The sequence below is a fragment of the Psittacula echo genome (assembly GCF_963264785.1).
Source record: "Psittacula echo genome assembly, chromosome: 1".
Lineage (NCBI taxonomy): Eukaryota > Metazoa > Chordata > Aves > Psittaciformes > Psittacidae > Psittacula > Psittacula echo.
This window is the reverse complement of record NC_137735.1, coordinates 39,879,522-39,951,610: the sequence shown is the minus strand read 5'-3', so window position 1 is coordinate 39,951,610 and position 72,089 is coordinate 39,879,522. Positions and strand designations below refer to the sequence as shown.

At 37.4% G+C, this 72,089-nt stretch overlaps 2 protein-coding genes across 6 annotated transcripts; one reads left to right on the top strand and one right to left on the bottom strand.

The window, feature by feature from the left end:
* Positions 1 to 17,499: 17,499 nt before the first annotated feature.
* Positions 17,500 to 37,105, bottom strand: FBXO8 (F-box protein 8). Of its 3 annotated transcripts, none has more exons than XM_080618426.1 (6): positions 36,934 to 37,105; positions 31,150 to 31,486; positions 28,807 to 28,933; positions 20,675 to 20,793; positions 18,931 to 19,127; positions 17,500 to 18,139 (listed from the first exon to the last, which is right to left on the bottom strand). In XM_080618426.1, exons 2-6 carry the CDS (start codon positions 31,473 to 31,475, stop codon positions 17,952 to 17,954), a joined length of 957 nt encoding a protein of 318 aa, XP_080474552.1. In that variant the 5' UTR covers positions 31,476 to 31,486; positions 36,934 to 37,105; the 3' UTR covers positions 17,500 to 17,951. The 3 variants fall into 3 exon arrangements, with proteins under 3 accessions (XP_080474552.1, XP_080474551.1, XP_080474550.1); XM_080618425.1 differs by having other exon boundaries at positions 31,150 to 31,483; positions 36,934 to 37,069; XM_080618424.1 differs by lacking the exon at positions 36,934 to 37,105 and adding an exon at positions 36,506 to 36,918 and having other exon boundaries at positions 31,150 to 31,483.
* An 88-nt stretch (positions 37,106 to 37,193) lies between these two features.
* On the top strand, positions 37,194 to 52,593 carry CEP44 (centrosomal protein 44). Of its 3 annotated transcripts, none has more exons than XM_080618397.1 (11): positions 37,194 to 37,326; positions 40,546 to 40,686; positions 41,307 to 41,454; positions 42,437 to 42,583; positions 43,423 to 43,530; positions 44,996 to 45,127; positions 45,501 to 45,710; positions 49,142 to 49,211; positions 51,205 to 51,332; positions 51,610 to 51,647; positions 52,432 to 52,593. In XM_080618397.1, the coding sequence occupies exons 2-11, from the start codon at positions 40,598 to 40,600 to the stop codon at positions 52,487 to 52,489; spliced, it is 1,128 nt and encodes a 375-aa protein (XP_080474523.1). In that variant the 5' UTR covers positions 37,194 to 37,326; positions 40,546 to 40,597; the 3' UTR covers positions 52,490 to 52,593. The 3 variants fall into 3 exon arrangements, with proteins under 3 accessions (XP_080474523.1, XP_080474524.1, XP_080474525.1); XM_080618398.1 differs by lacking the exon at positions 37,194 to 37,326 and adding an exon at positions 37,634 to 37,649; XM_080618399.1 differs by lacking the exon at positions 37,194 to 37,326 and having other exon boundaries at positions 40,243 to 40,686; positions 44,999 to 45,127.
* Positions 52,594 to 72,089: the final 19,496 nt, after the last annotated feature.

Below are 72,089 nucleotides of genomic sequence, written 5' to 3'. Positions count from 1 at the left end.
GAAAAAATAATAAAAAAAAAAAGTCCACAACAGACACATAAAAAGAAACCTGGTTCTTTAAAGTTTAACTCTATTTCACCTGTGCCCTGTTTTGACCAAATGCCATCTCACCATAAAGGATATATTCCTACATTTGTATACACTGAGCTGATCCTCGGGGATGAAAATAAATAAGGTTCAGCATACAATTGTACAGTTTTGTATGTGTGTTTCTCCTTTTCTTTCTGTTCTTAACAGGCACATAGACTTTCTAAAAGCAGCTTAGCCACAATTTGCAAGTTAGCCAAACTAATAAGCTTTGCCTAAATACTACTTCCACCATAGGGCTCATGAGCTGTTTGTCAGGGTTGTTGGGTCATGCAAATGGAGACACGCTGCTTCTAGATATCTGTGCTGATTGCACAAACCAGTTAACATCACTCTGCACAATCCTCCCAGCTCTTCTTTGTCTAGAACCAGGACAGTTCTTCATGAGCCCTGGCTCCTTATACGCTCCTTTGTATAACACTCATCTTCTACCCATGCCAACACCCACAGAACATATTTCTGAAGTCTGTGAAAGCAAGAATGTAGGAATCTGATATAGGAATGTCCAGGGATGAAAATGGCTTTCATGCTTACTCGAAAATTTCCGTACTTCTTTCTCTGTATATTCCAGTGGACACTATGCAAAAGGAGAAATCACAGTTGTCCCATCCTAGAAAGCGAGGAAGCAGATCAGATCACTGCAGCAGGTTTCTCTGAGAAATGCCTCAGTAGAGGGTCACAGGCAGTAAACACCACTCCTGTTCTTGCATGAGCCTTTGGGAAACCTCCCAGAATGTCCTGTTCACCATTGCACTGCACAACGCAGTAAGCAACACCTGAGAACACTTGAGGGGGACTCAAGGTCTGTCTGACTGGACTCTCAGAAAAACAGGAAGAGAACCAAAGTATTTTGAATAGCCATACCAATACTATAATTGCCTATCAGTAGTAATTTCTCTCTTGACTTGTTCCTGACGCATGACATTTCTCCTGTGAGCAAACTACTGACCCTGCAACTTTCAGTTGCCTAAGAGAGAATTCTCCCCCACACCAGCTGGAGCTCCGGCCACACTCTCACCTGGTGCTAGTACTATCGTGGAAAATTTCCATTCTCACAACAGAGCCAGAAAAAGCTCTTTTTGCCTTCTTTTTTATCCTTTCACATGATAGACTAATGTAGGATTTCTCTCCAAGACATAAGGATTTATAGCTGTTTACCTTACCCGCTCACTGCTTTAAACTTCGGGACTCAGACTCCTGATTAATGCTGCTAACTACTGAGCAACTGCTGCTGCACTCCATTAGGAGCACTGGAAGTCACCAATGGGATCTCTTGGAGCAAAATGTCCTTTTAAAAAGTCTGTAGTTGCCTGTGCAGCAAGTAATCCAAGAACATTTCCATAACTCAAGAACATTTCCATAACTAAACCTTAGAAGTGAACTTGTAAATGAAATGTACACTTTCTTTTGAAAACTGAGAATTTGAGTAAGAAGATTTTGTTTTAATTTTTTAAGCAATCAAACGTTTTCACTTCCACACCTCATGAATGGTTACACCTTTTTAAGAAATAAATTAGCCTTACTTCTTTTTCTGATCAGCTTTGTATTTCTGCATAAAACTGCTTTTTCAAAACACTGTTTCTGTTAGTTGGAAAATTGAGATAGTAGGAAATGAAAACAGTAAATGAAGACGACAGCTATTTTTCGTAAGGCTTTCTGCAGTCACATTTGTGGTGCTCTGAATTAAGAGAGGCCATTGCTCTTCTGTAGTTGCACCATCTGTTTAGGAATGGATGCACAACACTAGATAGTGTTGATGATACTAAACAGGTCCCTTTCAACCTTTCTGTTCCTGGTAAACCCAGATATGCACCTGCATATCAAGAATATTATACACATATGTAATAACATTATATATGTTATTATATATGTATGTCATATATAATAACATACTAGTTGCAAAGACACTGCTGACTGCATCCACAATATACAGGAGAGGTATCAGAAAAATTACTCGCATTGGTAGAAATATGCATATGTGCACATTAATTCAGTTTTAGGACAAGTCTGTTAAGAGACTGATTTTGTTTTCTTAACTGAAACAGCTGAATGGAACTGGTTATATGGCCTTTGGAGTCACCAGCCTGCTGGTTATAATGGAAGTGATTCTGGAATCAGTGTCCAGGGCGAGGCTGACTTGTGAAGGGGCTAAATTGTTGCAAACCGGTTTGGGACTGGTGGAGTAAGGCTCCCCTGGATACCCTGGAGAGAGGTGCCTGCAAGGTCACATTTGAGAAAGCAAACGTGTGAGAGTTGCTCTGCGTATGGTAGTAACACTAAGATGTGCCAAGTGCAGATCATCAGTATATTTTCCTTTGGAGACCACCATGAGACATTAAACTGAAGCTGTTAATTGCAGTTGTTACTAATTACTGTGGGGATTACAGGAACGAATAAGATTGATTTGCAGTCTGAAAGCGCGTGTTCAGAGTGTCCTTTGGTAGTATGTATGCTTTTAAGCTGAAAAAGAAGAGACTGATTCTTCAAGCAAACATGGTGTGTATAACTTCACAGTGAAAGGGTTTGGTTGTGTGCGTCATCCCCTACATTTGGGGATTTATTTGGCATGATGATAAATGCAGAGAAAAAAACTTGTCAGTGTATGAGAGACACCAAAAAGTCTCCTCTAGAGATTCATTTTCAGTCCTGTATCATATTAGCGCAGAATAAGAAAGCTTTGGATTTTGCCCCAAATAATCAAGATATAACTGATTTTGGGAACTGTGTTTGATCCTTTGGCTTCTGTGCAGAGAAACATGAGTATGAGTACATTTGCCAAAGCACTTAGTTTAAAAAGAAAACAAAACAAAACAAAAAAATCAAAAGCCTTTTTTACACAGATAAAAGGCCGTGTTGTTTCAGTGGTCCCACTGCACTCCTCGAGCAGCACAGGCTACTGGCAGATGGATAAAAAATAAACGAAAAAAAAAATTAAGAAAGTGGTATTTCCTTTCATTTGCTTTTGTTTGCACCTTTTCAGCCTCACTTCAAGTTTCAGGCGTAGCCCGCTCTCATGTCCCGCACTGCCACTGCAGCCCTTTCCAGCCTCACAAGTAGATACCCCAGTTCCCCAGTGCCAGGTAAGCTTTCCGAGCATGCCCCCCATCCCCTCTTCCATGTTATTGGACTACTCTTCCTCCTCCTCCTCGTATTATTGTTGTTATTATTATCCTAGTAAATTATTATTATCATTATTGGTATTATTATTATTATTACTACTACTACTATTACTATTTCCTTGTTTCCTCCCTCGGGTGGGGGGAGCGGCGGGGCTGGATCTGAAGGCAGCGGCAGACCCCCGGCCGTCACCGGCTCTCTCCCCGCGCCCCTGCTCTGGCTTTCCTCTCCCTGAAGCGCTGTGTACACAAAGGGCTGGCTTCTGCCTTTCAATTAGGTAACGGAGATTTATTTACTTTTGCTCTTTCTCCCGTCCCTACACGTATTTAGCGTCTGTAGCTCCTGTCAGCTTGGCGGGTTAATTTTCCCCCCCCCCCTCCTCCCCAATAAGTTATTTATTTGTGTTTCTCCGGCGGCAGTTTTAAACCAAACGTCCGGACCAGGGAGGACTCCGGACAGCCTGACTCCTAGGATCGGCGTGCGAGTGGCGGAGCGGGGTTTAACGGGCCGTCGGGGCGGGAGAGGGCTCCAGCCGAGGGGCTGACCCCCGCCCCGGTGCCCGGGGAGACCACGATGGGTGGGCGGCTTTTTCCCAGCACGTTGGAGAGTCTTAGCCTGAGAACATTCCCTCAGAAATAAAACCAAACCCACCGAAACCTCCAGGGTATTATTGTTGGAGAAGGAGGATTTCCTCGTGTAAGGCGGGGTGGGGTGGCCCGAAGCGGCGGGGACGATGCTCGGAACCAGCCGGTCCTCCAGGGCTTTCCCGGAGAGCCTTATATGGAGGGAGGGGTGGTGGTGTCCCCCCCCACGGGCACGGCTGTGAGGCGCCGTGCCCAGGCCGTGGTGGAGCTGCGGCGTGTTACCCGCGCTGGTGTGTCATTCTAGGCGGCAGACGGAGCGGTTACCGGAGGGGACGGCGGACCTCTAAGGGGAGCCCGTCCCGACGGAAGGGAGAGTTATGGCATCCCTCCGGCAGCGAAAGGTAAACCTGATTTGGCCGCTGTAGGCTGGGGGTTTTTGTCGGTGGTGGTTTGAGGTTTGTTGGTTTGGTTTGGTTATTTCTTCCCCTCTTTCTCCTTTCCGCTCCTCTCGGCATTTCCTCACGTTGGCTGCCCTGTCTCCGGCAGCTGTCTGCCCTGCGCCGGGTGGCGGACACAGCCGGCTCCGAGCCGGCGGGCGTGTCGGGGAGCAGCGCGGAGCCGTAAAGCGCCTCGTCCAGCAGCCCCCTCTCCCCGCTTTACTCTCTCTCTCCGTGCAGCTTCGCGCCAGCCCCGCGGCCGCTGCGCGCCGGCGGAGATGCTGGCGGGAGAGAAGGAGCGCTGTACAGCCAAGCGGACCCTTTGCTGTCCGATGCCACGGGGGAGGGCACTGCGCCTCGGCGCTCCCTGCGCTTCTTCCGCGAAGAAAAGGAAGCGCTGGGGAGGTGGGAGTAAAGCCGAGGGTTTGTCTATTTTGCATTAAAGCGGAGAAAAATAAAAATTGCTCGGAGCGGCACCTGCTCCGCTCCTTGCCTCTCCCCTCCCCTCCTGCGGGAGCTTTTAGTGTCCGTAAACTGTAAACCAGGTAACAAGGTCAGGAAAGGAGGCATTAGAGAAAACCGCGCTCAGGCACCGCCCGCGGAAAAGCAGGCTCTCCAAAGACACTCTCGGAGCACTTTTCGCAGCAGTAAAGATTTTATTGGTGATGGAGGAGCGGGTCGCACCCGAGGGTTTGGCATTAATGACCCCTTCGGCGGGTAGAAATTACATTGCCTAGCTTGTGGAGGGGACCCACGGGCAAGGGGCACTGCGCCGTAATGACAAGTTTTACTAAATGACAAGACTTACTAAAGGAGTTACTGCCACATGAATGCCGGGATTTAGGCTTCGATTTGCCGAATAAACTTTTTAGTAACTATGAAAGCAGGGCAATAAGTTTTATAGAGGAAAGAAAAATATTTAGAGTCAGTAACTTCTCTAGTAGCTGAAAATGAACTTCTGACAAAAAACGGGATTTGCCCTCCTCGCTGAATCAAAGGAACTTTTATACTTAATTTTCACCCTAAAAGATCTACTATTTTAAATAACAGCAATTTTTCAGCTTTAGAAGAAGCTTTTGAAGCTGACCAAGCCGACGGGTGCCCGTGGGCAGCCGGCACGCCCGGAGCCGCTGGGAGCCGAGCACCTACATCATTGCTGCCTTGGTATTCGCATGTGCAGGGAGCACAGAAATGTTTTCTCTCCCCTGCAGATCCTGACGTTCTTCCTACGGGATTCTGTCTTTGATCTGCTTGTTGTCAAACGGAGTGATTAGATTACGGAATTATCCGCTCTGGCGTTGTGCCTTCAGGTGGCAGAGGCATTACGGCTGTACATTTCGCGTTTTCTTAATGTCTCTGGCTCATCTTCCTCCTCCACTAGTACCACTGGAGCTTTCGGGGGGGGGTAGGGGGGGTAACATTTGAGTTTAGGTCGGTGTCACTCAGTTGTGAAGCGGAGAGGGGAGGGTTATGCCGCAGACTGTGCCCATTCAGAACTCAGAGACGGGTCTCGGTGACTTCGGGTCTGCGGGCAGCAGCGGAGCGAAGCTGGAGCTGGAGGCGGTGCCGGCGCGGTCGGTTCCACCGCCCCCAGCCCGCCCCAACGGCGGGGCGGGGACCCGAAAAGGGGGGCACCACCGGCCTGTGGTGGGGGGAATAATGGGTGCAGCTCCTGTAGTCCCTGGGGAGGCTCCATCCCTGCCATTGTAAATCCACCGCGCGAATTTCCCCGAGTGAGTCCCTGTAGGTTCGTGCTCTCTTTAATGTTAACGTGACTTAAAAATAAAAAGGAAAGAAAAAGAAAGCGAAGGTCCTTGTGGCGTGGCTAATTAACCTTTAGAAATGTTACCTTTCCGTGAACATGGTTCTAAGCTCTTTCGTTGGCTCCGTGCAAACGAAACCAGCAAAGACTGAAATACGTGTTCATAAAGATACTTGCATGAACACTTGGCTGTAGCGGGAGTGGGAGCGTATGGGTACAAGGGAGATTGCCGCTTGTTCGTTCAGAGCACTTTCCTTGGGAAAGGAAAAGAGACTGAAGAAAGGTTATCCCCATCATCAGATTAAAATCCGTCTGTTATTTTAAAACGTTTAAATCCTTTCGTCAGGATTATGGCTTTGTTCCAATGCTGAAATACAGGGATTTTGCTTGTCGTAGGAAAAAAATGAAGCAAAACACAGCCCTCCCCCCTGCCAACCAAACAGCCCCCAAACCTTTTTCTCCACCTTCCCACTCCAGAACAACACAAAAACCGCTCTAGAGCACCTGAGAATTTTGGGGTTTTGTTTTGCTTCATTATTCAACGCTGACACTTAACAAACGACTACAGGTTGGAAAACAGTAGGGTCACGTTACGACAAAGGCCTGGCCAGCATTAATACAGTGTTTGGAAAACAGCTGACAGTTGCAAGGGTCCCCCCCACCCCCCCGCTTTCCTTCCGTTCCTTTAAAAATAAACCCCTTCTAAAAGGAATCACAAACCCTACCTCGGTTACTCCAAGTAAAAGACCGTCTCCCTTTCCGCTTGCAACCGTCATAAAAAGGTAAGTGGAAAGATCATTTAATTGTTTTCTTTCTAATCGCTTTAATCCCCTTTATACTAGTAGCAAATGATGATAATGGGATCCACGTGGAAAAGACCCCCGGGAGCAGGGAGGGTTAAGGCAGGGGGATCTTCCCGGCCCTGAGCCCTGGCAGGTGGAGCAAAGCCCAGCCTGGTGCTCTGAATTGGAGTAAGGCTCTTAATCCGTGGGCGGATTTTGTTTTGTTTTGTTTTGTTTTGTTTTATTTTATTTTATTTTAATTATCTCCCAGTGTTGTGTCTGTAAAATGGCCCGGTTGTCACCCTGTGATGACAGGGGACGCCCCTGAAACAGAGAGGAAAACCCAGGACCCCGCTGTCCCCGGAGCCGGGGCATAGACACGCTGATTAGTTTTCCTGGCTCGGCCCCGCAATCTCCGAGAGCCGCTTAGCTGTGCGGCCCCACAAATACACCCCAGACTGCGTGGGCTGCCCTGAAGCTCAGGGAGAGGTAGGGGGCGAAGGAAGAAGGGCAGCTCATTGGCGGTGTTAGTTATAAGCACCGCCGGAATAATGCTCCTGCCTGAGGCTGCAGGAATGGAGCCAACAGGGAGCTCACCGGGCCTCCGGCTTTCTTCGGTCGTTTGCAGAGCTGCACAAATACGGGATCTGCCGGTTGTTATAAACATCTTTTGGGACGCAGTCAATCAATTATACTGGCAAGCAAGCAAACCAGGAGCCTAGGATATATACAAGGCATAAATATATACATATAAATCCTGTCAACTTTGTAGTATTGATGCCTCTTCCCTCTTTCCCTCTCCCTCCCCAAACCTTTCTAGGAGAAGCTGTATCTAGACAGGTCCTGACGAAGCCATGAAATCACAGTGAAGAAGTAGGCGGTCTTGTTAGGAAGCTAGGTTATGTTGTATGTTTTAATACCTGCAAGGGAGATGTTAGAAAAGAGAAAGAAAAAAAAAAGTGTCTAAGCAAGTTGAAGATTTTAAAAAAATTAAAAAAACCCTATTATACTAACAGTCAGGGACACAATTTCAAGAATATGTGGCTGAAAAACATGAAACCTGGTAATTTTAAAGTACAATGCAATAGATATATCTGGAAAAGACATAAGTTTACCAGATTTTCTACTCGGCAAAGTATTCTTTCTGTTGCAGTCATTTCTAGTCTTGCTTTAATTTGAAACATATTTGTATCCAGGGATAGGTCCTTGTAAATGCACTGTATTTATTTATTTATTTATATATATATTTATTTATTCATTTATTTATTTTAATGCTCTTTTGATAATAAGAGCTCTACCCAGTGTGGAGTTCGTGCCTTCTCTTTCTGACACTGAGTCTTTTGCTTGCTAGAGGACATGTGTGAACAAGGAATCCATACCACAAGGAGCACAGCAGATCTGAAACATCAGTAATGCAGAGAAAATAGTTACATAGCAAGGTAGGAGAAAACCAGGCTTTAGGACTAAAAAGAGGTGGGCATATTCTGAGCTGGTGTAAATTACGAGTTTCATTGAAACAGGGAAGCGGCTGGTGCTGCAGAAATGGTGGGTTGTTGTTTTTACGTTGCCGTAATCTGAAACTGTGGCCCCTTCTTCTGGATAGTGAGTATGAAGTAAAGGCCTGGTGGGGGAATGATGCCAGAGAGCAGCAGCTGTGCTTTGGGAGGGAGTACCAAAGTGAACTTTTCCCAACTGGTGAAACCTGGCAAACAAGCTTGTAAAACTGGGGACCGGAGTGTTGGTTTTGCTTAGGAAAGATCTTGTTGCTGCATTGCCTCTATGGAGCCACTGTCAAGCATGTTTTTCTTTTTCTGTAATTAACTGCATTTGTTCTGCAAGTTTTCCTATCAAGAATAAATTCGGTATTAAACTCAGTTTCCCTTCATGGTTGTCATCTGTTAGAACAAGTCATATAAGGAGCCTGAGACAAATACTACTCATGTCAGGAGAGCAGCTTTTAGTGCTGCCCTTCCAAGATGGCTGGGTCTTACAGACATAAATAGTATGGGAAATTGGTTTCATTGGCTTATTTGCAACTTAAAGGCATGTATTTAAAGATGTATAATCTTAGCAGAATAGGGATTGGGTTATTCATCTGCTTACATTTAAGACCTTCCCTGTGACGACTTGTGTTTAAAATGGATTGGATCACTGGCTCACTTTTCATTTTTATACAATAATTTATATTTAACACCATTTAAGTGAGAGCTTCATTGGTCAAAGCTTTATTCTTGTGAACCTGATGTACTATTTTCCATAACAATGTATTACGGAATCCCTTCACAGAAACTTATCTTGATCTGTGTTAGATAAGACTGACACAATGAAGGATAAAAGTATTAATTGACAGCTTCCAGTTAAAATTGTACATGAAACAAGTAACAACAAAATAACAGATGAAGATTCTGTAAATATTTAATAACTTCGATGTGATATTTTTGTGAGCATGGTAACACTAATTCCACATTTATCTTTCTAAGGTAGTAATTGTAAGGTGACTCTTCCGCTCTCAGGTATCACTGGATCAGTTTGGGCTCACATGAAGTTCACAGTCTTTATTCACATAGATTTTTGTTAACCACAGGAATGGTATTTTAATGTTACAGAAAAACTCTGAAATGTCACGAATTTTTTTTACACCGAAGATTCAGAGTCTTCCTCTCCTTCCCTGCCACGGCCCCCCCCCCCCGATAAATGATTGTTAAGAATTACATAAACAAGCCTTTTTGGAAATGAAGAAAGTGAAAAAGGAGGAAAGGGGGTGAGAAGCACACAATACATATCCTGACTGATAGGATAAAAACTCCACCCAACCTGGCTTTCTTCAGCCTTTGAGCACATCTTCTAAACTTTGTGATATGGCAGGTGACACATCTCTTCCTGGAAGGTCTTGCTTCTACAAACACTGCTACTGACTCACCAAAGGCTGTGAGAAGTGCCAGCCAGAGCAGACAGATTACTTTTCATCAGCCTATGAATACACAAATTCTTCTTTGCTGGATTATGTGGTACACCCATGACCTGAGACCTGGCTACAAAGTGGGCAAAATCAAAAAGGAACTTTATTCTCTGCTTGAGAAAATTAGATCATAATTACTGAAACTGGCACACCTTTTCTTTTAGACCAATATTATTCTATGCTTGTACAGGTGCGACTCTGTACTGTAAATAAAAAATTATTTTACAGATCTCCTATGCATCATTGGCATATTTATTTATTTATTTTCTATTTCTTTTTCTGAGATTAAATGCTTTTTGACTAAAGCATCACTTATATTAAGTAATAGTATCACTTGTACTACTTGTAGTAAGCATAAAGCCTCCAGAAATTCAAACTGCTTTTGTTTCTCTTCTTACTGAGAACAGGTTATCAGAAAAGATTTGAGAATACTGCTATGTAGGAATTGATACCACAGTGCTACCAGCTTCAAGAGAGGGCTGTCATAGGGTGAGGCATTAAACATACTCCTAATCTTTTGCTTGTTCCAAACCATAAGGACATCCTGACACTACTTCTTTGAATTACAGATTTGCTTTTGACAGGGGTGGGGCCAGAATTTTACTAGGCTGTATCTTGTCAGGTGTGTTGTAAGGATAATGCAGACAAGCCTCTCCAAGTGTACTCTCATTCTCTACGTAAAATTCTGCTCAGTTCAAGTATGCAGTGAACAGCTTCTAAAATAGACTAAAGATCATTAATCAACATTTGTGAAATTAATTTAAGGATAAGTTTGGAAAAATCATGAGATAGATTGAAGTTATTGACATAATGCTGTATAATTTGCAATGTGGGCTTCCTTTTCTATTTCTTTTTGTATAATAGAACAACTGACTGTATTTAAAAGATATTGGCACTCACTGAGAGTACATCCTAACTACAAATATATTTTGGTTTTGTTATTTAACCAGTGTTAAGAAATTACAGAGAACACTTTATATTTTAACAGTAACAAGATTACACACAGTCCATTTTCTAACTGGGGGGAAGAGAAGAGTAGGCACCAAAGGAAGACTGCTCAGCCTCACTGCAGGCAGCTGTGTTGAGAAGCAGGCTTGCTGCCCAGGGCAGGAAGGCTGTTATGTTACCGCTTTACGAAAGAGGGAGGATAAGGTACAAATATGACTGGGACCAGGTATCCGCTTACAGAAACTGCTGATCTCACCTCTTCAAAACTTCTGTCTCAATCTGCATCGAAACTAATAAAATTTTAGCTTTAGTGAAAACCTTAATGAAAAGTCTTATCAAAGAAAATGTCTTCCTTTGGCTTTCTCCCCCTTTTACTAATTTATGTCTTTATACTCAGACCATAAATTTTGTTATTTTAATATTACAAAATATTACTAATTCAAAAGAATTCTCAATACATTTCAGGGACTTTATGATTTTAAATAAATTCTACTTTATACAGGAATTCAGCACAATGTACCATTAAAATCTTCAAATTAGGCCTTTATGCTGTGATTTTCAGTATGTGTTATGCAGCACAATGTACATTTTGAAAAATTAATATCAAGACAAGGAAGTAATATATGAATAGATTTACTTTTAATAAAGCTGAAAAAAGTTTTAATAAAAGCTGATTACTAATCGTGTTACTTCTGTATTTCACTACATATCCAAACTTTATATATATTGGAAAAAAGTTAAAGTACTTTTAAACCACATTTTTACCGTGCTAGCTGAATGTTGTGTATCTACTGTAAATTTTGCTGTTATGCCAGGGAGGAAAAAAATCCTTAAACCCAACAGACCAACAAAACTATCTTTTTCTTGTACAAATCAGAAAAGATACTGTCAGACTTCAGACAGAAAGGAACAGTAACAAATACATTTATTGATATAAATTCCTAAGTGGAAATAAGAAAAAATGCAGGATCTTGATTGTCACCAAGCAGCACACTGAGAGACGCACTTCTCTAGCACTCCTAAAGCAGTTCTGTGATTTCCTGGTTTATTTTGTCATGCAGGTGATTAATGCTGCAGAAGGCAAGTAAGGTTAAGGTCTCCCGTTATAAAAGTATATTTTGATTCAATTGTGTTACATGCAATTATGGCGATTAGACTGAGTTATGGAGTGAAGACGGGGAAACAGCAGCTGTGAAAATACTTTTCACATGTAAGAAATAGCTAAGATAAAAGAAGTGATGCAAAATCATGATACCTGTGGCATCATGCCCCATGAGGACTGTTTTGCGCGGTGCAGCAAACCAGTGCAAAGTCTTTTTCACCATGTATATCCCTGTGAAGCTCACAGGATTCTCAGCCTGCTGACTGAGTGGATAAAACTATGTGTAAACGGATCTACAGGAGCAAAGGAAAGGTCAGTTTGCTGATACAGGGTTATGTGACTGCAGAAAGACCTGCACAGCCCAGGAAGACATATGTTTCCCTGGAAGGGGAAGGCTGCTTTTGAAATGAAAGTCTTCATTTTTTGTGTGTTTCATGTGTCAGAAGAACACAATGCTCAAGCTGTAGCCCAACAGAATAAAATCCCACAGGGAAAGAGAAACAGACAAATCATAAACAATTTTCAGTATCTACCTTACATTTCAACAGAATTGCTCATTTTCTTATGTTACTGTTACATATGAAAAGTATTGTGAACTTGTTGGGGGTTGGCTATTAGGGTATGTGTGCACACAGATGTGTTCACCTCGAGTCCAACAGAGCATTCCTTGCCACTCAGCAGCCTACCCACGGGGTAGGGCTTGGACAATGAGATTCTCTTAATGGAAGGCAGCCAAAAATGAGACAGGTTGCATAGGTGGTCTTTCTCCAGAAAAAGCTTACCTGGACAAGCTTTGCTATATTTTTTTTCCTCTTAAAGAATTTCTCATCTGCATGTATGATACGATTTTCCACAAGGCTAACAATAAAGGCTATGCCTGCTCTGAAAAGTTCATTTTATACTGGCATTCACTGTCAAAAACAGACTATTGAAATAACAAATGAGGTTCACTTCCTCAGAATGTGTAAATGTCCGAACTTAGAGTTAAGCTTTCAACAGCTGAAAGACAATAGCATTGACATGTACCTGGCACTAGTTACTCAGGTTTATTTTTTCCTGGAAAGCTGTTTTGGGCGACAGAGTGGCGTCCGGGTTTCCCAGGTTGGTGTGCTGACAAACTGCAGTGGTGGTAAAGGCAGGGAGTCTGACAAAATCTCATTAATCATTTTAAATTAAATCCAACATTCCTCTCAAATGCTGCCAAGAAGAAAGCTAACTTTTACAAATGAGTATTCTCTCTGAAAAGAACTGGCATCCTGACCATGTTGCTTTCACATAAATATGCTTGATTTCTGTCATGTACACATATTCAATAAGTAGTATTTTTAAGCTTAAAAAATTATGCATTGGATTGCTAGGAATCTGAAAAGTGCTTTTTGCTTGTTTTCTGTATGAGGTGCTACAAGCGAACCACATATGAAAATTACAGCCTCTTCCATCTTTCAATGAATTGCAGTTTTTTGCCTTTTAAAATTATAAAGCAAATAGAGAAAGTTCATTTTTAACTCACGAAAAATTCACAAGGAAATGGAAATATTCTGTGTAAATATCTTCTAATCCATCTCTTTTCTAAGCTTGTTTATATGAATAAGAAAGGAAAACTGCAAATTTACTAACATCATTGTCAGCAAAAGCACTGAACTGATGAAGGAGCAATGTGATCTGAAGGAACAATGTGATCTCTCTGAAGCTTTTTACATACGTGTTCATTTCTGTAACTAATCCTAGCTATCTGATTATGATTTAATTACACACATTGTATGGTAAGACTTAACTTTTAACATCTGATAAATAATATTAGAAGCTCACATAAAATTTTATCTCACTAAAATCATTATTATATGTAGATTATAAAAGTTTGTATATTATTTCTCTTTAAGGCAAAATGAAACCATAATGTGCCTATGGGAGACACAGGAAATCCTTTAAGTCTGTTCTTTGTCCATTTTAATAGTGCTTTTGAGATTAGAGTGGTAGATTTTACAATGGCAGAGAACAAGTTATCAGCCTTAATGTTTATTAGTTTTGATACTTACATGAAATATGTGGAAGGAAAAAAAATCCCAATCCAATAGAACACAACTAAATCTGGCTTTTCTAAATACTTAATATTGTTATTTTAACATTTTAACATGATCAAGTAGGTATATCTCAATTTTGCTGAAGTACTTATAATAATTTAATAGTTGTTTTCTAAAATCAGAACTATAAAAATATCAGATTGCACAATGACAACCTTACAGAGAGAACAAAACTATTACCACTTCAAAAAAGAGCAATTCCTGTTGATAAATTTGTTTATGTAAAGAACATTAATAAACTGATGTATACTGATGAGGAAATAGTAACATTTATTTGCCCAGCTACACAGTTTATTTTCCTAAATCTGTATTTTGAAACTGTTTATAATTTTTCTTTTTCCAGTGGGGGAAGTGGGAGGGAAAGGTTTAAGAGAACAAACTGATTTATTTCTTTTTTCCCCTGAATGCAAATTTCTTGCCCACTTCAAAATTGACAAACGTGTCTCTGACTTACAATTGTTTGGGCTTTTGTATGTTGAAGCATCTTTGATTTATTTTAAAAATCCAAAGCTGAATAAATCTGTTGTTTAGAGTATGGAAAATATTTAAGACAGAAAAAGTTTTGAGAAAATGAGAGCATGAGACACTGTCTATAACTAAACCATGTGAATATGTAATATATGCTTTATTCCTTGAATAAATGCAATGAAAGCCTCAGAATTTAATACAGGCAAAAATGATCTGTAATATGTGACACTGTACATGGACACAGGTACACTCACTTCCCCTACATGAACAAAGAACTGTTGTCCTTCTGTCACATCTGGATATACTAAATTTAGCAAAATTTCAGAAACAGCCATTCAGTGTACAATTTTGGTGTCTTTTAGGACCAGAATAACTAGTGTTTGCAGGGGGATGGGCTGCAGGCTCATTTCTTCCCTCAGTGCTGTGTACAATCAGCATGAAGGCAACATCCCATGGCCAAAGTTCAAAGGACAAGCACTGGTAGAATCACAATAGCTCAGCAATTACTTCACAGCTATGAGTATGATCCTGCTCATGTAAATACTATCCTTTATCCTAGGTCTTCTGCAGTGTTTTATTAAGTAGCTATTTCCACATCACATAATCTAGTGACACCTAGATCAATGAAGGTGATCTATTTTATTTTAAATGTACGTGGAGGTACTAATAGTTCATTGAAGAAGACACAGCCCAAAACTTGGGTTGCTAGAGGGGTTTTAGAGGATGACTGAGAATTCAAACTTTATCTTTCTGACTTTATGGGAGTATTGTTACACTTGCTTATTTTATTTTTTTGTTTCTTTTAAGACAGAAAATGGCCTAATGTCGTGCAAAGTCTACATTCTTAAAATGAAAAAAATGACTTCTCTGACATGAGAAAGCCTCAAATTTCAAAAGAAAAGATGACAGAAGACATGTCTCTTGTCACTTTTTGTTTCTTGGTTACCCCTAAGGGAATTCACACTTGGCATGTTGTGTTTATCGTTTTCTGTTTCACTCTGAGTTAGTAACATAACATACACCATGAGTTGGGTGCTAACCATCTAACAGTTCAAAATCCTATTGTGAAGATCAGATGCTGTTATCTGTATGTGATTAGGGTTTTGTTTTGTTTTTTTCTCTTCCCCTGGACTTGTGTCTTATGGAAACTTTAACCATATCATCCTGCTTCTAATTTATTTTCTTGGCTGTTACACTGGCCCTGAAGTTTTCTAAACCTTGTTAATAGATGTACTCAAATATTCCAGAAAAAACATGTTCTGTCTGCCTGGAGGCTTTGTTCTCTGTTTGAGAATGGGAACTGAGGGTAACTGGAAATTAAGAGAAATGCAAATTAGCAACTCATACTCTTGTATCAATGGAAAATCAAAACCAGTATCACTAATGTTAACATAAACATTAGTCAGAAGAGACTCACGCTCTGCATTTGTGGTTTGAGAAGAAAACATTTCCTGATAAGATTAGTTGTAATTTCAAAATTCACTGAATTCTTCTTGTTAAGTGTGTAACTTCTGAGGAGTGTTTTCTAGAAAGCCATATTCTGCAGTTTCCGTAAGATCACATTAAGGAGCACAGAGATATTTATCCTTTATCACTGTTTTTACAGATCATGTTAAAAGTTTTCCAGCCTGTTTTGTTTTGGTTTTTGTTTTCTTTTTGTGTTTTAACAGGACTAGACACCTGTGCCTTAAACAAAGCTCCCCACTGTACCATATAATCTTTTTTTGTGCTTGATACTAATAGACCACTGCGGAATGTATCCTTGGGCTTCCTGAAATATATGAAATGATACAGGATGAAGTTATCCCAAGAGAGGGGAGGAATACTGTAAAACCTGTCTGGAAAATAGCTGTGCTGCTGCTGGCTCCTGGCTTTGGCGTGTATGCTACAAATACAAATGGCATTTTCTCTTGATTAAAGGTAAAGTAATAAAAACCCCACAACTTTTTCTGGGTACACTTTTGCATGTGGACCAGAGCTATAACCAAAATGTATTAAACACTTGAAATAGTAGCAGTAGCTACATTGTTTCCTCCCTGTCATTTATGTAGCTCTTATGTGTGCTGTCATTGTCATCATTATTCTGGTATCCAAGACAAATGTAACACTCCCTAGGTTCCAAATGGAAAGCAGCAGTGTGGGCAAAGTGCATGCCTATGAGGAGTACGACTTGCATCCAATCCTCCACTCTGCCATAGGCTTTCTACACACACACACATACACAGACATAAAATCAGATTAATCTGTAAAACAGAACTAAGAGTATCTTCCTACCTCACCTCATGGTGTGATAGGGAAAAAGGATAAATCTACTTGTTACCATGATGACTCCAGATGCTAGCAACAGCTGAATATTATGTAAACAAACATAATCAGAAACAGCTGATTTCAACTACGTAGTATGACAATTTAAGAAAAGCACTGCTCTATGAGATATCTGAACAAAAACCAGGCAAATCCTTATTCAGTTCCTGCACATGCACAGCAGTTGCGCTATTAATATTCTATGCACTCCAGAAAATGTGAAACACAACCTGACCGAGACCATATTTGAAATACTTTCATAAATCCAGAACTATTCAAAACCTAGCTACATGTCAGAAAGTGTAATTCAGTATCTGAGTCCAAGTTGCCTCTCCAGTCCTGCACAGTCACTGCTCTGATCTTGCACAGTCAGTTTTTAACAGCTTTAGCAACAAGTCATCTGGTATATATTTGCCTAGGCATTTCCATCATTGACACTTCTAGACTGAGGGAAGCAGTTGAAAGTAGCAACATGTTAGCTGCCCCTACCACTTTCCCTGTTGAGATTTTTTCTTTCTTACCATGCTGAATAGATAATTGTAGTTGTCCTATGTCTCCAATAACTAGCATCTGCAATATGGGTTAGGTAAACTCTCCAGGTAAACTGCATGATTTCCCTAGGATGTCCCTGTATGACATCACGATTCATCTAAAATAGTGGTTATAATCTTCTTTAAAATTGAGTGAATAGCAGGTTGGCAATATGCTAATTTGTCAATGCAGTATTAGATATCATCTTAGATATTTTACAAGTGTTCTGCTATCTCCTAGAATAAACTTCATTGCAGTATTCAGACCAATATTTCTCTAAATTATGTATCTGAGGTAGTCAGCACTGTAAAAAAATTCAAAAGAAAGAAGTACAACATTTAAGAGATAAAAGAAGAAATTTTAGTTAAAATATTTTACAATAAAATAATTATGATTATAAATCTCTTTAGTTAAATATATACACATTACATGGTATTCTAAAAAGAATGAACTTATTAAAGTTTCAAGCAGATCTAATGCACAAATCCACCACTTTGTCAGCTTAGACCATAATGTCAGTTTAACATTTGTAAATGGCTGCATCAGGCTGTGGTTTTGTGCAAAACTAAAAAAAAAATTATGAAAAACAGATCTCCAAATCTTTCTATTCCCATGGTAAATAGATAGAAAAGGTAGCTTACACATACACACACTTACACACACAAACTTTGATTGCATACAGAGGTTAGAATGACCAGCACTAAAATAACCCCCATCTCTACAAAATAATTTCTTGAATTGATGTAGTTTTTGAAAATTACAAATCTTAAGTGCTAGGAAATTGTGCTTTTAGGCAGCCACGTGGCCAATAAGGTAGATGTTGTCATAAAGGTGCCCTACAAAATCTTCACTGATATTCTGTGCAGCTCGCCGTGTATTTCGGATGAATTCCCTCTTTGACATTTTGTTCTTCACATGAGGGCTTGTTAGATCAATGGAAAGTAGAATCAAAGAGTAACACAGTACGTAAACTGCATCTAGACAAGAGAGAATAAATTAAAAAGAAAGTTGAAAGGAAACTGTGATCATTAAAAATATTGCTCCCTGGCCACGTACCTTATAGTCTTCATCATCTAGGCTTATAATTATATATATATATACATACACACACGTATACACACACATATATAACACCTCAAAAGGTTATCCCAGTAAAATAAAATTTAATATAACAATTTTCAAAGTAATAATGTCAGCACATTGCCAAATTAGCATTTACAAATCTCTTAATATTTCTATGTTATCCAAAAGTTACTAAGGGCTTTGTGCATTCATTTAAACAGATTCTTGAAGTTTTTGCAAACTAGGGTCAACATCCTGCTAAAGCTTATCTTTAAATATATAAGCAGTCTCACTGCTGAAAACTGGCTCCCCCCCAGCCAATTATAAATACTTGTTAACTTCAGTGAGGCCCAAAATTCCTTCTCATTTCTGTGAGACTATCCACAAGGCAAAATATTAAGTGTGTAAGACTCTGCAAGAGGGAACTTCAAGATAGTACAGAGCTTGAGCACAGAAAAAACTGAAGGAAAGATAACAAGAAAATAAAACCCACTTATCAGCTAGCTCTAAGAAGAGAATCTGTATGGGTGGTTTTTGGTCTTTTTTTATCTCGAGTGGGATGATGCTTGTATACTGAACCCTCCCAAGCCATGTTTGTACTTTCAGAAATACTTGTTTAGGTGCCGATTTTAAAACTATCATAAACAGTAACATCATCCAGAAATACAAAGACTCATCCACTGAATCAATTTTTTTTTTTGCTTACCAGGGCTAAGGCCAAGCTCTCTCATCAAATCGGGGTTACAAGCACAGAATCGGTGAGAGAACTTTGTTATGAGAGTCTCAAGGTACTCCCCACGCTCCTCAGGAGCATGAATGTGTCTGAAGAACTCTCTCAGTGCATTTGGCAAGAACTGATTTCTGAAGTTATGCAGCGTCACAAGGTCATCCAAAACATCTCGCCTGGTAGAATAAAATCCCATATAATTAGAGAAGTTTCTTTTAATTGTTTAAATATGAAAACATATGTTTAAAAAAAATTAAAATGAAAGCTTTAGAATAGTTTATGAGTTTTGGCTTTTGCAAACAAAACTATCACTAACAGTACAAGCTAATATAAACCCATGTTTTTCAGACACAATAGTAACCAAATACTATAGAATATACATTAATCAGAATTCCAAGTTTCTTTATATGCATATGCAATCACAGTCTACATAGAGGCTTCACCTCCTTTAAACTGACAAAGCCATTAAAAAAAGAAATTAAAGGAAATAGATTCATGTGTGTCACACATTTTGGTGCCTAAGTAGAAGCCGTTACAGGAGTATCTTGTTAAAACCAGGTTTAAGTTAGACAAAATTTGCTCACAAAACCCCTTTAAGTCTAAGCCCATCAGGGTGCAACGCTCTCAAGTGTTTTCCACTGAACACAGAAACATCTAAGGGATTCAGACTAGCTTATATGAACAGATGTGCAAAAGACATCTGAAGGAAATTTGGATGTAAATCTGAAGTGAACCAAAGAATATTCTCATATGTTTATCCTTTCTGTTAAACATTTCAGTACTAGGGAGTTTCAACATTTAAAAACCTAGTTTTATTTTTAGTGCCTGATTACACTCTGTTTATGAAGGGAAGATGAATGGCAGTAGGGGTTGCTAATATTAACTTGCAATCTCATCTGTTTAAACGGATTTGTATTTTTTCTATTGCCAACAAAAACTGATAATCTGAAGTTTTACAGCACAGGACTGTCAGTGGTGATACCACTACAGAATGACTCCTTTCATTCCTTCAGTGGTTCAGGCTGAGGAGGATGAAAAGCAGAAGAGGATTCCTGCTGGAAGCACTGCTGTCCCTCTGCTCTTCCTATTTACGTCCAGTTACAATTCTCCTCCTCTTTCAACTTTTCTTAAACGTCTTGACGCTCCTCTCTCCTGATACTGTACTACCCCAACCTGAGGGTATCCTGGAGGGCAAGAGAAAGCATTGTGGAGGTAGAAGAGCATGCTACAGCAGGGAGAGTGTTCCCTACTGCAGTTCATGCTGTCTTCAAGAGGATGCTCTATTGGTGGGTGTTAACTTCCATATCAAGAAATATCAGACACCCAAATAATGGTTGGATGATTCAGCATTAGTTAAAAAGCTACCATCGCTTGGTAAAGAGCCGCAAAATATCTATAAAATCTGAATGTCATACAGCACAAAGATTATCCTGTGCACTTTAAATGCTGACTATAACTTCAAAACAATTCACGTCCAGAACTGCAAAAATGCAGAAAAAGCACAGGATGTGATATTTACTTGTTATAGGTGGTATTTTCAGGGGTTCTTATAAAATGTTACAGTTAATAAATACTTGAACTGAGTAACTGTTCAGATTTAGCAGCAGCATTACTTAGTTGCATTTACACATCTATAAAATTACATCAACACAAGCAAAATATTGTTGAATGGTGCAGTACATTGAAAGTGAATAGGAAATGTCTCAAGAGAAATTCAGATTACCTTTCATCAAGGTAGATTCTCAGCTTCTTCCAATTTAGTGTTCTTGTGCAAAAGATAAACTTAGCTATTTCTTTCGGCGAATCATCTAGTATGCCCTTGGACATAAAGTAGTTGACTCCCTGAGATAAAATACATGTATGTATAAATATGCTTAATCTTCATAATGTGTTTAGGAACAAGTATTGTGCTTGGCAATGTATGAACTTAATCCTACTAATTAGTTGATTTGTTTTTCGGAATGATTCTTCTTTCTCAAAATCACATTTCAACATGCACAATACACTCTAAAGTTATAAATCAAATGCAAAGAAACAATTTATTGTTATGGTTGAGATTTTACATATACTCACAATAAGAAATTTAAAATTATGAACCCTATAACAAGCATGTCAGTTCTTTATTAGTTTCTTTACAGTGTAGACTAGTATTTTGGTTTTCATACTTTTGTAATTGTATACACAATGATGCAGGGTCCACAACTTTTAATTTCTTAACTTTTGTAAATTAGAAAATCTTAGCCATAATGTGTTCAGTCTTTAGTACCTTTCATTAAAACATTAATGTTCTCACATGTATACAATGTATCACATTCAAATAGATGCATTAAATGCATTTGTTTAAATGTGCAATAATGCAAATAAACACAAGCACGTGGATTTCAAAGCATAGGTAAATATCAACATATAGAAATATGCATACACAGAAAAAAAGAACATTGTGCCTAACAAAAAAAAAAAGTTTAAAGAGATAGAACTGTGTATACTTTATATTGATATTATGATTTCCAGAATTTTCCACGCTTTGCCAAGCACACGTTTCTCATGGAATACACATGCCAAATCTAATTTAAAAATATTCCAGTGATATTCTGGATTCTTTCTATTCATTGAAATATCCCAAAGCATAAAACTATTTTCCTTATGATCTCAGAAATCAACACCAACTTAATAGTTTTTTAACGTGCTCATATTTTTTAACAACAAAAATCTAAACCTGAGAATAACTAACTAGTTTCAATTCAATTTGGCAGGGGCTAGGATTGGTTTTGAGCATTTGTTACAAAGAAGTGTTACAACACTTAACTACAGTATCTCTTGACTATACCACATTGTTGAATAATGCAAAATGTGTAGGACAGTGAATTTCTGCATAGGATAATGTACCAAGGCCACAACCTAAATCACCTTTAAAATACTTCTAAGATATTTTTTTCATAAATCTTCTGATATCAGATTTCACAATATTTTTCAAGTCTGCCCTTTTAGTTTACATTACATCTATAAAGATGTAAGGGCAACCTGTCATTCAGTGTATAAACTAACTTCCCAGTGCTCTTCAATTTTGCTTAAAAAAGAAATAAAGGACTGAGTGCAGGTTTGGAAAGTTGTTTTATGAAATTGATTAGTAAAGCAAAGTCTCAGTTTTATCAAGCAAAAAATAAATTAGAATACATGCTTAAGATATTGGTAACACAAGTGAAAAGCCAACAAACACCTGGTGGATAGGCGGATGACCATGAGCCAGCAACGTGCCCTTGTGGCCAAGAAGGCCAATGGCATCCTAGGGTGCATTAGAAAGGGTGTGGTTAGTAGGTCAAGAGAGGTTCTCCTCCCCCTCTACTCTGCCTTGGTGAGGCCGCATCTGGAATATTGTGTCCAGTTCTGGGCCCCTCAGTTCAAGAAGGACAGGGAATTGCTTGAAAGAGTCCAGCGCAGAGCCACAAAGATGATTAAGGGAGTGGAACATCTCCCTTATGAGGAGAGGCTGAGGGAGCTGGGTCTCTTTAGCTTGGAGAAGAGGAGACTGAGGGGTGACCTCATCAATGTTTACAAATATGTAAAGGGTGAGTGTCAGGATGATGGAGCTAGGCTTTTCTCAGTGATGTCCAGTGACAGGACAAGGGGCAATGGGTGTAAACTGGAGCATCAGAGGTTCCATGTGAACATCAGGAAAAACTTCTTTACTGTGAGAGTGACAGAGCACTGGAACAGGTTGCCCAGGGGGGTTGTGGAGTCTCCTACGTTGGAGATACTCAAGGCCCGGCTGGACAAGTTCCTGTGTGATGTACTCTAGGTTACCCTGCTGTTGCAGGGGGGTTGGACTAGATGATCTTTTGAGGTCCCTTCCAACCCTTGGGATTCTGTGATTCTGTGAAGCACCTCTAATATTATCTGGTTTTACCAGTTCATAATTTTTGCTTATATACTTATAGAAAATAGAAGTTAATTAGTACTTTTTTTTTTTGTTTTTTTAAAAGAATGTTATAGAAAATAATTTAAAAAAAAAAGTTTTTATATAGGCAAGGCTAAAAAAGAAAAATCCTAGCAATTTTAGGCCCAGATTTTAAGAAGAATCTCCATTCAAGACTGTAATAAAACATGTATTTCATTGCAAGCTTACATTTAAGTCCAAACTACATCATATTTAACTTAGTCCATAACATGGATGGTCAACATAAGGTAAAGTGCTTTCTTGAATTACAGCTAAATAGTAAACTAAAATTGGAGATCAAAATGAACATCAACTGTGCATTAATTCCTCAAGTATTTTGGCAATTTATACAAGACTAGCAGCAGAACATACACATACATACCCTTTACATATATCCTTACTTAATGAGACTTATGCATTTGCTTCAGTAATAAGTGTTTGCTTAAGGTAATACAAACTGAAGCCTGGAAAGGGAGTCTCGGTAATATTCCTGCTGCAATTATTTAACAAATACCTCAGCAACAGATCCGGAAAATACCTGGCATGTCATACATGAGGCAGGATAAAAATAACACCTTCTTTAAGACATACAGTGAGTTGGTTTCACTGTGACAGTAAATGCCGTAAGTAATTTATTTCATGCATTAGATTTCAACTCAAGGTACAATCTTCACCTGATAGGCTAACCACGTCTTTGCAAAGCACTTTTATTCCCTGTCTCTAATTCCCAATCTGTCCCCCCAACACACACAATGCTTAACAGTATCTTTCTCTGTGAATGCAGTCTTGTTATTCATTTTCCTCATCTCCACAAATGAACAGGGCATAAATAAAATATACTTCAGCACATGCCATCATTTTTAGGCGCCTTTTATTTTTTCCTCAACAACCACAAACACTTTGCAGCAATAGAAACCTGATTTCTCTTTAAAGTCCTTAAAGTTTGGCTCACAGCAAATGAAATTTATTTACAAGATTTACTGCATGTCATCAAATCAGCTTTTTGTAACACTGTAAACACTGCCTTGAATTCCTCTCAGAACCTTCACTTCAAATAAATCACTTCTGGTAGCCAAAATGATTGCTTGTGGCAGGTATGCTAGCCGAAATAACTAGTTCTACACGTTATTAAAATCAATGCTAAAATTATCAGTCATTTGGTGATTCTCTTAGGATACATGTGACTGAAGTCAGGTTGGCAGACCTGTGCCACTATCTGAAGAGGTGTTTTTAACACTTAGGAATGAGCACATACATGGTATGTTCTGCTAATTATGACGTAGTGGAAGAGTAATTAGGTGAACAGTACAACAGCCAAGACTTCCAGTAGATCTGTGTCTGCCTAACTTATATGAGGAGCCTGCTTGTCACTGTAATGTTCTTAACGTTAGACAACTAGGAAAGATGCCTTTGTGGCAAGAATGTTACCTCTGAATTTCAGACAGCTCTGGATAAAATTCCCATGTATTAAAGTGTTGATTTAAATTATCACATGCAAATAACAATCATAACTATAGACTAATAATAACCAAAAAAGCCATTTGTTGTATTTCAATGTTATTTTTACAGTTGCTCATTTTTTCCCAGTCACACAATGCTTGTTTTACCAACCTATTCTGCTACAGGACTGACTCTCCTTGCTTACTTTCTACCTGTTCCCAAGAAGTTTTCCGTTCATTTATATCCATACAGGATATGTAAACTAAAAAAGTTTTCTTTTTCAGAATTGGTTTCATTTCTGCATTGATTTTATTCTCTGCTAAGAGTACTTTCAGAATATTTTAATACAGCAGTCAGTATTAAAATTTTTGTAGTTGCCTTTGCCATCTCTGTTTAGGTATGTATACAAAACAAACCAGACACTTTAAATTATTCGCATAGAAATTTTGGAATCAGCATTTTTCTACCCATATACATGATTTTTCTTTTTAATACTTAAATGGAATTGTTGCAAAGTTCAAGTTGGGAGACACTGAAGCTTTTTACCCAATGCCTATTTAAAAGTAGTGCAAGAAAATATGACAGATACATTTGTCTACGGCAACAAATTTCACATAAATGGTTGTACACATGCTCAATTTGTTTAGTTTAAAAAGTTTTAAGGTGACTAAGGAAATCACTAGAAAGTATATTAATATTCTTAGGCAATTTATAATTCTGCAAATTATATGCTTTTACATTTTGGTAAGATAACAGATATCAACAAAAATGCTGATTACTTTCTAGTCTGTACTGTATTAAAAAAAAAAAAAAAAAAGACTATTTTGATCACCAACAAAATCAAAACATTATTAAGTAAAAGCTCAGGAAACAGGAATTCAAGTTTATATACTAGCTTAATTATTTAGATAAATTATTTAGGGCTAGTATGTATCTGGCATAGTAGGGCCTCAACTGCTAATTGGGGCTTCTAGGTAACACTAACATTATTAGTAAATAATAATTAGACATACGTGGTATTCCTACTCCCCTTTTTCTAAGGAAATGCAATATCTTAATACATTTCATGGTGCATTTTCTGAAACAAAAGACACAGTACTGATGTCATATTTTCCAACAGAAATTTTTGTGATTCTTAGTTCCTAAGTTACAAATCAAGTTGTTGACAAATGTGGACACCATATAGAACATCACATTACAAACAGTGTCTCTTTCACTGTATGTCTTTAAAATACAGTCTCAGTGATACAGTTATGATGGCATGTTACATGGAATCCATAGCTAATAATTTACAAGATTAAAGTTCTCTGACTTTAATGTAGAGCTTTCAAAAGGTTTCAGCTGTCTGGTTCATTCCACCTTTTCAGATAAATCATGCAAAAGAACATCTTCCCTCTACGACATACACATACTTTAATATTCTTATGACAGATAAATTAGTGCATCTCAAAATTGGCTTGCTTAGTAGATCCCTATGAAATAGGGCAAGTTTTCAAAAAACTGGGCTAGAAATATACAGTACAGTAAATATTCCATCATCTGCAGACTACAATTAAAAGTCAGGTAAGGTAGCTTTACCCATGTGGCTAACAATTCCTTTATAATCAAGAAGAGGTCAGAAAACTGACCTTCCTAACAAAAACTAAGGGCAGTTGGTAACAAATAAGACAACTGGAAGTGTGTAAAGCCAGGTTTAGTATAAGCACTGTCTTACTGTACTTTATTATTATGCTACGTAAAGGAAATCCTAACCTCATTTAAGTCTGAGATTTCAGTACAGTCCAGATTCCAATAGATCCATAAAAACAAATGCTATTAAACAGCATCAGTTAGAATCACTATCATTATGTAAAACAAAACAAAAACCCAAACAAAAAAATTTTTCCTGACCAATCTTTCCACCTCCAGTTCCAATTTTAACTACATAACATAGCTCTATGTAAAAAACTTGACAAAATATCTTGTAGGGAATTAGAAACATATACAAAACAGTGAGAAATAACTTCTGTTTGCTTACAAATTCCAAGTCATAAGCATGTGAGGTATGAAATGAGCACTGCATGAGAAACACTTCACATACACCATACACTCTTTAGAATAAAATACAGCAGAGACCATGTAGGCAGATTGAACAACATAATGTTCATATTCAAGTGTTAATACTAACACTAAACCATCCCTCCTCCCCAGGAAACAAAAACCAAGCTCCAAAATCTTGGCTACAATGGTGCTGCCAATATGAAAAAAACAAATCAAACACTAAACCAAAAAAAACCTAAAACCAAAACCAACCAACAAACAAAAAAAGAGAAACCAAACATGCACTGGAGTTTTTTAGCTTTTTTGTTTTAGATTACGTGTAATGTGATTAGGCACATCCTTTCAGCAGAATGTCAGCACCTGCTATGTATTATGCAAGCTCATGCACACAATCAGTACATTAAATTACAGCAGATACCACAACACCATGCACACAACAATGGCTAACCAGAGAATCCTACCACAAAGTGTGTAGATGCTCTTCCCTACCCCGTGAGCCACCGCTAGCTCTGGAGCTGTTGCTGTGGAGCCTGGTTACCCATTTTCATGACATGGGCGGTGTCCTTTGGAGAATCTTGCTCTTGTGGCTGTAAGTATTCCTATTTTTATAGTAATTTGATCAGGTCTGTTATCAAATGTAAAGCAGAGTTTGGCAGGAAATTCGGAGATGCAATTTGTAATAGTGGAATGTCATGTCATATCATATATTCCAGTCACAGTGTCCTTACAATCATAATGCTGCCAATACCACAGTTGTGAACAATACAAGCAATAGTATTTGTGAATTCTCCTGAAACTCAGGCCCTGAATGATTCCTACCAGGCTATGGTGCTCCACAGGGAGAGAGGAACAGAAGCCCTTAGGAGATATCCTGAGGTTCTTGTCTCTCATTAGGCCTGAAGCAGGCCGTTTGTACTACTATTGTACAATATACTATAATGAAGCCAGAAAAAGTAAGTGTAGGATAATAAATTTAATAACTAATTTAGGTATACTACAAGGTAGCTTTAATTTGCGGATCTTGTAAAATAATGATTTTTTTATCCAGTGCCTTTTGTGAATACTCCAAATGCTTTAAACCTGCCAAGATTACTTTAAATTAGATTGGAATACAACAGCATACAATAAATGAAGATATAAGTGTAAAAAAAAATAAATATGTTAAAGCAAATTGAAAGACAAAGAGAAGTTTGGGCAGACAAAGCTGTCACCAACCAAAACTTGATATATTCTTAAAAAACATTTACGTTACCTAAATATTGTGTTTCATTTAGAAAACTTTACATTTACTACTAAATTCACTAAAATCCTGCTGAAAATCAATGCTAATCACTCAAGTGGCACTGTGTATCACAGTTAAAGGCACAGCTCTAACAGAGAAATTACAAAACATTTCAATTTGTGACTGATAAGCAGAATATGAGATAAAGCAAGAATTTAAACAACATGACATTATTGTAATGATGCAACTGTTTTATTTGTTTCACCCTGTGGTTACACATTTGTGTTTTCTGTATATCAGCAGAGTGAACTATCTGCTCCTAGAAGGGTACCTTTTCATGTCTCTTAATCCTCTTCCTACTTTGGATTTATTCAATTACCACTTTCTTCTGTATGTGCAAATACATTCAGGAAGTTAACACTACTTTTTGTTCAGTACTATGCACCACCTTTTTCTAAGAAACATGAAGCAGGAGTCTGGTTTTCTACACAAAAGACTTTTGCCACTTGGGCATTAATTGCATATCTCCCAGGCAAAAGCTGTCTACTTTCAAACTCTTTTCTTCTTTGAAAGGTGACAGAGTGAAAGCAGAAACTGACTTTCCCAGTTAGTTTCATGAATTAATATATGCAAACCTTCTAGATTGACATGGAGTATTTTTTAAAAATAACTATGTTGTTACATATTATAAAGAAAGATTATGCATAATAAACATCCACAGAAATAAAATCAAACTTATCTTTAGAACACTTCATAATATTATTTGCATAATATTTCAAGATTTGCTCCTTGATAGTGGAAATACTTAAAAATCTCTTACAAGAAACCATAAATTTCATAGAAGTAATTTGTGTTACTTTATACCTCGCCCTGCTATAACTGATGTGGGATCAAACTAACTTTGCAGACCTATTATTATTCATTTTAAATTCACCACTGTCTCCACAGTACAGGATACCTGTCTCATTCCTAAGTCATAGGTCAGACCACTGTACAGAGCGCTTAAGAAGCAAGCCATGTTAATGATGTGCACAGGTACCATCTGCAAAAATGATCAGGATAGGGCTGTAACTTACTATTAACCATTCCTATGTTAAAAAAAAAAAAACAAACCCAACAAAAAACAACTATTAAAACTTAGCTTTTAATATAGCTATGATTATAAAACAACAATCACAATTATTTAACTGTTTACTACTATCAATAACAGTTCACTTACCTCATCAGGGTTGGCATTAAAGGTGAGACTGCCCTCATCTAGCTGCATATACAATTTTCTAAAAGAAAATCCTAGAGGTGGATTCTTATTGTATATAGAACAGTGACCCCAAGTGGATTTGCACAACCTATGAAAATAGAATTAGTCTATTATCAAAATTCCTTTCCGTATTTCATGTATTTTACAGAAGCAAAATGTAATCAAGATTGCAAAGTCAAATACTCAAATGATAGGAAAAGTTAGAAATAGGTTGCTTGTTACACTTAGGTGTTAATCCTTTTATATGTGTGTTGCTGAAGTTTTCAATTATATGATTATCGTTTTCTTTTTACAGGTTTTGGTGTATCTGAGTGCAATCTCAAAACATATCCCAGTAGGTGGCATCATAATGACATCCACATAGCTGAGACTTCTGTCACTTCTAGTATTTGAACAGTGGATAACTGACAAGTTGCTCTGCAGCAGTATGACAGATTAAAAAATTGTGCTTCTTTTCTTGTGCCCCAGTTGTGCATTGAGTGAGACACCAGGTCTGCACAAAATTATGCCATTAACTTATCGCTTTCCTTGACTGTCCTTTTCCACCCACCTGGCCTCTTTCCAGTCTTGACCAGTCCTAATTCTTCACTCCAGCCCCATCCCTTTATATCTTCCATTACATCTCAGTTTCTTTCCCTCTTATCACACCCTGACTCCGTATCTCAGTTTCATTGGTTTATGTTCATCTCAGTCTCCTTGATGACACCATCTAAAATTGCCTTGAACTTCCACTTCCTGGGCAATCCATTTATTATCTAGATTCCTTATTGAACTGGTAGCTCTGCTTCAACGCATCTGTCTTGTAAATAATTAGGCACAATGTTTAGGATCCAGCAGGTAGCCACTGAGGACATGGGAGTGACTTTGTTTTCAGTTCAGGAACCTGAGCCTAATTTGGATTGAGTTCAGAACTGCAGCCATAGGGCTTGCCAAAGCCTAAACTCAAACATATCCAATGCATATGCAATGTTGAAAACTAAGATATCTATGGAGATTATGCAAATTGACATCCTTATTAATTTGCTAAATCAGGACACATTTTCACTAACAAAGTGTATACTCTGAACTGAGTACTATTTGGGAAGATTTTACTAAAAATGATTGAGCTATTTCCCAGGATGAACTCTGTGGAAAATATGCAATTTTTTTTCCCCTTTTATGTTAAGAATATATACTACATACAATTAAGAATCTCTACTATCTTTGGTCCAGGGAATTTATTTGTATTTAGTGTGGTTTTTTTATACCAAGAGCTGAGTAAAATACAATGGATACTGACATAAACTTAGAAGCTTAGCAGGGTCTTCACTAGAATTCCTGTTTCCTACCAAGAAAACAGTCCCCAATAGCAGAACAATTGTGACTAAGAAGTTATAATTGCATTAACCCTATTGCTGAGTTCATAAAGCATGATAAGAAGCGAAGCTGCTTAAGTCAAATGCAGAGAGGCAAAGAAATAGATGAAGGAAGAGATGTAGAACACAGTGAAAGGGAATCAAACAGAACCTGAACAACAACCCAGCAGTAATACTTCTCTCTGTTAAGTTAAAGGGTAAGAATATATTGTGAAAAAGACACAAGTTCTGCTGACCATCTACTCTAAAAGTAAGTATGATTTCATGAGCCTTTCCCAGTGTTGCAAAACATCAAATATCAAAGAAAATAGTTTTAAATAAATTTTGTTCTTCTACTATTTGGTAGAGCATTCCTCTATTTGTTTCCTGGACGTACAAACTCTCCGTATGTATATAAATGTCTTTCAACCATTAGACTGCAGAAATTCCACCTGACACATGTGCAGAACTGTGTCTTTCCCCCTTCCATCACCATCTTCCAAAAAAACATATATACATTTCAGTTGCACTAAGACAAGCGTATTAGATGAGTTAGAATCCCTTTCTACCTGCTGAATAGGTTTGTTTGCTCAAGCCAGATATTTGTTTGAAGTTCAGAGAAATAATAATACATATATTTGAGATGTGCTTTGAGCTAATACCAAAGTGAAGTCCTTGTTTTTTCCCTCATGATATATCAATGAGTGTGCAGTAATACACATGTATACTTGTACCAAGCACACTTGTGTATGTAGTTACTACCTCTGTTACTACCTGACAGTAATTAGAAATCCAGAATAATACATTTTTAAACTATATTCATATTTCCCCTGTGTCAAATCTCATTTAACTTAGCAAACCTTTGCTAAGGTTACTGTGACAAAAAGCACATATTGACACAAATTTAAAATCTGATAATTATTTATATTTATGTCCAGGTGATTTATTAAAATTTACTTATTTTGCTTACCCTTGCCAAAGAAGCTCATCATTAGCAAGATCCTGCCAGACGCATGAAGCTAGACAGAGATCAGTTGCATTCAGGTATGACAAAATGGTAAAACTAAGCTCTGGTGGCAGCATTTCCAGGTTAATGAATCCTTCTTGTTCTTTAGTTTTTCTGGTCTTCAACAGGTGGTAGATATCAATGCCTCCCTGGGCTTGTTTGCGATGGCTTGTATTGGAAACGTTGGTAGCTATCCTCCTACCATGTTCTCTGGTAAAATAGCCTTGTCCACTGTATCCTTGGTGTTGCAGTTGCTGGTTCCTAGCAACTCTCCAGAGTCCCTGACCCATCTGCGAGCCTGCTGGACATAAAATCCAAATTAAATGTTGCCAGCTATTTATGAATATTTGCAAGACAGACTCAGCACACACTGGAAAAATAAAACTGTAGGACTGATCCGAATAGAAAAAAAAAAGAGTTTTGTCAAAGTTATGCTGACAATATAATCTGTCTTTAGCAGAGCAACTGAATAAGTACTGAAAACAAACCCATAAAAATTGATATTTTTACAAAAGCTTTTGTGCTTGAAGAGTTATAAAATTAATACTAAGCTATGAATAGTAACAAACATTATCTATGTCCTATGCAAGTTAAGAAGCCTTAACCTTCAGAACATTTGGAATTATTACCTTCAAACTTCCTTTAAAATGTAATAAAAATAGCTTATGTAGAGTCAGTGAAGAGCTATAAAATGTAAGAAGAAGATGTAACAATGTCCTGAATAGTGAGAAGCACACAAAATTAGGCTGTGACTGACATTAATATAAAGTTTAAAAACTTTAATGATAATGCATTAAGGATTCATTGTTTCTTGTAAATTTCTTGTTTCTGAGCAACTCTCCTGGGTTCAGCTGTAGCAGCTATTTTTCTGCTTCTTAATAGCTGGTGCAGTGCTGTTTTCGACTTTAGTCTGAGAACAACGCTGATAACACAATAATGTTTTTAGTTGTTGCTAAGTCATGTTTACTCCAATCAAGGACTTTTCAGTCTCTCATGCTCTGCCAGTGAGAAGGGGCACAGGAAGCCGGGAGGAAGCAGAGACAGGACACCTCACCCAAACTAGCCAAAGGGGTATTTCATACCACAGCACGTCGTGCCCACTATATAAACTGGGGGGAGTTACCCAGAAGGCCTAGATCGCTGCTTGGGTTGGGCTGGGTATCGGTTGACAGGTGGTGAGCAACTGTATTGTGCACTTGTGTTTATTATTTTCTTTTCCTTTTCCCCTTTTAGTTTTATATTCTCTCCCCTTGTTATTTCCCTTATTATTATTATTATTGGTGGTAGCAGTAGTGGTTTTGCATTATACTTTAGTTACTAGACTCTTCTTATTTCAGCCTGTGGGATTTACATTCTTTTGATTCTCTTCCCCATCCCTCTGGAAGCGGGGGGAGAAAGAAGGTGGGGAGTGAGTGAGCGGCTGTGTGGTTCTGAGTTACCAGCTAGGCTTAAACCACAACAGCAACCAAAATATCTTTTCAAGCTTTCCTGTACAGTAGTATAAAAACTTCAGGATAAGACTTCTATATTTTACTTAGCACTGTGGGGTTTTTATTTTTTGTCAAACTTCGCTGCAGATGAGAATAAAGAGAACAGATCTGGAATGTTAGTCAGTTGTCAAGATTTCTGAATGCCATAACTCAAATTTCAGTAACCACCTATATTTATCAAGAGGGAAAAATAGTATAATAAATCTTACTAATTCAGTATGGTAATGTTATCGTAATCCTATCACAAGTAGTATATATATGGTGACAATTTTTCAACCTTTATTATGATGACAGATCACTAAAGTAATCATACCAGTAATCTGTAGGTTCCCAATGCTGATTTTCACAAAAGAAACACTGATGGCCTGGTCTGCTAAGATCTCACATGTATTTGAAATTACGGACATTCTATTAGCATGGGGAATTAAAAACAGGGTTTTAACACTGTTTAAGGTTGGACATGAATGGAAATTGTTCTACATAAGCTGAAAGAAACAAGCCATGAATGCGATGAGCAATTATGGGAGAAAATGGAGAAACTAGATAAGGTGCAGGAGAAAACTCCATCACAATCAAGATGGAAGTCAACACAAGACAGGTTCACCTGGCTAGTGAAGCAGTTATCTACATAACCATCCATTCAGGGAAAGTTTAAGAATTCATTCCTAGATAAGGCCAAAGTTATGAAGAAACTATAGTCATATGTATTATATTCAATTTAGTAATACGCAAGACTTTACATAAATTCATCATTATTATTATTCGTATTTCTTGTACAGATATTTGGCTTATTTTTTTTTATTGTACAGAGACAGATTAAACCGTGATCAACTGCTATAAATTATCAGGCAATTAAAAATAAGGCTTACTGAGTTGCAACCATAAGTAGGATATACCACTGGCTGCAAGAATGTATGCATAAAGAAAGTATTCTCATTTTCTTGAGAACAGCATAAAATTTTTAAAAGTCCTTAGGGCTACGATAAAGTTGCTTCATGAGTGGAAGCTGTGCCACAATCTGCCATGTAAAAAGTGGCAACACAAGGATGATGAAAGTGGGTCTTGGTAATTAATGCTGGTGTTTGCAATTATGAAAGTTTCAGCTGTACATAAAACATATTTTGTCACAAGATGAAGAACTCTGCCTTTATTTTTCATTGCCTAGCTAGATTAAAATAAAAGGCAGCAACTTTTCTAAAAGAGATGCAGTTGCTCAGTGTCACCTTTTTCTGGTTTTGAACAACTACATCTCTCCAAGGAGAAGGAAGTTACTAGCTTTCATCCCAAAGGAGCATCACCAACCACTGTTAGAATAAAATCAAGAGCTATTAAATGAATCAGTGGTGGGTGTGCCAGAATTGGCATTTGAGACTACAAGCATAAACTCATCAAGTCTGCTCCAACTGTTGCTGCTATTGCCCCTGCTAAGCTGGCAGAGGATACAGTGATAAGCAGTGAAGAACCAAGCTAAATACCAACTTGTGTAGGTAGATGGTAATACCCAAGGGCTGGAAGAAGGTAACTTTCCCAATGGATAAAAAGAGCAGACAAGGAATACAGTATTTCTGAGAATGTGCAACATTTCAGAAAGGGCTACTATCACTGTGCTAGAGGATTCAATTAAGATAAAGTTCCTATTTTGCAAGTCATTGTATCCAAGCTTGCTAATTACTCAAGTACAGTACTTAGTAAGCAGTACTGTATATCTAAAGGAATCTAGACATCTTGGGAGGCTTCAAGCAATTCTTGATCTAAGCCCTGTGAGTAAACTGAACACTCTCAACAAGGCATTTTACTTTCAAATACGCAGATGTCAAATTTAGAGGCTGTGTTCACTCTCAGAAGATATCAGATGATCTGAAGGGCTGAATAATAATGACCTTTCAATTCAATTATGCAAGTTTTGAAAGAGGTAAATGTATACATACACATGTAGGTGTAATTCCAATATAATGTGCACACTTTCTCAGTGCAGCTTTTCATGTAAAAACAAAATCTGCCTGCAAATACAGCATTGACTATAAATAATAAAATAGCTAAGACCAAAATACTAGTTTCAGGGACAGAGAGAACCAAGAGTGACACGTTATAATCCTTCTTTATTATTTCAAGTCCTTAACCTTAAGACAATGGAAATCAGCAAGAAGAAATATGATGACACTGAAGTATTAAACCTTACATTTCACAAAAGATGAAATGAGAGAACCTATTCTATGCAAACAATGTTTGTCAACTAGAGAGAAAGGAACGTTCTGCTAAATGTATAAATCTGTCAGCTGAGATAACTTTTTGTAAAACAGATTAGAGAAATTATTTTGCTAGTAATTTTTTTCTACCTTTTCTCACATAATTTGATATCATTATAATAAAACCACATTTCTATACACATTTGTTATCTCCCAACTGTTAAAAATCTTCTGAAAATACTAATTATTTGTCATAGTTTAAACAAAAGAAAAAAAAGTAGTAACAGGAAACTCAAAGCTCTGAAGATCATTTAAGAATTATATTGTGACAAGATTCATAATCATAATACATCAGGAAGATGAGAGAAGATGATCAGCAGCGTTACTATAAACAATCCACAGAAGGGCTGTGCCCAGTCAATTATCAAGTGAATTTATGCTACCAGGTAAGCATCTGGCAATCTTATTATAGCTTTTAAACCTCTTTAAAGTCAGATTATCTTTGTGCTCGATACACAGTACTTGTAAATATTTGATAGTGGTCACAAAGGACCAAAATCAAACATCAAAATATCCAAAACCAAACTTGCTAGTGTAATACCTTTATTGCAATATTCAGCTAGAAGTTCTTGTTCACAAAATACCTTCCATTAAGGAATACTGAGCTAACAAGATTATCAACAGTTCCTGTCAGGGCTCACAGGGTTCCTCTCCCCACATAAAAGCTAATTGCTATATATCACCAACAACATAATCGCTTCCACATTATTTGACACTAGAAATGGCTCCAAGACAGAAAAAAAACCCCATTCTGTGTCATTCAATAAAATGACCTTCTTAAAATGCACTCACATACTTATACAGAACATATCACTGCAGAAATAATTTTAAAGGTATCTTTAATGTTAAAAAATGATAAAAGTAATTTGCTCTTTAAAGTACCAACTGAAGAAATTTCAGATTAAAAACAAAACGAGGCACAATTTAAACCGTTTGAGAACCAGCCGCTGGAAATTCACAGGCTTTTGTATGTGTGTAGCTATATATGCCATTTTATATTCCATTTGTTAGATCACATCTTGTTTTCCCCATAAGCTTTGTGGTAATCCAGGATTAATGCTTTGAGAACTCACTCATGAAACAAGATGTATAAACTAACTGTTATTATAAAGCCTTTTAAGTAAGGTGTCTAGAAATATAGTTTTAAATTATCTTGAACATGCACTTTCGATCTCCATTCTCTCCAGTCAAATGTCTCCAAAATTCTAGTTATATAACTTTATTTAACAGAGACCTTTTTACAGCTTGGCTGTAATAACTGTTGCAGTAAAAATAGCAAGCTTGCTTATGGATTGCTGATCTTCTCTGGCTCTGTTATCTGTCAGAGTCTGCTTTCAATTTTAATCATGTCTTCTGCATGTCGCTTGTTAGTGCACAATAAATTCTTTTGCAGTGTTCAAGGATACTAAGAGTTAAATGCATCCTAGATTAATGCTGTATTGGTACTGGTTTCTGCTTTATGAAGTAAAACCCGACACTCGATATAAATGCCCTCCACCTCATGGCAACTGAGCCCTACAACTGCCGCTTGGCTACCGCAATTATCCGAACAGGGAAATGTTTCTTCCTCCGATGTTACCGAACCTGAAGCTTCGTTCATCGCAGCTGCACTGGTAACCGAGGCCTGCGATACCTTGACGGAAGAGCCTTTCAAACCCAACTCAAGGCAACTACGCGGCGGTTCTAGGGGCACAGCAAGTCGCTTACGCTCAGGGCCGCCCCAGCTGACAGAAGCGCCCTAGGAGCCCCACTCGCTGAGGGCCGCGGCTGCACTCTCGCCGCCCCGAGGAACCCCGAAGCCGTCCCGCTCGCCGCCTCCCGCAAACAGGAACCGAGATCTCGGCTGCCGTAGGCCGGGACACAGCAGATCCCCCGGCACCGGCGAGCCTAGCCCCGCGGGTGCCGCCCCCCCGTGCCATTGGGCCGCCCCAATTGCCCCGGCTCTCGATTGGATGCGCCGCCCGTCCATCCGCAGTCGCCGGTCCCCCGAGGGAAAGCCGCAGGGTCCGTACCTGTACGAGTTCGGATCCCAACCGCCGCCGCGACGAGCCCGGTCCGAGTCCGTGCGTGAGCCTCGCCGGGCAGGAGGTGGCTGAGCAGCTCCCGGCGCCGCGAGAGGCGGTGGGAGCAGCGGAGGCCCCTCGGCAAGCAGGGAGCCCGCCGCCGCCCCGTCTCCTTGCCTGGCAGGTTTGACGTTTGCTGTTGTTGCTGGAAGTGACGTCACCGCGGCGGGAAGCGCAGGAAGCGGAAGCCGCTGTTGGGTGTTACGGCGGTAGATTTGGTCTGTGCCCGCCACTGTTTGGCCGCTGCTGCGGTCTTGAGGAGAGGCAGCGGGGCAGCCGCTTTTCGGAGCAGATGGCCCGGCGGGAGGCGGGGTCCAGCAGCAGGGGCGGCAGTGGGTGCGGGTGAGCGTCGGGAATGCTTTCGGGGCAGGGGCTGGCTCCGAGCCCAGAGCACTCTCTCTCCTCAGGGACTGTGAGCTGCGGGGTAGAGCGGGGGAGGCCTGGCCTCCGCGGGTTTAGGGTGGAGCAGTGGCGGCCGGGGAGCCCGCCGCGTCCCGCTCCTACGAGTTCGGCTCGGCGCGCTGGCGCGGCTCCGGGCCCGGGCCCGGCCTTGCCCGCGGCGGGGACACGGTTTTGGTTTTTTTTCTGCCGGTGTTTTGATGGCGCCCAGGGCAACCGGCCTGCGACGTGCAGTTCCTTGTGCGGTTCACTCGTTTGCAAACATGGTGTGTGTCTGGAGTGTGTCTGCAGCAGCTGGCATGTTTGAAGTCCACTGTTTGATGATTTTGGTGTTACCCTCCCCATGTAACAGAAGAGTCACAAAATCGTAGTAAACTAGGTTGGAAGGGACCTTAAGGATCATCTGAATAATAAAAAGTCAGAAGTCTTTTTCGTTAGGCATTTCAGTGTTTACAACTCTAAAATATTTGGTAGCTTGCATGGTTTTTTTTGGTGTGGGTTGGGTGGGTTTTTTTGTGTGTTGGTTGGGTTTTTTTTTGACATCCATTGCCTCTTTGAATAAGCAATTTTGAGAGTTGTTCTCTATATGTGGTTTTATGTTAAAACTTTGTTATACCTGATTTTACTCTGGGTAGCCAATGTTTTGTAACTGTTCTGTCATGAATTCTTACAGGCAAAACTTATATGCCACTTTTTACAATGTACACCTTCCCAAAGTATTATTTTTCTACCAACTTAACTGTTCTTTATATGATCTCCGAACCTATGTAGTTTGTAGTAATGGCAGTTGCCAGTTTTTACATCTAGAGACGTGGTGTAGAAAGGATTGTTGATACTTTTGGGAAACAGCCTGTATGGTTAGGTGAATTCCTGTGAGAGTGTCTTCTGTGAGTATTTGCGTTGCAGATTAGTGCTTCAGTTTTAGAACAGACTCTTTGAGATTTGTCTTGAGATCTGGTTAGGTTGGCAGAACCGTAGGGTGGATCACTTTGTAAGGTGAGGTGGGAAAACCCGCTGCCTCAGTTTCCAAATGCTTGAGGTTGAATTGTCCCTAGCCTTTAACAAAGAGTATTGTGTAGTTATATTTGTCATGAACCTAATGATTAAAGAGCAAGAACCTGATAATTAATAGGAAGAAAGTACTTTTAAAAGGGCAGAACACATGTGAAGATGTTCCTTCATCTTCTTGATGAGTGTTGATTTAAGCATCATAGAGACGCAAGAAGAGGGGCAGGAGAGGGAAAGGCAATCCCCCCAAAACAAACCTATACCATTATGAGTGCAAGCTTTAACTGTTTGGTGGTGTTGTGGGTTTTGTTGGCATTTATTTTCTTTCTTTGATTGGTTTGGTTTGCTTCCTGCCTCTCCCCTCCGGAGTAGATGTGTGTGGTCAAAAAGTCCCTTTCAGGAAGACTGATTGCTTTAATGAATATGACCAAATAACAAGGCTGCAGACTGGAGTACCTGTCAGAGTTACTATAATTTCTTCGGAGTGTTTGGTCTGAATCTCAGGTGTCAGCAAGAAAAATTATATAAAATGCTGTATCAAGGATATCTCTTCCATGCTTTCTGGTAATGCCTCTTTACTGCTTGGATTGGTTGGCTTAAAGTATATGTTTTGTGTCAAGAAAAGAAATTCAGTGTCGACAGTGGCAGGCAATTATCTCTCAGGTTCTAAGCAGAAAATTGAGCATTAAATTTCTATTCTAAGGCTTTATAGCTGAAACCATTACTGAGGCTTTTGGGGGAAGTAAGGTAGTGGATTAAGCTAGTCACAAGCAGATCTCAAGGTTGTGAGGAAGGAGAGCTGTTTTTGTGAAGAGTCAATCTCTACTTCTGTGCTTTCACTAATGTTTTCTCTCCCTCCCCTACCCTTGTTTTTTCTCTAAACCATTGAAAAAACAGAGTTTGGCAGTTTGCTAATAGGCTTTCTCAAGTCCTATCAGCCTGTCCAGATTACTATAATGCAAGCTCTTTGTTTTTAATTGTGACTTAAGAGCTGGGCAGTCACCCAGTCTGTGCTTTTAAAGCCTTGTGTTGGAGAAGAGCTAATTAATATTGGCTGCTTATAAACAAATGATTGCAAGATAGATTAAATAGTACTAATAGCCTGTCTCTAAATATAACTGTATTTTGAAGCAATGGAGTGAGGATAGGGTTCTTTAAGATAGTTATTAGTACTGATATTTGAAGGTACTGCTGCAGGTGTTTAATTTACTGTCTGCCAGCCGGGTGGAGTTGCCAGTATTCCCCAGTCTCCTCTTCCATTTGAGAATTTACTAATCAGTTTTGTTTGGTATAACGTGTTAAAAGTAGGAGCTTCCTGTACTTATGTATCCCTTTGATAGATGTAAAATCTGGTTTGGATGGTGGTGATTTCATGCTTTGCTAATTCTCTTGTCGCTTTGCCCCCTTTTTTCTCCCTCCCCCCACTTTCTTGAAGTCTTCAGTTTCTTTGCAGGGTAGTTCTGCAGGGAGAAAGGCACCTTTCTGTATTTTGCACCAAGACCTTAGATGAGTTTGTTTCTTCTGCAAAGTAAATTAAAAGTGAGTTCTCAACTGGTGTTACAATGTAGAAGTTAAACAGGGACCTTTTAGTTATCATACCAATAAACTTGTACCTATTTTGAAATATTTAGGCAGTCTGTTACCCTCTTCCCCATGAACACTTTTAGGTGTATTTAATGGATCATCTAGATACAAAAGTGTTGTCTGTGGTGAGTTGTTAGCCTGTCTTCCCATGTTTACACATCCAAGCATTGCTCTCTTGGCCAGTGAGCTTGGGGCCAGGTGAACAAAAGAATAAGCAGCATTCAAAACTGAAAAATGCAAAAGCTTTTCACTGCTTGTGGACTTTCTGCTCCATTAAAACAGAGAAGAAACTTGTTTTCACTCAGTTTTAGTGGATTTAACTGGCACTAAATCCTTTAAATGCTTTCAGATATATTTAAAGATCTTTGATAGTTGATCGGGTTGAGGATTAGTAATTGATCCTATTTAGAATTAATGATGATGACTGATATTAGTTGGTATTGAGCTGTAGCTCTGTGCTGTACTGTAGCACTTTGGAAATAGTCATGTCTAGAAAAGAGGAGCAAAACCCTTTGAATTTCAGTGATAACTCGTTTGCATTTTATAATTTATTTTATTTTTTTTTTTAAGGAGGATAATTGCATTTCTTTCATAATCTGAGAGAAGAATAGTATTTGGAATAATGGCAACAGGAGACCTAAAAGGAAGCATAAGAAAAATAGAGCAAGGACTTCGCTTGATAAATTATCCAAGAGATGTGGATTATAGAGTGTAAGCAGTAGTGTAAATAAATTTATGCTAATATATGATGACAGGAAGATGTGTAAACAAGATATGTATAAATATTGGCATTGTACCCAGTGATGAATAAGCCAAGCGTATGTCTGTGGGAAGTTGGGGTTTGCTACATGTGAACTGGAAGATAAAAGGATGTAGTTTTGCTGTTCTGAGAATCCTCATAATAATAATGAAGTGTATCTTCAATGTACACTGAAGTATATTGCTATCTTGCCCATTTTTTCTTCTCTGTTTTTCTCTTTTCTTTGATTAATCTCTCACCTTTATAATTTCTCTGTAGTTGCTAGCAAATTTCGTTTTGCAGATATTGAAGAAAAAAGCGTTGAATGTCAAGATGACAGTGCTGGTGAGCTTTAGACTGGACAATGTTAAAATTATGAGAGTCACAAAAATGTTTCGAGGTTTTGCAGATAACAGTAAAGACTGCTGAATGAGAGATGCCTGGGTAAAAAAAAAAAAAGAAAGAAATTAAGGAGATACTTGGACATAACATGCTGTCTCTATTAAAACACCTTTTAAACTGAATGTTTGAATTCATATAATGAAAGGCTTTGTTGTCTTCTGCTGTGTAAAGTACTTTTGTTTCTCAATAGGCTAGTAAAAGGTGATCCAGCTGCATTTTTACCTATCATCAGCTATTCTTTTACATCTTTTTCAACTTACATAGCAGAGCTTTTGGTAAAGTGTGATGTGGAACTCACTGCAAAGAGTGACTTGCGTTTTATTGAAGCTGTTTACAAGGTATCTGCCTTTATATTCTTCACAGAAGAAACATAGGTTTGAGTATGGCATTGTAAAAATTAAACAACTAGTATAAATTTTACTAGAAAATAAAAGGCTTTTTTTGCAATGAATGTAAATAGCAATTCTGTTAGGATTTAAGATGTGTAGTAAGTCACTGTGTGGTAAGTCTTTATATAAATTTTTATGAAAATGAAGATGGATGTTGTTAGCCAAATCTCAGTGTTGAGACAATGGCAGAAACAGTAAGAGTGTATGTTAGTTGTGAATAATGCTGAAATGTTTAATACACAATAAGTTTTATAGAAGTGACCTTAGAAGAAATCATAAACAGCAAAAAATCACTTCAAACTTCAATGATCATAATGAAAACAATGTTAAGAAATACAGGTATTTTAAAACACCATGCTGTATTAATATATAAAGTCCAATATTTTACAGCTTAAAAATTGGGATAAAATTTGTAACTGAATGAAAATAATTTTTTAACTCTTCTTAAAAATGTCCATAAGCACATTTTTATAAAAGGTGGCTTGGTGTGTTAACGAATATTAGCTTATTCAGACTAGTTTGCGCCCCGCGGAGAACAGAGACTCCTTTATAAAGAGGCTGTGTGGGAGCCTTACTTAGCCCTCTGATGTATTTGCTGAGATTAATGCAACTTCTTATCGTGCATTCACTTTGAGAAGTTTTTGTTTGACTCTTTAAATATTAATGTCTAAAATAATTTATTTTGTGAATCTTAAGAATGTGACTTAATCTTTACAAGAGTGTTGTGAACGAAATGTTTTGGAGGAGGTATGTTTAAAGTCTAGTTAGAAGAAATGGCTGAGAATATATAAATAACGAAATGTTAAAAGGTTTAACTGCTGAAGTGCAGAATGAAAGAAAAGATTGTAGAAAATAAGAACCTGAGCATGCCATTTCTGCAACAGGTTGCATGGTGATTTTGAAAGTGAAGCAGACTCTTATTTTGTTGCAGCTTCTTCGAGATCAATTTCAATATAAACCAATTTTAACAAAACAGCAGTTTCTTCAGTTTGGCTTTGCGGAAAGAAAAATGCAGATTGCTTGTGACATTATCAACTGTGTGGTAATAAAACATAAGGAATTAAGTAACTCGAATAAGGTACTGATTAAATGGTAACTTTATTATAAGTTTCTTTTGACATGCTTGATGCTGCAGGTAGAATCTGAACACCTGCTTCTTTTAGATGTAGCATTGCTGATGGTCAAAATAGGGGGAAAAATTAGTATGAAGTTCTGTTGTCAGATGCTTGAGTCCTATCAAGTATATGAAAGACACAAAGCTGGTAATGCATTGTAGTATAAACAAACAAACAAAAAAAGATAAATCCAGTATTTTGTAATAGAAGTGATTTATTTTATTCTTCTTGACGTAGTGAATTAGACTTTGCTAGTTGATTTAAAAACAAAGCAACCATCAGATATGCTAAAGTTCTGGTAACATTTAGATTAAACATGACACTTGTATACCACTGAAACACAAATACATCTCAAATCTGATTATTTTCATCATATTTGTTTTGCATTGTTAAGTCATTTTTATCGGTGTAAGCTGTGTATCAGTCTTCTTTAAGGAAAGAAATTTTCTGTTTTCATATTTTACAGGATTTTGTTTCATTTGAGTTTGTAACAGTCTTCAGGACTGTTACTTATACTTGCCGTATACTTAATTTGTCACTTTTGGGGCATAACTACCTTTTTTGTATTTGCTTGTTTTTCAGCTCTGGGGCAAATTGTTTTCTGTTTACGACCAGCTTTGATGCAACCTCGTATAGGCATTGAATGTATGAATACGGCATTCACTTCCAGATCCATTTTCTCTGTAAATTTGAGTGTTGTCATGGGTTGTGTCCATGTGTCTGTATCACCTCCCTGCACTCCAGAAAATATTTCTATGTTTCTGTGTTACAAGCATAATATTTTCTCCTCTTCACTTTGAAGGTTAAATCTCAAACAAGGAAAAAACCCAGATTGTTTAAATCTGAAATAAGGTCAAATTGTGATAATGTCATTACTGATACTAGTGACCGTGCTCTGAACTCCAAACAGGTATGAAAATAATTTTTATGTTGTATATCTAAAGGTTAATCTTATTTGTAGCAAGTCGGGCTCTTTCTGGAAGATGTGCTTTCATTTAGGTTATAATGCTTAATCAGACCAGTTGGTTTTGTTTTTGTTTTTTTTTTTTGTTTTGTTGGTTGTGTTTGGTGTTCTTTGTTTGGGTTGTGTTTGGTGTTCTTTGTTTGTTTGTTTTTTCCTTTTCTTGAAGAAGTGTGGTTGACTGAAATTATAGCTGAAATATAGAAATATGAAATATGCTTCTCTCTTGTTCTGACTAGTTGATCTTAAAGCCTTGGTGGTAATGATGTAGCCCTATTGTTTGCTGTTTAAATTAAATGGAGGGACAGGAATGAAAACGCAATTTGAAAAAAAAATGCTGTTTGGAGATTAAAGTGTGTTTTGTCTAACATTGCAGTGTTTTCAATACAGCTTTCAAAACACTTTTTGCTCTTTTGTCTGAATCTTTTAAGCAAAGGTTTCTTAATGTAATCTTCCTCTTGGCTTTGGTTTTACAAGAGTAATGCTTGATCTTATATGTTGTGGTACTCTTGGCCTGTGGAGGAGACCACTTTCCTAGTGTTTAATGCTGAAAGGGTGCAAAGTAAAATTATACAAAACTTTTCGGAATCTGCCCATTTAACTGTGGATGATTTCTATTTAGGAAGAAAATACTGCTTTCAGGCATGAGGAAAACTTAACAAAGGAAATATTTGGAATAATTTATTTTCTGGTTGTTGAATGGTCGTACTGAATGGGGGTATATGTGAGTGTATTAAGAGTTCCCTAGAAGAGGAGAGTTTCAGTTTCACTAAAACATCCAGGAATCTAAGTCTTAATATGTTGTACAAAACTAGTAATTGTGCGTTCTTAATCATTAGGTAATCTGTTTTATTTTGTGACAGGTAGCAATCACAGGACTTGATACACCTGGAAAGAAAGCAGAATTTGTCTCTTATTTTTCTTTCTCTAAGGGAAGTGTTCAAAGCAAATGAAATGTGATTAGTGGGGTTATTTTGCTGACAGTTGTCAGGAAAAGAGTTCTAATCTTAAACTACTTAAACTTTTCTGGTTTTGAATGTTTGAGTGGCAATGTTGATGTTTGACCAGTCTATACGTATGTTAATATATAAGGTAAGTTTCGTACCTCTCAGTCCACACTTGGAAATCTAACAACTCTTACAATAGGAGAGGACATTAATGCTTTAACTACAGTTTATGGAAGAAAACCAAGGTACACAGTACATACGGTAAAGTGTATGCATATTTGGTTTACTGTTTTTCATGTCTATATGATTTTTTAAAATTAAAATCTCTCTGCTGTTGCTGTCTGTTTAGCAACCAATTGGGATAAGATTTTCAGATTCAAATAAATATGAAAATGATAGGTCTTTTAGGGTTGTTCAGTTGCTTGTCTGATGAATTGAAATTTTTTTTTTTTTTTCATGTTCAAAAGAAGCCTTTAGTAGAACGGCACTCAGGAAATGAAATTAGTGGTGACCTTCATCCATTACCGCTTCCAGCACAAGGAGGTAATGAAGAAGGATTATGCCTAGATCATGATGTTGTCGAAGTTAATTGTGAACAAGTAAGAATTTCTATTTTAAGATGCTGTCAGCATGTATTCTTTTCTTACAGGACTTTTCTAAAGGGATAAAGTTTTTAACAGGGTAGCTGGATCCTCCTCAAGTGTAACTAATAGATATATAATAAATATATTGAAAAAGTTGAAAAAAGTCAATTAAATTTTACTGTCCTTTCAAGAGCCAGTTCTGTCAACAGTTTCTTTTAAAAGCCGAGTTCCATGAACAGGAGCATTATGGCAGTTGCGAAAGAAATAATTTTCTAATATAGCAGAATCTGATTACTGAACTTAAGAATGTTTCATTTGATTTCATTAATCAATTGCTGAATTATGTCTGTTTTGAAATCAGAGGACATGTTCTTGTCCATATTTTCAGATCATAGAAGATAATTCTCAGATTGAGGCCCTGAAGAGTCAGCTTGCTGATTGCCAGGAAAAGCTTCATAAGCTGGATTGGATGGAAGATAAACTGCATGTTTTAGAAGAGAAACTGGAAGGAAAGGTGATCATAGACGAGAAGGACTGGAATAACTTGTTGAGTCGAGTTTTGCTTCTTGAAAGAGAACTGTTGTTGCAGTCCAAAAAGGTATGTTAACTTCTGTTTTATTTCTATAACGAAAATGGCCCAGATGCAATGTTGTTGGCCTGTTTCTGTTCTTTCTGCCTCCTATATATGCTTTTTTTGCTATTTTTAAAAGCATGGTCTGAATGGAACTGCTCTTTATGGAGTTGGTGGTATTTTTTTTCTTAATTGTTTTGCTGTTTTCTTATGCTTTGTGAAGCAAAGCTCTCCATTGGAAATTGTTTTCTTGCAGGAGAAGCAGGTATAGTGAAGCTTATTTTCAATCGTAATGATCATGTGTGTTTTATCTCCTCATGAACTTACAGAAGGTAGCTTTTGAAAAGACTTATGCTGTCGTTGAAAGCTTAATATTTCTGTAGAGGTTTTCATCATGCTAGTGATACATTTAAGGTTTTCCTTGTTCTGGTATGTGTATTTCTCAATTTCTTATACTGTACTGCAAATGTTGTTGCTGTTGAATGTAATTTTCTTTTTTTTCTTTTTTAATTCTCCAAACTAATCAGATACAGATACTCCCTTTGGAAGATTGTCTTCATTCTATATAACTAATGTTGACAAAAATAGATGGCATGCTTAATGGAAAATACAATTTTAATGGAAAAGTTGTTATTTTAGTCCTGTTCTTAGTTTGTGGCTCTTTAAAATTTTTAGCCCAAACCTGATAGTCTTTCTCCTTTTTCTTTTATTTTTTTTTTTTTTTTACCCTCCTCTTTCCCCCTTTCCTATTTCTCATCATGATATTCGTTGCATTTTTAAATGTGTGAAAGTGCTACAGTTGTGATGTGGCTACATTGGGCATATTTGTAAAAGCAAATCATGTATTTTGTTGCATTAAGGCTCTGTTGTTTTTCATGCTGTTGAAAGGTCCCTGTAGAATTGTAGAATCAACTAGTTTGGAAAACACCTATAAGATCTAGAGCCTGGACTTGATGATCTTAAAGAATTTTTTGCAGCCTAATTGATTCTATCTGTGAGTCTATCACCAAGTCCTAACTTTACCTCAGGACTGCCAAGTCCACCACTAAACCGTGTCACTGAAGGCCTCGTCTACACAGATTTTGAACACTTCCAGGGACAGAGTTTCTGCCACTTCCCTGGGAAGCCCATTCAAATATCTGGCCCTTCACCCTTTCGTAATATCCAATCTAAACTTACCCTGGTGCAGTTTAAGGCAGATGTTGTCCTATCACTTGTTACTTGGGAGACCAGTGACCTTCTCACTTCATCCTTCTTTCAGGTAGTTGTAGAGAGCGATAAAGTAGTTGTATGTGAATTATATAATTTTACGTATGTGCACATGTAGGTATTCTGAAATGCAGTGAACCATAGCATCAATTTTGTGATCATATGCTTAATTTCAAAGTGTATTTGCTTAAGTATCTCATGTATATCCTTCAGGTGCTGTCAGGTACTTTCCAGAAGCTGAAAACCCTTGTGGAAAATACTTGATCAGTATTGCATTTGTCTCTGTAATTGTAAAAATTGTTGAATTTACTTGTAACCAGAAGCTCTGTGTGTGTTGCCGGCCCTGCAGATTTCAGAGTGTCGCTAATACATGTATACAAGACACATTTTTTCTGTGTGACTTGCAAGTGTTCTAGTTATGTAAAGTCTCAAAATGAAGAAGTGTTCAGACTGGTCACTAGGTTATTTCTAAAGGCTGTACTCATATGATAAGGATTGACATTCTCAGTCACTTATGTTTTAAACAGAGTTTGTTAGTAGCAGCTAAAGTGATTTACAATTTGGAATCAATTTTGTATGGATATTGTAATTATCAATGGTTATAAGTCCAAATAACACCACCAGTGATAATACTTTTGTCTGCCAGCAGTCTCAAAAGGCCTTCAGCTGAATAGCCATAGTTTTGCTCTTGGGTAGAAGTGTATTCTCCAAGAGATACTTGTTGCTGTTATGAGGTAGGAGCACGGGAAAGTCTGTTTCAGACTAGGCTTGTTATTTTCTGTAAATTTGGTTTATTATTACTTCAGTAACAGTTTATTTCAGTTGTTCAGAGGTTTGAAATAGCATTTGGAAAATATTTAGAAAATACTTAACTTTAATACCACTTTAAAAATTCCAATAAGATAATTATATTTCTGTACTGCATGTTACTGAAGGAAGTCACTGCTGAAAGAATTTTGAATGTGATTTGTGTGGCATTGTTGCTTGTCCTTTTTTCAAAGCAAAATAAGCTGGCTTTTATATGTTTAAAAAAAAAAAAAAAGTCTTCAAAACCTAACTTTTTTGCAATAGGCATTTGAAAACTGCCAAGAAATAATCCTTTGGCCCGGCGAATTGCTGCTTCTTTGTTTTGTGAAATTCCATCCAAGTTGTGCTTCACATATAGAGAAACAATTCAGAATTACTCCTTTCTTCTTACTCTTGCATTTTTATTTTTTTTTTTCTTTTCAGGGAATTTTTGGCATCTAGCCAGCATAGCAAGAACACTAAGATCTGTCTTGCATTGCTGCCAAAGTAGCTGCAGCTGTGCATTTAGCTCTGAGAAGGTCTGAAAGCTACCAAATTGATTTCAATGGAAAGAATTGAGCAGAAGTAGTCAGTGCAGGTCTCTCAAATGTATCCATTATTACAGTCTTTTTCTGGCTTCTTATACAATACCTACTATTTCTCCATCATTCACTTATTTGGGTGTAATATTCCCCTGTTAACTGATGTAGTTACTGCAGGATATAAAGTGATATACTTTACCAAAGGCTGAGATTTCAAATCATAATGATAACACACTGGTGAAAAAAAAATCCAGATGTTGTGTGAGTGTTGGGTTTTTTTATTTTGAAATCAGAAAATTGCACTGCAAAACGTTTATTGTTAGTACGATTTTGCTTCCTTCAACAACCTTTTCTAAGCTAGATTGAGTTAAATTTGGAACCTTTCTTAAAAGAGCCCTCTCTCATTTAGGAGCCTGGGAAACTAGCCTAAAATATACTTTTGAGTTCTAAACACGTGGCATGAATTTCAGTTCATGTATAGGCTAATTTTTCTAGGACTGAGGAGCTGCATTTCTGAACATCAACTGAAAGTAGAAGGTAAGCTTATTTTGTTAAGGTAAAAGCAGACAATGTCAAGATGTAATTGTTAGCACAGACCAAGAACGGTCTGATTGTTCATTCTGCTGATACCTGGGCTATCTCACTATATTTGGACTTGGTTTTGAACTGTTTATAAACAGCAATAATCTACTTTTCAAATGCAATGTATGTATGGAAATGTTGGGTTTTTTTCAGTCCTGTAAAGACATCTGTCCAGTCCCAGTATATCTGGATGGTGTAGCAAATGCATACATTAGTACTTAAATTACTTAATTTTAGTACTTAAGTGCGAAATTACAAAGTACTTAAATATACTTTTATTTAGTCAAAAGATGATTTAAATAAAGTGTATGGCTAAAATATAGTAAATCTGTATTTCAGAGAGAGTTACCTACAGAGTTAAACAGTTTAAGTCAAGAAGGTTCTTTTAGTAGGATTCCAGTTTCCCCTGGTGAGTATTAGTGATTATATTTTTAATTAACATCATATGCTAAACACTTCTTGCTGACCTTAACTAAAAAAGTGTTTTTTAAGTAGACAGTTGCAGTTCAGTGACCTCTGAATTTAAATGGATGCTGCGAACTACAAGTTAACCTGTCAGTTGTTTCGTGTTTGTAATTTATTCTTTAGCAGCTGTGCTTACTGAAATAGTTTTTAAAGCATTATTGAAAACATATAGTAATTAATAGTTACAAATAACTACTAAAAATCATAAAGATGTGAATTTAATTAAGGTGCTGTAGTTAAAGCTGTGAAAAACAATGTTATCTGCACTTCAAAGGAGTTATAATTTTTTAAAGTAAACTATTCATAAACACAAATGATACTTGCTTCCACAGCTTTGTTGTCATCATAAATGTGACACTATTTTGATTATGTTTTTTGCTTTTATAATTGCTTGGGACAAATCAGGGCTGTTTTATTCACAGTCTGTGGTATTTTCCAACTCACTGCTGAATATTTGCTATAGTTTCATCCGTTTTGAAAGAGTTGGCTATCCAACTAGTATTTTTGTTGAACTCTTATTTTGAAGATCAAGACAAAGTCTTTTCATCCTTTCTAACTTTTTGCTAATGTACAAGTAGTAAATGAAACAGCCTGAAGTGAGAAAGAAATTACTTGTGGTCTGTGGAATGTTTTTAATTCTTCTGTCTCCCTCAATCTGCATCATTCTCTTTATTTATTTGTCCTGTTTCCTTTATGGCAGTTGTTATTCCTACAAACAGTAGTAAGGAGGATATTGTTTCCCTTTCTCACTTGTTAGGTGTTTTTTGTCCAGTGGTGGGCTGTTGCACTGAAACTGAAAGGGAATCTCAGTAATTCAGTTTTCATGGAAATTAGGAAGGCAGTTTCTTGGTTATGGCAAAATTTGTTTTAATTTTCAAGTCTCAGAAATGGGACCTTCTTTTCACAGACCTTGGAAAGTTGCAACATCTTTATTTCCTTTCATAACTTTAGTGGTATGTTACTGACAATTGAGGTCTTTGTAATCAGCAAGCAGGCTGATAGTGTTTAGAAAAGAATTTTCATGTTTTCAGACTTCTGGAATTCTCTGAATTCCTGTTATTCCTGCTTTTCTAAAATACGATTCAGGAAATTTTAGGCATACGAGTTACATGGCCAGTCTTAAGTCTTCTGATACATACAGTACTTGAAATGCTTTCATGTTCTTTTTGGTTTTAGTGTTCCTCAGGAATAACAGTTGTACAGAAGAAACAGTTTTTAATTTTAATAAATTAGAAGTAACATAATATTATTTTAAATACAGGATAATATAGCTAGAAAAGTTCTAAAGGTATGATCCATAGATGGTGGCTCTACTAGAAGAAGAGCAAGGGATCACTTTTTTTCCAAATGCTAAGTTCTGTTCTCCAGCAATAGTATTCTAAAATTGCAAAGAGTGTCAGAGCCTTCCCAAGGTAAAAAGAGAAGTCTCTTTCTGCTAAATGGGTGCTAAGCTTATGCCAGCAGGAAGAGAGCTAGGGAAACACGCAGACCTTCGTCCACCTTTTAAGCAAGAAGGTGATATTATCTTTTTATTTCTGCTGCTTATAAGACAGGTTACTTAGCACAAATTAATGACATGTTTGAACAGGCAGTTTACAATAAAAAGAACATAAACTATTTTAAGTTACTATTAAATGTTTGACCTGGTAATTACACTTTAAGTGTTGATTTTATTGTAATCAGGATAAAGGTAGCATTCCCAGTAATCTCCTTGGAATTTGCCTTATGTGTGTTACACATTCTGGACAGCATTTATCTTATTTTAAGCAAATGAGAAAACCTATTTTAGACTCTCACCACTAGCTTTTCTTTTTCTGTCTCTAAACAATGCATTCTCTTCTGTTATTACATACTGTAAATCAAGCTTGTTTGATAGCTGACCTTGCAATAAGAGAGCAAAAGTCAAAGGTGACCCAAACCCAACTGTTTCTGCATAGATACAGAGAGGAAGGATGAGATGCCAGAGTGTCTTCATCAGCTGTCTGGATACAGTTCACTATTATCCACAGACCCATCTCCCAAAGCTGTGACCATTAATTCTCATGATCTGACAGACATTTCAAAGGTAAGTAAAACTGTCAAATGCTTAGTTGATTTCTGTTCTGAGATCAAGAGAACAAGTAAGCTTTAGTTTTAGTTGTATATACTACTAGTGAAAAACAGAGAAACTGCAAAGCTGTATCTAGGTCTGTCTCATAAAAATCTTTTTGGTATGTTTTCTGATGTTTCTTTAGCAAGCAGGGCTTAAAGTCACATCTTCCGTATGAATTTTTAGGTTGAAAGTCTAGCTGAAGAATGTTAGCTTTGAAGAGTTCACTAACTTGGTTGCTTTTAAATTGCAGGAGACAACAAGACAAAGAATGGAAAGGATAAGTAAAATGTAAGTAATAGGAAAGGGCAGCAGTAATTCATTTCCCATGAGGGAGTTGTACTGGACTGAGGCATATAGCGAAGGTACATGTGTTCCAAACCTCAAAGGTCTCTACATCAGGTGTGGCATTTCCTTATGACTCCACTGGATAATAAATCCACTTACAGTTCTGTATTTGTGGGATGAGTCACTGTTTTGGTTTTTAAAAAGCAGTAGAAAACATTCTTAATAGTATTAACTAGAGATTGAAGAGATTAAAGGATGCTTAGAATCTGGTTGACAAGGAATTGAAATATTATTTATCTTCTGGTAGGAAATCCCAGGTACTTGCAACTTTCCTTCCATTACCTTAACTCTGTTTTTGTTATTTAGAGTAAAGTAAAACCAGTTTCATCTTAAGCATTTTGATGACTCTAAGGTGTATTTGATACTAGTCCTGAGATATGTAATGAATTTCTTTTTGTAAGAAATATTTTTATTATACTTGCAGAGAAATGCATTGCTGTGTAATGTTTCTTTAGCAAGAGATTTTCTATTCTATAAGGGCCTGGCCTCAAAAACGCTGTAGCCTTTTTTGTGATTTAATTTTATTGTGTAGATTACTTTATGTATAGTTAAGGTTTATAGATATTTAAAATACAAACCAATTGCAGAGGAAAAGTGGGGATGAGTGGAAACAAGGTTTCATTATGCTTGTTAATATTTTGGGTACATTAGAAAGTTAAAGGCAAGTCAGTTATTTCTTACCATATTTTAATAAGTGTGTGTGTGTGTAAACAAAATTTATTTTCAGAATTGAAGAAACCTCAGAATTGTTGAAAACATCAAGCAACACTTCTGGGAAGACCTGAAAGCACAGGTCTTCAGACCTGGTCTCTGTGGACTCACAGATATCAGACCTAATATGTATGTTTTGTACAGCATTGAATTTTTAATATATCAAATTTGTAATGATCACCAGTGCTTTTAATCCTTTGAATAAATATTTGTCTAATGCATCTGTGTATTGATTTCCCTTCCTCCAGCCTCAATTTTTGTTTTTTTAAAAACTGTTCAAATATCTACCCCTCCCTCTCTTGTAAAATGCAGTCATTACAGCAGTGCATTTTTGTGTTGACATTTGTTAGCAGTGTGCTAAGTAATATGTTTTTTAAAGTGCAGGCTTGAGGACTGTGGTTTACATCCTGTTGGAAACATTCCAGCCTGGGGCTTGCGTATTACACCCAAGAGGCATTCTTGCATACCATCTATGCTGCTGAATAAGTCTTAATGAAAACTTAAATACACAATTTCAAATATGTACTTTTTTTGCTGTTTTTTTTTTTTTTTTTTAATATAAATTTTCATGTTGATCTGGAGAGTACCAGCACATTATGGCTTCCATTAACACTGACAAAGTGAGGGTCAGTTTGATCCTAAACACTAAAATATGCAAGTAAGTCCACAGACTTTGACTGCAGAGAGATGTGTTGAGTGTTTTAGTGCTCTTGCCCAACACATTTTAAGATCAGCAGCACAGATGGAGACCATCCAGTATACAAAGATTCAAAAGCATTTTTATTATTTGGAGCTGTTTTAGAATTTCTTTTTAGGAGGTATAAGTAGATATAAGACTTACATAAGCATTATATAATCATACAAAAGATGTGCGAGGTTTGGTAAGATTTATTCGTATATGTATTAGTCTTTGTAAATTGGTAGCCTACCATATCAAGGTTTCTTTGTGCTATAATGCTCACTTCACTTAAAAGGATTTTTGGACTTTGATATCACAAAACCAGTGGATTTTTTTTTCTGGCAGTTTGCAAGTGAAGGCAAAAGCAGCTGTTTGACATTATGCTGTAAAAAGTGATTTATATGTTTTAACAAGAATTATGTTGGGTTTTTTTTCTATAACCATATGGAATATAAATTGACTTTATGCATACAAACGGAAGAACATACAGTGATCCATTTTGTTATATAAGTTTTAGTTGAGAGTTTTGGGACTTTAGCAATAGAACTTTTCCTGTTTAAAAAAAAATAATTTGGAAAGTTACAGAATAAGACCTTGGGTGACATGGTCTGGTGTGAGGTGTCCCGGCCCATGGCAGGGGGGTTGGAACTAGATGATCTTAAGGTCCTTTCCAACCCTAACTATTCTATGACTCTGTTATGCTCCTTAATTGAAAATAGACCTTGCAAATTGCTGTTCATCATCCTAACTATGAAACGAGGTTTTTTTTCTAAGTGTTAGGCTAATTCATTGGAAAATAGCAAAAACTTGATATTTTCAAAAACCGGACTGTAGCGCCATCTTGTGGAAATCTTCAGAGGAATTGCCAGAGGAGGAAAAAATATATTCCTATATGGTTATTTTTTTAAAGTTACTGGTTTAAATCAGTAATGATCAAATATTTTAAAATATTACCTGCCTTTATTTTTACCTCTTTGCCTTGGAATCAAAGAGCATTTTATGTTAAGCAAGGTAATTATATTGTATTATATTGGATAATGAACCAGACAATAATTTTGTTGTTTGTCGATGTTATGGCAAAGATGAGAGGTGTTAGTCAATATAAATGATTCAGGTTACATGGATTTAACATTGAATGCATATGGGTGATGCAGAAAGTGTTTTAAAAAAAAAAAAAAAGTCTTTCTGTAAGTGTACAATTTAATATAATGTCTCTTTAGTACTGCAAAATTGAATATCCAGAGTTGTTCAACTATTTTATTCCTCCAGAAGCTTAAATGCAGTGCCCCACAATGGGATTTAGCCTTTGTAATTAATGGCTTTGCTTCTGTTTTCAAGACCAAACAGGAGCTCACTTTAATCAAGCTGAAGCCAAGGGTTTTTTACTGTTAAGGCAATGTTGCAGGTTTTCTAAACGTTATTCCCTGACATTTGCTTTCTTTTTTGAAAATAAATTTGATTGTGGAAGGTAGTACCATCTACTGAAGAAGAAATACTCATAATGCATTCAAACCTTCTTTGTATGTTTGAGTTATATATATAAATATTTAATTATTCAGTTCTATCATTGAAAACAGTTAGTACTTGTAATGGTATATGTCACAGTAAAACTTCACCAAAGTTGGGAAATACATGGCAAGATTGAAAATAGCAACAGTATTTTAATAACTACTTATGCAATGCTACTTTGTGCATTGTCACAACAGTCAAAGAGTTGACATTCTATATGTGCAAACAGTTGCATGGGTGGATCTGGCTAAATGACAGGCAAATATTAGATACCTTCTGAAACACAAATTATATAAATGCAGAGAATATTCCTCACTACAGTTTCTATCATGTCTAGCTTTCTCCAGTGATTTGGAAAAATTCCTGTTGTTCAAGATGTATGTTCTATGATTTTAAATCATTAATTGAATTATCATGGTTTCTTAAAGTTACTGAATTTAATTATTAGTTAAAAATCTGTAATTTTGTAGTGAAAAATTGTTTAGACAACTTTCCTTTAACATCAATAGGATAATTATACTTTATATTACTGAAAGTATTTCTTTATTATGTGGGATAATGAAGCATTATTGCATCAAAGTAGAATGCTAAAACTGAAGCTTCTGTGACTGTGTACTTAATTTCTTATAGCAAGATTCTAAATCTAATAAAACTTACAGGATTCTTATACAGATTTTTTTTTTTCCTTCTGCTTTATGTAATGTCAGTATGTACTTTAATTTGTTTACTGGAATTACAGCATGGTGTAGAAAACATAAGAATCTTCTCACTCCGAATCTGTAATATTGAAAAGCGGTCTGATAACCTCTTTCAGTTCTGTTTTCAGTTTGTGTATATACTGCCACGTGTTATGGAATTCTAGTGCTCAGAGTCATAAATATTAAGAAAATTATTGCAATTATAACGTAAGAATATATTCTTTATGATGTTACTTTTGGTGTTTAAGATCTGATACTTAAATTGTATTGTAGATCACTCAAGTCTTGTTTTACCTAAATATGAGACAGGCAAAGTTCAGTTATATCCTGGTGTTTATGCCTAACTTGGAATTTGTTGGCATCATCAGAAGTGTAGCCAAAGCTCAAAGCCTTAATTACTAAGTGTGTCTTATTTCCTTATATCTGATTTTCTTATGCTTATTCTTATTCTTGGAGTTCTTTTATGTGTTTCTGCCCTGCTTTAGGCTCATATCTCATGTCAGGCTCAATTCAGTTTCTAGTTAAGTAGGAATGGTGCAGAAGAAACCTTGCCTGAAAATGTTTTACTTTCTTTTAAATTTGCCTGATACAGAGTACTTGTTGTCTTGAAATCAGGTCCTCTTATGGAATTTGCAGAACTGACATCTAGATTCTGTGGAGAGGGAGGTTACTTGTTTTTTCTTCACTGTCAGTCTGTCAGTGATTAGTAGAACCAACTTGTTTGAACTGTAATATAAAAATTCTGTTGCCCCCCCCCCTTTTTTTTTTTTTTTTTTTTCCTGGTGATGTGGTGTATTTATCATACAGTTTCAAAGAAATACGCCAATGTGAAAAATGTTGCACCTGTGTTGGTTTTTTGGTGTTTTTTGTTTTTTTTTTTTTTTTTTTTTTTGGTTAGCTTTAGCTGCTGGTAGCATGTAGTGTTGTGACTTCAGTTTATATATACCCGAGGAGAGTGGCAGTTTTCTTCTCTCCCTGTGGAAGATCAAGTAGGTGATAGTTCTTTCAAATGAGCTATATTTTATAATTCCTTAAACTAGAGTATGAGTTGAGTTGTGGAGATAGGTGTCTGGTGCCCATATGACTTCACAGCAAATTTTATGTTTTGCTGAAGTTGCTATTATGGCGTGTGATTAAAATCAGCCTATAAACCTATTGCTCATACTAAGCCAAATTTTTTTCCTAATGGCTCTTCTGCTGTTCTCCCTTACTTTGCTCACTGGCTTTTTTGTTTGATCTATTGTATCTATTTCTATTTTATTATAGTAGTGAAGAGCTAACATTAAGGATGGACACACTGAGTTTGAGAAGTTCATTCTTGTCTCGTATAGATTAGTTTTTCTGGAAAAAGAGAAAAGTAAGCTTATCAAAATATATGAGAAACTGCTAATATTTGTGGAATTTACTTACTTTTTTTTTTAGAAATGCTTAACATTCTTTACTAATCATCAGTGAACAGGGGTTAAAACAGATTTTTCTGTCAGCTGCTTGTTTTGACATTGAAGTTAGCCATCAGTTTGAACAGTTGTAGTTAACATATTCCACCTTAAAATTATTTATTTGGCATTACTTTTATCTTTCCAAGCACTTTATACTACCTATAATTCCTCTTCGATTTCTTTCCAGGATCTTTTTTTTTTTAACTCTCTGTGGTGACAAGTCTCAATTGTTCACTTATAATCCTCAGCAAAAAATGCTTCTTCAGGAAAGGTATTAAATCTGCAAAAATTATTTAATTATAGTTTGTTGCTTTTGTGATATTTAGGCAGATTTCTGTGTGATAGAGGCCTGTGTTGTGTCCTGTGTAGGATGCTTAGGATGATGCAGTCCATCAGCTATATCATTTGAGCAGTCGATACAAGGATACTGGTTAAAACACTTCTGACTTGAGCTCCAAATGCGGAGAAGTCATCACACTAAAACGATATTCCTTCCCTCAAGTATCTTGCAGTTTATTTCATGAAGTGTGGTAAACTTAGTAGCTCTGTTTATGCAGTGTGACTGGTTACAAAACTCATCCTGTGTAGACTCTGTCCAGAGCTGATTTGGAAGTAGTAACAGTTTTTACTGTCTGGGAGAAAACTGCTGTACTTACAGGTGCATAACAGGAAGCAGTAGTGTGGAGCACTGGTGTTCAATACAGCTGTGTGTGTTGGTTTTCCCTACCCTTTATCTTTCCAGTTGTTGTAAAGGAAGCTTCATATGCCATAAAGCAAAGTAACTTCTGATGACAGCAGCAGATACTTAATTTTGCCAATGTTAGATTTATAATTATTCATTTTTAGCTTAAGCTATATCAAAGAATATTATGCCTCAGGGTATTTTAATCAAAGATACTACTATATTTCAAAAACATACTGCAAGGTCTTCATAAGCTTTCACACACAGTTCTCATCTTACCTGGTGTTGCTGCACTTCATTGAGTGCACGTTGAAATATGAACTGGGATTAAGAGAACTGCAGTTAGAGAGCCTTGAATATGTTCCGAGTATTCTGAGAATAGTTTGACGAAGCTGAAGTTTTTGGCAGTTTAAGGGAATTTCCTCCCACTGCTCCTCATTCCCATCTGATTATGCTATGAACTGTATTTTGTAACTGCTGTTACCTAAGTATGCTCTTCTGAAAATATTGTGTTTTGGGGGTGTTTCGTTTTTGTTGTGGGGTGGGGTTTTTGATTTTTTTTTTTCTTTAGTGTGGTTTTTATCCATACATGTTCATTTATTTTATAGGTGATCAAGTTGAATGCCTTTCCTGTTGTCCTGAATTATGATCTGGGATTACATAGTTTTTATCCCTAAGTCATTGCACAAGTAATTTATAGTAACTTCTTTGTCTGCTTTCTCCAACTATAAAATTAGGTGATTACTCTTGTTTTCCTCCTGAGAGTATTATGTGGCTTGTTTCAGTGTGTATGCCCACTTTAAGAATTACAGGGGGAAAAGCTAATGCAAAAAACTGTATTTGGGTAGTAAGAATTCTCTTAATTGAAACCATTCCAACCATTTGAGCCTATGGAACGAACTAAAGGATGAGTTCATGAACTTACTTGAGCTTATGTATTAGTAGTAACTTAAGCTCCAGCTTCTTGTAGTTTTAAAAGTAGTTGACAGCTGTGATAATTTCAGATAAAGTTGTTGTACTTTGTGTGAACTACACAAAGAAAAATAGGTGCTGATTTGGTGGAAGATTGCTGGCCTAAATACTTTATCAAATTCCTTTTTAAGCTGTGATATAACAACTTAAGACCATTTACTCAAGTTTTCTGTAAGGTCTTTTACCCATGACTGTTGCAACATTTCTGTATTCTCTATATTACCTACAGCCTTTTTCATGAGGATGTACCAGCAAACAATTATTGTCTAAGTATTTTGTGATTGAATGTCAACTTGAAGCTGACTTCTACTTGTATAATGCTGTTTTGATGCACTTGTCATAAATTGTCTTCAGTGTGAAATACCCTCTTACCTCTATAGAGGGGGCACAATCCTGTTATTATTTAAGCATGAAAAAAAACCCCAGCAATTGTTCTAGTGACTCTGAGGGCACTGAAAGACATTTGATCTCTTTAGTTACTGCATCGTTGATTTCACAGCTTTAGCCTTGAGTGAAAGTATTTTTGTTACAGGCATGGCTTTGATATACCTTTGGATTTTTGATTTAGTGAGTTTTGTGATGGCCTTGACCCCAACTTAAAAGATTGACATAAATATGTACTAACTAATACTGATCTAGAACTACAAGAAGCTGCAATGATATGTAGGTGTTCTGGTAAGGTTTGTGAGCTTTGCTGTACAGGTGCAGTTTTACCTTGTTAACAAATAAGATAAAACATCATGACCCATGAATTATAGAATCAGAATAGTTAGGGTTGGAAAGGACCTTAAGATCATCTACTTCCAACCCCCCTGCCATGGGCAAGGACACTTCATGCTAAACCATGTCACTAAAGACTTTGTCCAACCTGGCCTAGAACACTACCAGGGATGGAGCATTCACAACTTCCCTGGGCAACTCATTCTGGTGCCTCACCACCCTTACAGTAAAGAATGTCTTCCTTATATCCAGTCTAAACTTTTGCTGTTTAAGTTTCAACCTGTTACCCCTTGTCCTATCACTACGGTCCCTAATGAAAGAGTCCCTCTCCAGCATCCTTACAGGCCCCTTTCAGATACTGGAAGGCTGCTATGAAGTCTCCATGCAGCCTTCTCTTCTTCAGGCTGAACGGCCCCAACTTTCTCAGCCTATTTTCACACAGGAGGCGCTCCAGTCCCCTGATCATCCTCATGGCCCTCCTCTGGACTTGTTCCAACAGTTCCATGTCCTTTTTATGTCGAGGACACCAGAACTGCACACAATACTGCAAGTGAGGTCTCACAAGAGCAGAGGGGCAGGATCACCTCCTTCGACCTGCTGGTCATGTTCCTTTTGATGATCCCAGGATACTGTTGGCTTTCTGGGCTGCGAGCGCTCACTGCTGGCTCATGTTGATTTTCTCATCAACCAACACCCCCACGTCCTTCTCTGCAGGGCTGCTCTGAATCTCTTCTCTGCCCAACCTGTAACTGTGCCTGAGATTGCCCCAACCCAGGTGTAGGACCTTGCACTTGGCATGGTTAAACTTCATAAGGTTGGCATCAGCCCACCTCACAAGCGCATCAAAGTCCCTCTGGATGGCATTCCTTCCCTCCAGTGTATCAACTGAACCACACAGCCTGGTGTCATTGGCAAACTTGCTGAGGGCGCACTCAATCCCACTGTCCATGTCACCGACAAAGATGTTGAACAAGACTGGTCCCAACACCAGTCCCTGAGGGACACCACTCCTTACTGGTCTCTAGCCAGATGTAGAGCCATTGATCACAACTCTCTGTGTGCGGCCATCCAGCCAGTTCTCACCGAGTGGTTCACCTATCAAATTAATGTCTCTCCAATTTAGAGACAAGGATGTCATGCAGGACGGTGTCAAACGCTTTGCACAAGTCCAGGTAGATGACGTCAGCTGCTCTGCCCCTGTCCATCAGTTCCATAGCCCCATCATAGAAGGCCACCAAATTGGTCAAGCAGGATTTCCCCTTAGTGAAGCCATGCTGGCTGTCACCAAGCACCTTGTTTTTCATGTACCTTAGCATGCCTTCCAGGAGAATCTGCTCCAAGGTTTTGCTAGGCACAGAGGTGAGACTGACTGCTCTGTAGTTCCCTGGGTTGTCCATTTTCCCCGTCTTGAAAATGGGGGTTATATTTCCCTTTTTCCAGTGGTTGGGACCTTCACCTGACTGCCATGATTTTTCAAATATGATGGCCAGTGGCTTAGCAACTTCATTTACCCGCTCCTTCAGGATCCGGAAATGGATTTCGTCAGGTCCCATGGTCTTGTGTATGTTCAGGTTTTTAAGAAGGTCTTGAACTAGCTCCTCTTTGACAGTGGGCCTAGGGTCTTCATTCTCACAGCCCCTGCGTCTACCTTCCAAGACTTGGGTGGTGCGGTCAGAGCATTTGCCATTGAACACCAAGGCAAAGAAGTCATTAAGAGTCTCAGCCTTTTCCAAATCCAGGGTAGCCAGTTCTCCTGATAGCTTTCGGAAAGGGCCCTGTTGTCCCTAGTCTGCCTTTTATTTGCAATGTACCTATAGAACCCCTTCCTGCTGTCTTTCACATCCCAAGTCAAGTTTAATTCTAGCTGGGCCTTAGCTTCCTGGACAGCATCCCTGTATTCTTCCCAGGCCGCCTGTCCCTGATTCCACCTTTTATAAGCCTCTTTTTCCCTTTGAATTTTCCTCAGCAGCTCCTTATCCATCGAAGGAGGTCTCCTGGCCCTCCTGCTGCACTTCCTTCTAGTTGGGATGCAACACTCCTGAGCTTGTAGCAGGTGATCCTTGAATATCAACCAACAGTCTTGGGCCCCCCTGCCCTCTAGGGCTGTATCCCATGGAACCTTACTAAGCAGGCTCCTGAAGAGGCCAAAGTCTGCTCTCTTGAAGTCCATTGCAGTGAGCTTGCTGCATCCTCTTCTCTCAGTTACAAATGGAACTGTAAGCAAAACAGGAAAACGGCTCTGGATGAACTAAAAGCTGGTGCCAGCAGGACATATTTTTTTAAAGAATGCGTAAAAAGTTAGGTTCATAATGTAATGTGTCTGACAAGCAACATGAAATACAATAATAATATTGAGAACCGTCTGAAATTAAAATCGCACAAATGAGTAGGCCAAATACACTATAATATTATGGCCATACTGATAATACAACGGAACATCTCTTTCCATGACCAAGGCAGCATGAGAATTACAATGTAATCTTCAAAGGTGATGTATGGTAAGAGAGAAGAGAGTTCAGACTTCTAGGCTGTTCAAAAGATCAGCAGGCTTTCCACCTAGGAACACCTCTGAAGCTGGGAGAGTGGTGAACAATGGTGTAAAAATAAAAATGTTTGACATAATTCTGTTTTGTATCTGTGGAACTAGAAAAAGTGAGGCTGTATCCTTTTGGTGTGAGGTAATTGGACTTGGAATCTGAACTAGTATTTCTGTTCAAAGCTTTTATCTATTGTTCTGCCTCCAGGATTTTAGTAATGCCCTCTGCATTCTCCATGTTTTCATCAGAACGCTTAACTCTCTGTTAAAACAAAAATATCAAAACCTCATGCTTTAGAACGTAGTCTTCAAGGTCAAGGAGGAGTTTGTGTCCAGTTCATGCATGATTGGTGAGGTGTATTGAGGGCTTTTGTGGGATGGAATGGGGTTTTTGTTTGTTTAAAAAATTTATGGTCCAATATTCATAGCATAAATTAGCATTAGCAAATATCTGAATATAAATTTCATGGAAATTTTAGTGCAAATTTCTTTTTGGCATATTTTTCCTCTCTTACTGACAGCCATATGGACAGCTGTTCAGGGTCCCCTCTGACTCACAGATGGAGTGTCAAAAATCTTGAGTGTATTTTACTTACTCTGCTTCATGAAGTTGATTTTTGCTTTCTAGCTTTTTTGGGGCATATCTCTGCTACTTGGTGCTGAGACGCTGGAACAGGCTTCACAGAGAAGCTGTGGCTGCCCAGTCCCTGGCAGTGTTCAAGGCCAGGTTGGATGGGGCTTTGATCAACCTGTTCTAGTGGAATGTGTCCCCTGCCCACGGCAGGGGGATTGGAATAGGTGAACTTCAAGGTTCTTCCAAGCCCAACCATTTTATCATTCCATTATCATTTTATATATCAGGAAACTGCACATGGAACAGTGTGAACTGGGTCAGCTCATTGCTGGAGAGGGAAAGAGATTCCAGCAAAATGAATTGGCTAGGCACAAAGTCAAAGCAACTCCAGAGCAAGAAGGCAGGAGTAAGCAGTTGGGGAGCACCCCAATCAAGTTTGGGGTATGTACCCTCCTTGGCAGTAACAAACTGTGATATTGTTGCATTACTATATTTATTGCACATCATACTCAAGTTTCCTAGGGACTAAAAATCCCTTTACTACTACTTCTTGTTACTAAATTGCTTGCATAGGTTAATTTGCCTTTTTTATGACTTGTGAGGTGAGTGAATTCTCTGGTACTTTGGTCTCCTATTGTAGTACCTCCTCAGAGAGGCTCTTCTCAACCTTCTTTTGGTCTGATGTGATTTTTTGAGTGGTGTAGCATTTTTAGGATCTATATGAGGTCAGGTCTAGTGTCACAGATATCACAGTCACCTTGAATACAGTGAAAACTAAAGCATCGTTCTTAGTTTCTGGGGCCTTTTTTTAGGTGTTGCTAGACAGCTGGAGTTGTGTGTCACAGTATATGTCTATATTTTTCTTTTCCTGTCTTAAGATGACAGCCATGACTACATAGCTGTGTAATAACGAAACAGTAGTAGCTCTATAAAACACACAAAACACTCTCCTTTGATCAGTGAATTAGTAACATTCACTTAACTTTCATTAATTTTTAAATACCTTCCATTGCTTTCTAAACTACTTCATTTTCTAATGGGCTAGAAAAGGACAAATAAATTGTTAAGGAAAACCAAACACTAGCACTGTAAGAAGCTCAATGCTAAAATAGTGATTAGTACACAAAATGAATTAGTTTCAAGCCTCTGAAATACAGCAAAATGAATTCCAGGTATCCGTTATTTAGGTGCTTGTAGTTGAACTGATGTAGCAGATTCGTATTCCTTAAAGATCCTAGTCCTTTTCCCACAGTTTACTGCAAGCTTTCACTCGCTCTCCTGAGCCTCTTCTCACCTCAAGATAACTGTTCCAGAGTTCTGTGTTTTGTCATTGAAATGGGTGCTTTGTCCCTGCAGGAAACCATTCCAGCCAAGCACCTATGCAAGGATGGCAGGAGTTCCCTGAGAAAAGCAGCAGGACCAGGACCAGATTGGCCTACCAAATAGTCAGACTACATCACTGCTGTTTCTCAGGGAACCTGTTGTGTGTCTTCTGATTATGTGGTATTGTTCTTTGTATGCTTTATTCTACACCAACATTACCTACCGTGCAAGTCTGGTCCTGTATTTTCTTGCAGGCTTTTAAAGTGCTACAGGTTCTGTAACACATACTGTCTCAGTAATAGGACAGTAATACGGCTTCAGCAAATGATTTCATAGACTTCTAGTCCATGTGAGGATTGAATGTGACAGTTGGTATCTTGAATGTTGCACATGTCACAGACATGTGAATGAGAGGAGACAAGTTAATTTGGCAGGTTGTTTAAAATTGCATAGATGTCAGAGGGCGTTTTTGGACTTTGGGTAATAGACCTTTCAGACCTGTGTTGACCTTCAGCAGCATGCTTTAGCACATAGCTAACTTAAATCCACCTCTGTTGTCTTGACTACTCATTTCACTTTCTTCAATTGCAGTGTCTTCTGCATTTATCTCACAGTATGAGTCCATCAGGTATGCTAACAGTATTTATTTCTGTTATGTATTTAATATTGGGCAGGGGAGGAGAATGTTTAGAGGGGTTGGGTTTATTGTCTGCCTGAGTTAGCTTTAATGTGGATGCATAAACCCCAGGTGTACTCAGCAAGCAGCATTAAGCTGGCCTAGTCAGTCTATAGTCTTTTCACTCTTAAGTCCATTTAAATAAAACTGTAACTGTAGCATGCGTAAGCATACCTAAGTTATCAGTAAATTAAGCAGCTCAGGTCCTGACTTGTTGCCATTACTGACTTGTAATGTTGAGGTCATCAGAGCCTGCGAGACCCAGGAAGTCCGTTGGCCAGAGCATGCTAATCTCTGTTGCTGTAACTGTGCTCTTGCTGATAACCTGGCTAGTTTGATAACTCCAGTCTTAACAACTGGGACAGAAGCATATATATAATTAACTGAATGGGGGATCTGAAGTTAAATGATATTCTCGGTAGTTCATGTTACGCAGTTTTAATATCCCATACATCCCACAATGATTGTTGTTATATGTGTATTTGTGTTTCACTATGGGAACTAAAGGGAAAAATACATTTTAAAATATGAATAAAAAGATCAAAACCATAACTTAGTTAATATTAGGTTTTTCCAGAAATTACAAAATCAGATAAGAAATAATCCTTTGAGCTTTTTCATAACACCTTAAAACTAATGAGTTTTTGCCAAGCCTGAACTTGCCTGAAGTTACCTAAACTCAAGATTTCTATTTTAAAATGGGCTCAGTGCTATCCTGTTGAAAATTGAAGTTGTATTTGGAGTGTTTTAAGGAATAATATGTTGTTCCATGTAAAGTAAGCCCATGAATAATGCACAAATAATGCTTTTTAATCTGAACATTAGGTCAGATAATTTTACTAAAGGATTGTTATTTTTTTTGTTGCTGTGGTGTTAGTCGTTATACAAAATTAAAAGTTGACTCTTACTGCAAATAGAACCTGTAGCATGTTCATCTAAATAAATCACAAATTATGATACGTTTTCTATTTCAGTGCAGTTTATTGGCAAAGGTAGACAGACTTGACTGCTATTATATGAACAGTTTAGTCTTGAAGCTACATTTTCTTTATAAAAGATCAGCATTTGCTGCTTTTTCCAAATAACAGTAGCCAAGGTTGTCTTATCAGGAAAATGATTAGCTGCAGTTTTCTAAGTCAGAGACAATAAGAACAGCTTTGAATAATGAAACGATGGTGCGAGCTTTCAGCAAGGTCCCTGTGTTTGGGAAGATTAAAAACTAAAGAACTTCCCAACAAGCTGATACAATTGGCCCCTTTTTCCATGTAAAAATCCTCAGAAGCTTGTTAAATTATATTATATTATCAGACATGTTAAATTATACAAGTTATTATAAAAAGCTTAAGCTTAAACTGTCTGCAATATAGACAGTATTTCAAAATTGTGGAGTTTCTTTCAGGTAAATTTTGTGTTCACTCTTTACTGTTCATGTGGGCCCTTATTTATAACACTGACCCTGAGTTGCAGGTATTTAATATCTTTTAACTTTTAAGAGAAGATGCCCCAAGCGTGTTTTCTTAAAAATCTCTGTAGAAATTGATGGTTTATTTCTTGCATTTCTAAATACCGGTCTACTCCCTCAATAAGAAATATTTTCCTGGTGGCAGTGACAAATTATTGCACATGATGGTGGATAGGCCCAGTTAGTTCTAGCTCTCTTACTGTTGTTACTAGCAATTATGTCACATAGTCCTTATGATAAGTTCAGTTAAAACTATTTTTGTAGCTGAAAGGGAGTCTTACTCCCTTTTCTTCTCCTTTACTTTTCCCATACTCAGCCTGCTAATGTTTTCCTTCTTTACAAGTTGAAGCTATGCTTTTCTGTTTCCAGAAGCTGCTTCTGGCATTTAATGTCTGGAATACATATCTGGGAGAAGAGAGAAAAAAGAACTTTTTGCTTTTGCCACCAGTACTAAAGCTGATTCTCCTTTCTAGTTTTATCTTCATATTTCCTGTTGTTGAAAATGAAAAAAGAGAAAGATCAACACTGCCTATATTTTAGGATAAACAGAATTTACTCTATGATTATTTGAAAGAAAAAGGATCCAAACCCAGGATCTTTAAGAAATGTTAAAAAAAAATACTGTTTCCAGCTGTATTATTCTAATATGGTTTTGAGCATACTTGTTACTTTAAGCCCTTTAACTTTTCTGAATAACACTGCAGTTAAGCTGATCCCTTTTTCTGTCCTTCAGTAAGCAAGAGGTAAATTATTAATGGTGTTTACCACAGTACCAGGTGAATTTGTATTTTGCTTGCCAATACTTTCATTTATGCCTTGCATTTCAGAAAATCTTTGTCTTAACAGCTTGCTTCACCTTTTTGTTGTCTGACCCTTAAGAAAGTGTCACTTTAGAATTTTCAGATAATTGTCTGAAAGAAAAATTCAGGAATGTCTATTCGGAACTTTTCCCAAATTACAGCCTTGTAGATCCCTATATTTCTATTTCTCTACCTGTTCCCTTGATTTACCCAGGTGAAACAGTTTTACCTTTTCACTTCCTTTTTACATTTCTCAGGACAAAAATTGGGTTCTTTTGGCATGTTAGCTCTGTATGAACTGTGAGCCTTAATGGGAAATAATGAAAGCATAGTATTAAACAGAAATTCTCACTTAAATATCTCTTTAAAATTAAGATGCTTAAAAGGGCTTCTGCTTCTCCTTTTGAGACCCTTGAGGATATTGCATACATAATGGTTATAGGACTTAAAGTTAGACATTTGTCACAGAAAAGTGCAAAAAGACAATATAGATAAACTTGATGGATTCTAATGAATGAGCGTTCCTCTCAAATAATTGCAGAAACCACAACTGTAAACTGAGTGCGGCACCCTTCAAAGGGAACTTAGTTTCATACTGTGAGTGGTGTAACATAACTTGCTGTTTGGTACTTAATAACAACTTCAATTTAGAGGTAATGATTTTACGTTTAAACTCCCATTGAAAAGATAAACACCTTTAAACTGACCACTCAGATCACTTAACAGTGGTGTCTGTTCAGTAGAAAGACTTTATGCATTTTTATCGTCTTTCTTTTGGGTTTTTGAGACCCTCTGTCTGGTAGTAAGCTTTAACAATTTGTCTACATGAGACATTAAGGCTACTCATGAAATTGAGGAAGACTCAGAGCTACTTACTTACATAGATAAAATTGCATCAGATGGCCTGCTAGAAGCAGGTACCATTGCAAATTCAAGTTACTGTTAATATTCCTGTCAGCAATTTCAGTCCTTTCTTGCAAAAGCAACCAAATAAAGTATTACTCAAACATCTGTCAGCAGAGACTTGAAGGTCTAACCCTAAGCTAAGCTAGAAACCCATAATGAAGGACAGCTGGTCCAAACTGCTTCTGCTTAATGAGGCTTCAGCACTTCTTTGATGTATAGGTAGGGCATGTTTGTGACAATCTGATTTCCTAGAAGTAATCTGTCTAACATAATTTGTGCAGTCTGCTTAACTTCTTTTCATTAGACAGCTTTGTTATTTATCTTCAGATTCTTAAAATACTCTGAATGTATCATGTCTTTCTTTAAAGCTGCTAAAAATTGCTGTGCTAGTTTTTATACTTGTAAAGCAATGAGGTATTTCATAATTTCCAAGCTAAGCAGAAGCCTTCTGATCTCCTTTCCATATCCCTGTGCTGTAGCAAAGCAGTGGAGCCCACTTCCTTTTCTAAAATGATAAGCATTCCACTATTTATCCATAATATTCCCTGTGGCTTCTTCCTCTGCTTTATTTTAATGTGCATACATGATATTACATCCTCTTATCAAAGGGCTGGGTTTTTTTCCTTTAGATTCACCTTTTTTCTAGGTACTTGGATGCTTCCAGAGGTTTTTCAAAGCTCAGGGTGATCTAAAAGTTGAGAGCTAAGAAAAACTTGAGATTTTACATTGCATTTCCAAATGAGGTAAAAGGGGGAAAGTGAAAGGCTGTTCTTAACAGAACAGTGGATAATTATTGTCATTTCAGTAGTTTAACTGACAAGAGATGGGATAGTTAATTTACTTGGAAAAAGCATATGACCATTAACAATTGTTTACAGTGCATGACAGCATCTTCTAATTATTACTATTCTACTAGTAGTAACCTGAACCTCACTGTTGTCTTGGGAGGTGGTGAGGGCCCCACATCCCCCAGAAAGCAGTGTCTTTGGGATCTTTTGGGTCTCTCACACACCCCACCACCCCCACTTTTAAATTAAGTTACTGTTTAGAAGCTTAGATATAAATATCTAATGGTTGAAGCTGTTGCTAAACCTGAAGATTTTTATTTATTTATTTATTTACATTGCTGTTCATTTTACTGTTCAAATTTGACTTTTACAGATTTCTTACCTTGCAAACCTCCTGTGTTTTCTCTTTTGTGGTATTCCTGTCAGGATCCGTGATTCTTTGTTTCAAATGCCATGTAGAAACTGTTGAACAGGTATTCACTTTCCAAAGTGAATGAAAGTGAATGTTTTGAAAGTGAACTCAGGGTCCTTAGTTTCTGAACCTTATATCTAGAAACCCTAATGGAACTAGAATCAGGGTTAGCTGTCTTATGTAAAACTGTCACCTTCCTCAAGAAAGTATAGGAAGTTTTTGTAGGTGGAGAGTAGTTCGTTGGTGTAAAAAATCTTGTATAACGCGGAGTAATACCTGACCATTCCAGGAATTCTTTAATGTGTATCCACACTAAAATGTTATTTCCATGTTTGAGGGCAAGTTGGCCACAGCAGGGCCACGTTCTTGCTTCTGAGACCATGATGGAGAGGTGACCCTAAGAATTACTGGCTTACTGTGTGTAGGTAAATGAATTTTTTTATTTATTATTTTGTATTCCAATGTCTCTAACCCTACATTATTTATTTTTTTTTTTTCATATCTCCGGGCATTGTTTTAGGTTACCTTGACCCTTCTTAACGTGTATAAAAATGACTCTGGTAAAAGCCTGAAGCACACAGATATATCTGAGGTGATTTGTTTGGGTGGGTCTTTTATTGGTTTGGTTTTGTTGTTGTTGTTTGTTTCTTTGTTTGTGTGTTTTGGTGGTTTTTTGTTTTCTTTTTTTCATTTTATTGTTTTGTTTTTTTTTTTTTTTTTTTTTTTGGTGTGTGTGGTTTTTTGTTTGTTTTTTTTTGTTTGTTTGTTTTTTTAACAAACACTGAAAGTGGTTCAAAAACCTCTGTGGATTTTATGCAGATTTTTGGCTTCTTTGTGATTTTAATTAGGCTTTCTGTATGGCTTTCATGCTTGAAAGCTACATGTGATTTAAAGGGCATATATGAATTGTACTTCTGCATGCTGAGGGGCTTTGCAGTGTTCTGCTGTTGATGAAGCAGCTTGAACTATGCCAACCCTTACTTTAACAGTGACCTTTTCAAAATTTGCTAGTGTTTACTGACTTACAGTAGCCTTTATGTCATTAGGAAATAGATCTCCTGTATATTCAGAAAAGAAAATAGTTCATAATTGTGACGTGTCCTGCAGACTTCTTTGAATGGCTGTTCCTGTAGATGCTGCAGGTATATCTTTGCTGATGCAAAATAACCAAGTTCAGTAACATGTAAGCTTTGTCATCTTTCTCACACATGCTAATAAAGTTATATTTTAATCAATAGGAAAATGTTACTTCACAACATAAAATATTTTTCTCACTGAAAATGTTCCACTTCTGGAAATTGCCAAGGGGTGTATAAATCCATTTCTAAATACACAACAGATTGAAGACCCAAAACTGGCTGTGATAAACATGTTCATGTAATTTTGTTACCTATTCTAAGGTACAATCTAAATAAAAAACTCAACAAGAAACATACCCACAAAATTCTTCTGTCATTTCTCCTGCTCGTTTTTTCTCTTCATAAAAATAACCAGGCTTGTAATAGCCAGACAAATTACTGATGCACAGTACTCCAGCATGTTTTCTCCTTTTAATATTTAGTACTAATCTCATTATGTTCTTGAGAGTGTATTTTACATATTTACCGTAGATTTGAAAGACATTCACATTGTAGTACACACCTGTGATTGAATCATGTGAATAACGGGTGTCAAGCATAGAGCAGATCTCAATCTTGCTGACTAATTTTCAGAACTGTGAATGAAGAGGAAGCTCTAGAAAGTACTGCCTGTTCATGTGTACCAGTCAGTTTTCTAAAGCTTAGGAAACCTGAACTGATATAAAAATCTGAAACACCATAAGAAAACTTGGATGATTAAATTATTTGAACTCTATACTTGGAACTCAGTAGGCTAAATACAACACAGAACCAGTGGTAACTGACAGAAGCTCATTGGCAGATAAAATATTAACAATATTTCATATAATTTAAGGGAAAAAAGTCCGAATTTTGGGGCTTTTTGTTTTCAAATACTTAAAAAAAAAAAAAGAAAAGAAAATTTGAAGAATTGTTAGTTTTACTAAAGCAAATGTTATTAAGTGCCTATTGAGACTAAATCAGAATGGTCAAAAAATAATCTCTCTAAAAGTAGCTGGGCTGCTTTCATTCAATGAGTTACCTAATAGTGGATATTTTACTGGTTCCAAATATTAAACTCTCAGCATTTCTAGTGGAAAATCTCCATTACCCATCTATTGTTCAGAGGTAAGTATAAAGAGAAATGTATGTGTTTATAAATTTATAGAGAAAACAATTTCTGGTCAAGGAACGTCTTGGCTGGCGTAAACAGTATATGAGCATTATTCAGGCAGTCTACCTCGGTATGGTGTCTATAGAGCATTTAAGTTAATTTTTCTTCTAATTAAGTAAACTTGAAGTATATCAAGTATATACCTTCCTGGAATTGAAACATAGAATGTAATATGAGGACTGAGTTGCTTGCTAATCAAAGCTATCTGTCAAGATAATGAGGGACGATTTTCCAGTGTGGGGAGATGGGATGGAAGTATAGTGGAGACATTCAGAACCTCATTGAAAGTAGAAACATGGTTAGTGGTTACAGGGCTTGGGAGCATTTGCATTAGGGTTGGCAGAGAAGAAGTTTTGCTCTCTACACTCAGGGCTGATGTTTGAAAGTTAATTGTTTATATTTGTCATGCTGAGCTGTTTTATATGCTGACTAGGCATGTTTTGCTGATACATGGTAACCATGGGATATATATTGACTTAAATTGGAAGAAAACTGCAAGCTCTAATTTAAACAGAATTGTTACTTCAGGGTGGAAATTTCACTTGCTTACTGTAATACTTACAACTAAGTATGCAATTTGGGTGGTGTTGAGCCCTCATTTATCACTTTTGCATACCCCTTTTACAGCTGGAATTTGAAATCTGGTTTTAAAGTTCATTTAACATGCCTTCCAGAAAGTGAATATGTCAGTAAGTTTTGGTTTATTTTACGTACTCATTCTTTAAGGTAATTTAACTTAGTACAAACTGATGCTGCATTCAAACTTTATTCAGAATTGATCAAGACTAGTTTATTTCAGATTATGGAAAGTGATTCAGAAACACCTGGAGCCAAGATTTATATTGTTACCTAAATTCTGAAAGCACTGTGTTTTTATAGCTCTTCAGAGGAAAGGCAGGAACTGCATTAACACCTGTTAGAGCAGCAGTTAATGCAATGCTGACTAGAACTTCAAAACCCCAATATTAATGTTAAAATGTGAAGGGGGGCAAAAAAGAATTTTTTATTTTTAATGAAGGAAATTATTTTTCTCCGTCTGAAAAAAAAAAAAATCAGTAAAGTCTTAAGGCATTTGAGGGACATTATATTAATGCAGGTTTGCTTCTTTATTTTCTGTTGTACTGGTATTGAAAATGAAAACCTGGGGTACTTCTGAAAGTGATTACATTAGAATAATTATGTGCAGATTTTAAATCCTCACAGATTATGTACCCCACTTGGAGACTT

Bases quoted from the DNA above. Each gene is read 5' to 3' on its own strand.
- FBXO8 (XM_080618424.1), bottom strand. The intron at 28,934-31,149 runs GTAAGCAAAATA...CTATTTTCATAG, and splicing joins GATGAGCTTCTTTGGCAAGG to GTTGTGCAAATCCACTTGGG. The intron at 20,794-28,806 runs GTAAGTGAACTG...ATTTTATCTCAG, and splicing joins TTAATGCCAACCCTGATGAG to GGAGTCAACTACTTTATGTC.
- CEP44 (XM_080618397.1), top strand. From the start codon at position 40,598: ATGGCAACAGGAGACCTAAAAGGAAGCATAAGAAAAATAGAGCAAGGA. The intron at 40,687-41,306 runs GTAAGCAGTAGT...GTTTCTCAATAG, and splicing joins AGAGATGTGGATTATAGAGT to GCTAGTAAAAGGTGATCCAG. The intron at 42,584-43,422 runs GTACTGATTAAA...TTCACTTTGAAG, and splicing joins AATTAAGTAACTCGAATAAG to GTTAAATCTCAAACAAGGAA.